This window comes from Chiloscyllium plagiosum, unplaced genomic scaffold (assembly GCF_037043375.1).
Source record: "Chiloscyllium plagiosum isolate Xiang-an unplaced genomic scaffold, Cpla_swu_hap1 HiC_scaffold_40, whole genome shotgun sequence".
Taxonomy (NCBI): domain Eukaryota; kingdom Metazoa; phylum Chordata; class Chondrichthyes; order Orectolobiformes; family Hemiscylliidae; genus Chiloscyllium; species Chiloscyllium plagiosum.
The window spans coordinates 18,211,089-18,283,177 of NW_028270178.1; the positions used below are offsets into that span (position 1 = coordinate 18,211,089).

Consider the following 72,089-nt stretch of genomic DNA (forward strand, 5'->3'; position numbering starts at 1 on the left):
GGTTCTTGGAGTCTCCCGTGCCTTTTTATTGGACCATTGCTGATCTAACTCTACTCATGTGCAGTATACAAATAACATAAAATAAGGAGAATATAAGGAGGCCTTAAGAATATAAGGATTCTTTTCAGTCCCGAGAGCCATTTCTGTCATTTATTGAGACTAGGGCTAATCTGTATAATCAAAGCATATTTCTGCCTTTAGCCATTTCCCTTGAAGCTCTTGCTTCACCAACTATATTTAACTCAAATTCAAAATTGATAATTGATCCAAATCGACTTTCGTTAACACATGGAAGTATTTCAGAGCATCTCTTCTGAGCGCTGCAGTGGTAATTCTCAGACTATGTCCCCTTGATGTAGCATACATTTATCTTCACAGAAGATAACTGTTAGTATCTTCAAGACATTAAACAGATCACCTCTTAAACTGAACTGACTGTATACCACGTTAATGCCATGGAATCTGATATGCAGAATGCGCCAGCTACATTTCAAGAGCCAGTTAATAAAATCATTTTAGGTTTACTCAATAGTGTAGTGTGCATCAATGGTCTGTTGACTTTTATTCAAAGACGGGATGAACATTTGAATCATGTATTGGAATTATTCAATCGACTTCAGTAGGCAAGTTTGAAGAAAAATGTGGCTCAGAGTAAATTCATAAAGACTCGAGGGAGCTTGGGGCCAAGTTATTGGACGTGGACAGATGCTTCCATGGAAGTGAGAAGAATGGTTATTGGAGGGTTTCCCCCACATCAATGAAAAGTGGAGTGCTACAGTTCCTCGGGTGGTGTGCTGTTGCTCACAGGTTCATTAAAGCTTTTGCAGTGTGGCTGCTTCAATTACTATTTATTGAAGTGAAGAAAATTTCAGTGAACAGAATGTCAGCTGGAAATTGACACCGTGCAAACTGTGTTTTCCACTTCCATAGAGTTAGACACATCTCGTTATGCAAATGATCTTAACTGTGTGTTGAAGGACGGTATGTGAGTATCAGTGCTGTATTCTTGCCAGAGGACAATGGGACAATTGAAAGACCTAAAGGTCATTTTTCCACAAGATTGAGTATCCATGAACAGAAATATTCCACATCTGAGAAGGAGATGCTGCATTTGGTACATGCGTTGTAACATTTCAACATCTATAGCATTCATAACTGAAGCTAAAAATCTCCTTGAACACCTTAGATATTACGCGTAACGTATCTAAGAAAAGTGTATATCTTGATCAATATCCCTTTAGTGTTTGGGAAAAAAAAGAATAAACATGCCAGAGTGTGTAGATGTGTATAATTCTTGAATGTGAGTTTGAAAATTATACACATGATAGGAAAGAGAATGTAGGCGTGCTTCGAGTCAACATAACGTATACGTATCGTAGTGCATTGACAGCATAAGGCCAAATGCTTTTAAAAAATGAAGCCATGTGCATATTGATGCTTCATTGCTTTTAGCGGTGGAGTTATGACAATACGATGGCTTTAAGAGATGTTTGCCTTTTTAAAAAAAATTAACATAGACTAAGTAAGTGGTCTGGGAAGTCTGCTCTAAACCAATAAACGATTTGAGAGGACATTTTCTTTTCAAGGAAGTGGAACAATACACCCAGCCAGAATGGTTGAGTTCAATGTAACATATATTTGAGATGTTACATTTTAACTTTCTATTGTTTGCTACGGTCTGGCAGCTAGGTGCCCAAGCTCTTGCTCGTGCTCTTGTTTCAACTAATCTTAGGTTCTCATGCTGCTGCTAGATCGCATGTTAAACAGTTTATTTTACTGGAATTTTACTTTGCCAAAGGTGCATTTTTGCTCTTTGTAGGGTCGGTGTAGACTTGTTGGTCCGAGGGGCTTGATTCCACTCTGTAAGTAATATAATCAGTACCATATATGGATAATGTTGCATTTTCATGAACAATTGGGAGACTTGAAGAAAACTTGGCTGCACGTGCAAACGAGGTTCTGTCTAAATAGTTCTTCACAACAATTACACAGCCATGAATCAGAGAACGGAAAAGAGGCTTGTTTGTCCATCAATGCTGCACCAGCAAAACTACAATTCTACGTGTCTTCATCCTATTTTACTGCACAACATCAGTAGCTTTGCATGTTATTACGCTTCAACTGCTCATGTCAGTACTTTCTGATATTTTTGAGGTTTCACTTCTCAACAATTCTCCTGAGCCATGAATTCCAGACCTACAACTTGCATCTGGGTAAAAAGGCTTTTCCATCGAGTCCCTCAAAGCTCTTGCCTTTCACCTTAATATTATGGCCACGGGGTAGTCTAAAGAATTATACTGAAAACGATTAATTTTCATTTCCCGCATTTTAATGGAATCCGAAGTGTCATTCTTCGAGGTATATGGAGAGTATATCCTTTTCCAATTGAATAATTTCAAGTTAGATAGTTCAATTGTCTGAACGAATGGTTATCAAGATAGTCAAGAAATCATTTTTGGCAGGAATTGGTTTACTCCTGACAGTGATGAAGGACGTGTCAAAATTTGTTATTTTCCATAATTATGAAATATCCAGTTGACCCTCAAAGACACAAACCTTGCAGGAATGCTTTTTGGTTGTTAAGCAATCCTGTGTAGTGACTGGAGAAATGGGGAAATAATGTCTACAACCAGAGGACACTCAAACGATTATCAAATGTGAGGGCAGCTGCAAATATATGTGAGACTGAGATTAATGTTTAATAAGATTTCAAAGTCTATTGAATTAAAGGTTTAGATCCAGAGATTTTAAACTAAAGCTGAGACTGAGGGAGTCCCATGGTTGTTGTTTTAATATTTAGTGTATGTGGGCACCAATGGTTTGGCCAACAGAAATGGGTAATCCAACCGTGGTTCGGAGAGGGCAGCAAAATTTCAAACACAATTGTGTGGAGCTGGAATCACGTGGAGGCAAAAATAGGGAAGTACGGGAATTTTCTCTCCCCAAAAGATGTTCGTCAATCAAATTCGATTATGACAACCGATAGTCTACACATTTCCGTCAATAGAATCCAGGAGCTTTCTTCCTCTTTGCATTGCTGGTCACCAAGTGGACTACATTAATTCAAAAAGGCAGCTCACCGTTTAATCGTCAATGGCACCTAAGTACGGGCAATTAAATGCAGCCCAACGAGAGATGCCCATCTAAAAAAACAAATCTCAGTCATATACCCTAGAACTCTGTGGGAAGCTAGGGAACTGGTTGCAGGGGCTCTTACTGAGATCTTTGCATCATTGATAGTCACAGGTGAGGTGCCAGAAGAATGGAGGTTGGCTAACGTGTTGCCACTGATTAAGAAACGTGGGAAGGACAAGTCAGGGAACAATAGACCAGTGAGCCTGACGTTCGTGGTGGGCAAGTTGTTGGAGGGAAACCCGAGTGACAGGATGTATATGTATTTGGAAAGGCAAGGAATGATGAGGAATGGTCAACATGGCTTTATGCGTGGGAAATCATGTCTCACAAATTTGACTGAGTTTTTTTGAAGAAGTAGCAAAGAGGATTGATGAGGGCAGGGCAGAAGACGTAATCTATATGGACTTCAGTAAGGCATTTGACACATTTCCTCATGGGAGACATATGAGCAAGGATTGATCTCATAGAATACAAGGAGAGCTAGCCATTTGGAAGCAGGACTGGCTCAAACGTAGAAGGCAGAGATTGGTGATGGAGTGCTGCTTTTCAGACTGAAGGCCTGTAACCCAGTGGAGCCCCATAAGGATCGGTGCTGGGTCGACTACTTTTCATCATTTACATAAATGATTTGGATGGGAGCATAAGAGGTATAGTTAGTAAGTTTGCTGTTGACACCAAAATTGGAGATGGGGTGTACAGCGAGGAATGTTACCTCATATTACATGGGAAAATGATCAGATGGGCCAATGGACTGAGAAGTTGCAAATGGAGTTTAATTTAGATAATTGTGAGGTGCTGCATTTTGGAAAAGCAAATCTTAGCAGGATTTAACAGGTAGTGTTGCTGAACAAAGAGACCTTGCAGGGCAGGTTCATAGTTCATTGCATGTGGAGTCGCAGGTAGATAGGATAGTGAAGAAGGCGTTTAGCATGCTTTCCTTTATTGCTTAGAGTTTTGAGTACAGGCGTTGGGACTTACTTCATGTGGCGGCTGTACAGGGCATGGGTTAGGCCACTGTTGGAAAGTGCGTGCAATTGTTCTTCCTTCCTCTTGGAAGAATGTTGTGAAAGCTGTAAGGGTTCAGAAAATAATTGCATGGAGATTGTCACTGTTGGAGGATTTCAGCTACAGGGAGAGGTTAAATAGGCTAGGGCTATTTTCCCTGGAGTGTCCGAGGATGACGGGTGACATTATAATGGTTTATAAAATCATGAGGGGCATGGATAGGATAAATAGTCAAAGTATTTTCCCTGGAGTCGGGGAGTCCAGATATAGAGGGCGCAGGTTTAGGGTGAGACAGAAAGGTATAAATACACCTAAGATGCAACTTTTTCACTCAGAGGATGATACGTGTATGGAATGAGCTGCCAGAGGAAGTGGTGGAGGATAGTACAATTGCAACATTTAAAAGGCACAAGGATGGTTATATGAATAGGAAGGATTTGGAGGGATGTGGGCCAGATTCTGGCAGATGGAAATAGATTGTTTTGGGATATCTGGTCGGCACGGACACGTTAGACTGAAGGGTCTGTTTCCTAGCTGTACATCTCTATGAATCTATGACTCTAAAGCTTCAATATCTGCGACAATAAGATGTAAACATGTGTGTCTAGATGTGTTGTCCTCGAATGCTGGATTACCAACCAAGTACAATGGCAGGACACCAGCACCTCCTGCCTCATTTCTGTTGTCATCTCGATAGAAAATAGCAACACTATTTTCAAACATTACTACTTTTCGAAACTTTCATGTCAAGGAAGATCTATCCGTGTCTCTTACCAGGCTAATAACTATAAACTGTGGTAGAACAAATGAATCAAACTTATCTGACTGGCCCATGTACTTTTGGATTCCCCGTGAAATGCTAAGAATAGGAAAGGAACGCAGTGGGGCAACTATGGAGCATGAGTGACGTTGCTTAGATTGAAATCTGTTTTAAATCGTGCAATTTTAAGCAGAGTTATTAATGAACTTAACTTTGTTTAAAAAGGAAAATTGGTGGAACACCAGGAAGTGCTGTTATAGGCAGGTATTTTTATAATAAAATAACCGATGAGGTGAGAACAGTGCACAACTCTATAATTTTATCGAGGTGGAAATGACGAATATTTGCGATGGCATTGTGAAATGTTTGGAGTCATTAATGAGGATATGCCAATGTTGGACTATGGTGGACAAAGTAAAAAATCATAACGATACTGTGTGAATGTCCAGAAGATGTATGTAATATCATAAGCTTTCGAAGCACTGCTACCTGGTCAGGTGATGGGGACGGTGGCGCACAGGGACAGAATATAAAAATGGAGTGAGATTTTATATCACTTTTGACTTAGTCCTATATGATACTAATATCGCTGACTCATGCTGTGGAGGTGGATACATTGCCGAATATGGCATGCATTTATCAGTTTTGCTGAGGGGAAAATACTCAGATTCAGAAGTGTTTGGCACTTATCTCTGTATTGCTACCCATAATGCCATTAGGGGTAGGCAGGAAAATGTCTAACGATAACTTTCTGATCCATATCTTGCAATTGTTTCGTTCTCTGCGCTTCTTTTGCTACTCTTTATCTCTCTATAAAGATAAAGAACGGCGCAAACCACGATGGAAGTTGAACCGAGGTCCACCAGAACATTACTTGGGTGTTTGGTTAATAATCTATCAATCGTGATATTGGGCCATTGCTTCCTTCTTAAAAAAAAAAACTGCTGATCTATTGTTATGTCTGCATGATTCATGCATTACCGTGGAGAAAGCAAATATAAATTAATGCGCCATACACTTTTGGGATCACCACAATAATTGAAGGTTGGACGTCTTCACTGTTCTTGTCGAGTCAATGTCCATGATTCCACTTAATCAGTTACATTGGAACTTCGGACAGTAATCTGAATTGAATTGTTCGTGTAATTCGGGGAATTGGATTTTGAGAGGCGTCCAGTCGCACAATAACAGAACAGCTTCTGTATCTTTACCACTTACTTCAGAAGCTGTAACAATACCCACGCACATAGCCAAGGAATGTACCATTCTGTGAGTTTTCAGATTTTGTGATTGTTATCTTTCGATTTCCATTAACTGAGAAGTTTGTGCTCTGTGCATTCACTTATTCACAAAACATCACCATGACGTTTTCTCTCAACTGGAGAACATCATCACTGTTCGTTCTCTGAATTTGGAAAATATGTGCTCTCTGAAGGCTAATGTAAAATTATTTGAAGAGTCATACAACAGCCCATTCGGTCCATACATTCGGTAGCTACTATGTTTCCAAACTAAACTCGCTCCACTTAGAATCATAGAATCTGAGAATCCCAACAATGTGGAAACAGGCGATTTGGTGGAGGAAGTGAACATTGACCATCCGAAGAATATATCACCTAGATGCTTTCCCTACTTTATTACTTTACATTTCTCCTCACTCGTGCATCTAGCCTACACATCCCTGAACATTATGGACAATTTAGCATGGCCAATTCACTTATCCTACATATATTTTTACTGTTTGAGGAAACTGGAGCACCCAGATGAAACCCATGCAGACAGGAGGAGAATGTGAAAAGTACACACAGCCAATCGCCCGAAGGAGCAACCAAACCCGGGTTTCTGGCTCTTGTCTGCACTTGACCCATATCCCTTCAAACATTTTAACTTCTTCAAAGAACAAATGCTTCAAGCATTTATTCTGGCAGTTCCTTCTGCATATGAACCATTCATGAACAACTCTGTGCATCAGTGAACCCGGGTTCCTGTGCACCCCCGGCCTCAGGATTTTGAGGATTGCGTCTTTTCCTGCAGATTTCCCTCTGTCACCTAATTACTCAGTGACAGTTGTGGCTGAAGCGAACTGGGCCAATTGCCTTGGAAGCTTATTACTCCCACTCGCTGTCACTCAGTGCTGCTTTTCTGGAAATTCTATTGACATGTTATAATTGAACATTATGAAAGGTAACTATCATCCATAACCGTTGAAATGCCTCTGCACCAGTCTATTTCGAGTAATTTGGAAAGCAATATATTATCAGCATTCTGTTTTGTTCTTCAACGCAAGTCTTTTATTATGAAATATTATTTAAAACTGTCATATGCATGCTAAACCTTTAATGACATTTCTGACTCTGCATCCAATATCAAATTTTAGCACAAAATGCATGGACTGCCTCATGTGCATGCGTCACGCCTTTATCTGTGTGGAGAACCCTACCCCATGGAGTATGGCAGGGAAATCTAATAAAGTGAATGCATGCCCCACCTGCCGATCAAACGTCTTTGGTTTATTGGTGTAGAATCTTTCACGCGCAGGTCTTGATGATTTGAATGTGACAAAACAATCAAATAAATGCGTTATTTTGTTTGATATAAGTAGGTCATTTAACATTTTTCATGATACATAGGACATAACTGAATAATTGTCATTATTCTTTTAAGAAGTGGCCTGATTTCATTCTTTTGTTCTTTCAAAGAATATGTGCATGACTGGCCAGGCAAACAATTATGAATCATTCCAAATCGCCAAGATAGTAATTAAGTGTCTAACACATAGCTCTGTGTCTGGAGTCACATGAAGCCAGACCAGCCAACGTGAGCATTTCCATTTCCTAAATGATGTTAGAGGACGATGTGTTTTTATTTTCTGATGTTCGATTATAGTATTCTGGTTTATATTTGTGAATACAAATTCCAGAATATTAATTGGCTGGATACGCACCAGGATACCCAGAACATCCGACGAATTCATATTGGGGCAATAATGCTCAATTATTGCTAGAATATGAATTCGTCCAATGTTTTGGGTATCCAGGTTGGAATCCAGCTATGGAATGCTATCAAACGCCTCTCGTCGTTAAACAAAAAGGAGAAAATAAATTTCAACAGAATTAGTTCGCTAGATATAAACTTTCTGAGGCAGTAGGAAGCATGGAGACAGTTTTTTTTTCACTTTTCCTTTCGATTAACCAATATCAGAAGATATGACCAAGGAAATGTCAACACTTCCTTCAACTCATGTCTGAATTTACTTTGTGTCGCTGCATAAATGCACACATTTGTGCATGAACTCAAATACATTAGCATGTAGCCAGCTTCAGTGGCAATGTAAGCTGGAGCTGCAAAATCACCTCGATAATGTGAGATGTTTGTTATCCTAGTAGATAAAAAGCTGACAGCTGCTGTCAGCCAAAGAAGAATAAAACTGCTTGATATTGTGAAGAGTAGAATTATGGATTTCCTTCGACTCTCCACCTCTTCGTCTCTTTGACACTCAATATTCCGACCTCTAATTGCCCTGCGAATTTTATTGGCGTATAAAATACGTCTAATGGTCAAACAATTGAATAAGAGCATCAAAGAAAATGGAATCCAAGGAACGAAAATACTGTGCAACCAGGAAAATGCAACACCTAGTGGTGAAGTGAAAAAAATCAGCTTGGTGCGACAACCCCACTGTAAATTATCAATGATTTTCTCAGGTTCATATGCAAACAAAAACGGTATGCTCTCTAGGCATACCAAAGCAGTGATACTCATTAAAACTGCAGCCGCTGTCTTCATTGTGCAATACTTTGTTTTCAGCCTCTCACAACATATAGCCACATATCTATCAAATGTGAACATTACAGTGAACCACACTGCCATTAACAAGCTGATTGAGTTCATGTATTTAAATAACATACAAACTCCAGTGTAGGAGAAGAAGGAATGCGTAAAGTGATAACCGAATACGTGATGTACAGTTACATTGAAGATCAAGATCATAAGAGCTGCTATTGCCATGGCCACCATGTAGGTGCAAGTACATTCAGACAGGCCGCAGTTTCTTCTGGAAAGAATTACCATTGTCATCAAGTTCGCTGCAAATGAAATGAACAATCGTTTTAAAGTGAGATCTCTTACAAAACCAAAATAATCTGAAAAAAAATGATGAAGTTAAATTGAAAGGTTTTGCCGCTGACACTTGTGTGCATTGATATTTTTAATATCATATATGTCAAAGTGTTGGAACTTGCATTATAGAATAACAAAGCACTGAATACTCAAAACAGAGGGACTGAACTTTGACTTGTTTCCAGAATCGTCTAGTTAAGTGATTTAAACGATTACATGGATTAAAATGTTCAAGAGCAGTTGTTTTCTGAGTACATTGTGAACTGGAGACTGATGATCTAATCATGACGTCACAATGCAATCCAATTAATATACACAATGGCTATTACACTTTATTCAATTGGTAACTAAATGGACTTTTAAAATACCCAGTGCCAGCTGTCATGAGTAACTGAGATCAGGTTCTGGTTTTAAATATCAAAGAAATGATTTGGCAAACTCTTAGAACAGTAATCATATGATAGCCACGCTAAAGAATAAGCTGCACTATCTAAGACCTATGACTTTACTCGATCCTCTTCAAGTCTCACCACATCTCTCAGCCAAAGGTAGAAAGGCACATTAAAGCAGTTAAGCAATAACTTATGAGGACAAATAGATATGATGGTCCACAGGATCACAGGCACATGGACCTCTATCCGGGTTTGTTTCTGATGACACTGGTGCTTGCAGCTCGGCTCGAAGAAATATAAATTTGAGTCCAAAACTGACGTTATATTCTCTGAGCTTTTAACATATCAATCTTAAGAAGGCAAGTCGGAAGTGTTAGAAGCTGGTAAAATGCCTACATTTAAAAGACATCTGGATTGGTATATGAACAGGAAGCGTTTACTGGGATAGGGAACAATGCGTGCAAATGCGGAACGCTTAGTTTTGGAGATCTGGTCGGCATGGACGAGTTGGGATCGAAGGATTATTTTCTGGTTTGTAATTCTCCATGATTGTCTAACCATTAACCTCTGGCCTGACGATTTCCACCACAGAGCCCAATAACAAGATGAAACTCTCATCTCTCCCTGCCAGACTGACCGTCTTTACACGTGACCCCAGTTTTCATTCAACTTCTGCTTTCAGCTTGAGCGAACGTTTCATCTGCAGTCGATACATCAAAAGAACACTTCCCATAAAAATATATCATGCAAGTAACGTTCATATTTGGCCTCAACAACTAATAGAACCTACTTTTTTTTTCTCTTCTCCTTTCAAATAAACAAATTGCTACTCAAATCGCAAAGGACACCTTTCAACTCTCATCTTGCAGTTCGTACCTTCAAACCAAAATAATAAAAACGAATAAAACGAGATAATGAAAAAATCAGCAAGGTTTCTAACAACAGTTTCTCACATAACAGTTGAAAGCTCTGAAATGTATTCATTCTGAAACGATAATAATTGTGAGATGACAAATGCTGAGCATTTACCTTCAGGATTTGTGCATTCGCACCCGTCATCAATTGTGCCTGAGAAGGATGGTGATCACCTTCTTAATAAACATCTACCAGAATATATGAAAGAGTGCTTGTTTACCATCCACAACATGTCTGCATAAGGTCATTGCAAGTTTGAGGAACAAGACCTCATTTTCTGACCAAATTCTGTCCAAGCTACAAAAGAACATTCCATTTTGCTGAGGCACCTTACCGCATTCACGTCTCAACACTGATTTCAACAGATTCAGAGCATATCCTTTGTTTCTAATTTCTTCAATAGACATTAAGTATTCCACATCGACACAAAGATATGTGCAATTTGTGAAGTGTTTGTTTGTGAACTTCAAAACTCTCATTCTCATGCCGATATTGCCATAATCTTGTCAGGACCATAGAATTCCGGTACTGTGGGACGTTATTCAGCCCATCATGTTGACACCGTTTCATTAGATGAGCCTCATTTTCCACTATAGCAGATAACCTTGTACCTTTCCTCACTCCCCACAAACTCCAACTCCAAAATGTATTTATTGCCATCGTTAAGGCCTCCAATGGAATTGCCTCCAAAATAATTTCAAGGAAAAGAAATGCTATGAGAACTCAGACACAAATGTTTTGTTCCTCATTTCATCCTTGCTTATTTCACAGGTCACTGTTAATCTCTGCACTCTTGTTCTTGTTTCGTTTAACAATGGGAACAATTTCTTCCCATCTACATTTTGAAGACCATTCCCGATTTTGAAAAGAACTATCTGCTCACTAAAAACATTTTGCTCACTCATATTTTCACCAAGAAGAACAGTCTTAGCTTATTCAATCGTTTGTCATCACTGAAATTCCTCATCCCAGGCATCATTTCTGTCAATTGTTTCTTCGGTTTTCCCTCACGCCTTCACATGTTTCCCATTATGTGGAAAACATAACTGTGTACAATGTTAAACAAATGTTTTGCACAAGTTCGAACTTGAGTCATTAGTGATGCACTTTGTGTTCTTTTCATGAAGGTAGGAATTCTGCATACTTTATTTTTCATTGCTGAGAAGTCTTATCACTTTCAATAGTATGTGCACATGTGCACCCAGATCGCTCTGCTCCTGCAATCTCTTTTGAGTTTAATGTATCTCAAGACCTGGATAAATTGGCGTCTCTCCTTTCGGACCATTAGTACCAAAAAGCAGGAAACATTCAAATGGGACTCCCATTGCAGAATTCGTTCGCGCCAGCCATCAATTTATGTCCTTTGTTTGTGTCTTCAAACTTTTGAAAAAATTTTACATGTACTCACATGGTAACGGAGGAGACAATTACCAGACTGGGGTCATTGCGGTGAACCAGCTCTCAGATTGGAAGGCAGTGGTAGGGAGGAGAGTCCCTTTGTGGAAACCTTCACGAGGAATGAAATCTCAGACTCCAGAACTGCTAGGGTGTGGGGAGCGGTGTGTGGTTAATTCCCGCCGTAGAGCAGTGTCATGGGGAATTGACTCTCCGAAAGGAGACTGAATCTGGGAGATGTTTCCCAAAATGCAGGGCTTTCACGGGGAGTCGAGTCACAGACTGCAGGACTGTCGCGGGGAACAGAGTGTTGGAGTTGGGACCCGTGCGGGGAAATGACTCTCGGACTGGAAGATTGTCATGGTGATCCGAATTCCGGAGTGGCAACTGGACTGAGATGCGACCTTTCGACTGGAGACAGAGTGTGAAGGTGACTACCTGACTGGACACTGGAGCTGGGAGACGTGTCCCTGTCAGGAAGTTGTCGTGGAAAGACACCAGGAAAGAAGAGCGCAGTGGGGATGTAATTCATTGACTGGAGACTGCAGCGGGGACATGAGTGCTAAATTGTAGGTCTCTCATGCAGAGGTGAGTCTCAGACTGGAATCGGTCATGACAAGGCGAGGTTCACAGTGGACTGGAGGAGAGCCCTCAAAGTTTGAAGACCAGCCTGGTCTGGAGACTTGTTCCAGTGCGGTCGGAAGCTTAAATATATCGAACATTGGGGTGTAATTCTGTTAATTGAGAACAATTTCTTTTTATGTTTGCTATTGCTTCGTGTCCTGGACATTTCTTTTGCTTTTTTTTTCAATTTTATTACATATCTTTACATGTCTATGCGCATGGAAACGAAGATATGCTGCAACTGGTGGCATTCCAAACGTTTCATTCAAGAGCACATGATAATAAAGAACATTCAAAACAGAGACACACTTGTGATGCTGTACAATCCTCTAGTCAGGCCATATTTGGAAGATTGTGAGCAGTTTGTTTCTGCAAGTCATAACAGCTGTTTTGGGCTTGGCCGGATCAACAGAAGGTATACAAAAATAATCCTGGGGATGAAGGTCTATCAACTTTCCTTGTCATTTTCAAACTGTAAATCATCTAGTTATAATCGGCTATGCACTTAACATTCTTATTTGATCTTAGGTAACTTATGATACTCACTTCATCTGCTTCACTGGGTCACAAACCTAGTCCTTTTTGTTCTAAAAGCTGTTCCTTGGCTCAAATATACTCTGTAAGCATGTCTTCCAGTTATACTTTTTTTTAAGGGAGCTTGCTTATTGAGAACTGTTGCACATATTCAGCATATTGAAGTCGTCTTTGGATAGACTGAGTTCTGACAGGGTTATGTTTTATTCTGTTCTTCGTGTTTCATTGTGTAATTTTGTGAATAATTTTTGTCAACCTCACTAACTTAATCGAGGTTTAGTTACGGTACACTTACCGAAACAAATTGCGAAGTTATGGTCTGGGCTCCCTGTTTAAGATTATTTTGAGTGGCCTGGCCTTTTCCATAACAGACTGGGGCCTCCTTATGGAATTTTAAACAGGGAGTGGTAGGGGCCAGTGTCTTTATTTCGGGCGTTGTTTTGATTGTGTAGACCAAGCTTCGGATAGTAATGGCTCTTTAAGTCGCCAAAAGTTTTCTGGATGTGTATCCCGTGCCTTTGGAAGTTTTGCAAAAAATGAATAGGACAAAGCTGCAGGAATTAGCAGAGAAGCTGAAATTTGAACGAGCTGCTTTTTTGAGCAAAGGAGAGTTAATTGCAGCAACTCAGCATTTAAGCTTGTTGGAGAAACCATCCAGAATCTATAGAGATGGCAAGACTTAAATTGAAAATTAAGCAACTTGTGTTAGAGGCGATACATAACGCAAGTGTTCTGAAGAGTTGAGTGTATCTTTAGTAGGGTTAACAATCAGCATTACTGCCGGACATAAAAACCAAGTGTTCTCAATAACACAACAATCTATGTAACAATAGGTCTAATACTCGAGTAGTTCATTGCCTGGAGACAAAAACAACTTCTAATTTGGCTAATCAACTTGACTTATACTTCTAAAAATGCCAATTTCCAATCAAGTTTCAAATTAGTATATTGAAAATATTTTAAAAAAAATCAATGACACAATCCGATGCTCTGGGGTATAAGGTCAAAAGGAGATTGAACCATGGAGAGGAGAAGTGCCAAGTCCTAGCATGTAACAGACCGCTTGAGAAATAAACTCTTTCAAGTACGTTTTTTTTCAATCAGCCTAAATTATACCCCCCAAAATACCAATTTCTAATCATATCTGAAATGACTATATTGAAAATCTTAAAAGGCACTGACGTGATCCAGTGCTCTGAGGTATAATGTTTGGAAAAAAATGAACAGTTGAGAGAGAACTGCCATGTCCGAGCATGTAGTATACTGCTTGAAAAATATATCTCTCTGTCAAGTATTTTTTTTCAATCAGTAACCTGTAAATCAGAAATTCTGAACAAGGAGAAAATAAGACACAGGAAAATCCGAAGACAAGAACTTACAGCTACCTGATTTTGAGATAAGAAGTGTTGTTTTATAAGTCTTAACTGGGAATTTTATCGGACTAGTGCGATAGAAGGGAAGGTAAGAAATAGGATAAAGAAATAAATTGCAAATGCTGGTTACTTAATTATTCTCTGTTATACTTTAAGAAGTAAAGTTGTTAATTTTTACTTTTCATAGTTCTTGGTTACACAAAGATTTACAGGTTACAGCACGGCATAAATATATTGATTTTGCTGGTTTAAATTAAGCAGGAGAATTTACCCCGTGTCGTAATAAAAGGGCCAGCCGAAATGAAACCGTTTCAGTTACAACTAAAGTCAGAAGAGAGGGAAACGAGAGACCAGCAGAAGAGAGGGGAAAAAGAGAGAGCAGAGAAAGAAAAAGAGCGAGCTTTTTTCTTCAAAAACTGACGATCAAAAATGAAAGTCAGCTTAAAAGACTGGCGACCAAGGCTGAGGGTGGTCTTAGTGAAGAATACAGTGAGGATGAGCAAGACCTGGCAGTCAGAAGCCTTGTGCGAAACTGTTTAAGTATGTTCAAGCATTGCTTCAATTTGAGGAGATGGATATGGAGGCTTTTTTCATCTCATTTGAAAGGTGGATGAACATATATAGTGACGAGTTCTACTGTGTGTTCTGTTGATCCAAACGAAACTTGTAGGTAGGGATTGTGAGGTATTCACATCACTTTCAGAGGAGGTAACTGGGGAGAATGAGAAGGTGAAAAATGCTTCTCCCAGAAGCATTTAGGCAACACGTCACGAATCTAATGAGGGACCCTGGTCAAACCTATATTCAGTTTGAAAGAATCAAACAGAGTAATTTCGATAGATAAGCGCTTTCAATGTCGAGCCAGTCTATGATGCTCTTAGTGATATTAAGTTGGAGGATTTCAAAAATTCACTGCCTGAATTAGTGCAAACTCACGCGGAAGAGCAGACGTTAAAACATCAAGGTTCGCAGCTGAAGTGGCTGATGATTATGAGCTGGTCCATTAAACTCGCTTTGAATTCCAGAATCAATTTCAGTTGATGAGGGATCAAAGTTGTGGAAAAGTGAAATCCTCACGTGGAAAGGGAAATGTAGATATCAGTGAACATCATAAGGGTAATTTAGCACAGGTTAACAAAGGAACTTTGATGCGGAAATGACGCTAAAAGAAAACTTTGTGGTTTCGTTGTAATAATGTGGGTTACATAAAATCACAGTTTTGATGGACTAGGAGGGAGCCAGATGTAGGTGAAACAGACAAGCCTGGAAATGATGTTCGACTAGTAACAAAAATCATAAGGGAAGTTAGACAATGGCCTCAAACTGTAGAAGATTTTCAGAGGTTAAACAGGGAGCAAGTGCCGAATCAGCTTAAAAATATACATGCAAAAATATTCACATAGGTCAGGAGCAGTTGGTAAGAAGGTTACAATATTAAGGGACACAAGATCCTGTCAGTTGGTAATGTAAAAGGATCAGGGATATGAACTATTGAGGGACTATTGCCAGAGAAAGTACTGGTAACAGAATTGATGGTGATACAGAAAGTGCACAATTGTATAAAGTGAGGCAAGAGAGTCCAGCGAAGAGAGCATAATTTGTGGTCGGAGTAAACAATAAACAATAGACAATAGGTGCAGGAGTAGGCCATTCTGCCCTTCGAGCCTGCACCACCATTCAATATGATCATGGCTGATCAGCCTAAATCAGTATCCTGTTCCTGCCTTATCTCCGTAACCCTTGATTCCACAATCCTTGAGAGCTCTATCAACTCTTTCTTAACTGAATCCAGAGACTGGACCTCCACTGCCCTCTGGGGCAGAGCATTCCACACAGCCATCACTCTCTGGGTGAAGACGTTTCTCCTCATCTCTGTCCTAAATGGTCTACCCCGTAGTTTTAAGCTTTGTCCTCTGGTTCGGCACTCACCCATCAGCAGAAACATTTTCCTGCCTCCAGAGTGTCCAATCCTTTAATAATCTTATATGTCTCAATCAGGTCCTCTCTCAGTCTTCTAAACTCAAGGGTATACAAGCCCAGTCGCTCCAGTCTTTCAGTGTAAGGTAATCCCGCCATTTCAGGAATTGACCTCGTGAACCTACGCTGCACTCCCTCAATAGCCAGAATGTCTTTCCTCAAATTTGGAGACCAGACCTTCACACAGTACTCCAGGTGTGGTCTCACCAGGGCCCTGTACAGCTGCAGAAGAACCTCTTTGCTTCTATACTCAATTCCTCTTGTTATAAAGGCCAGCATGCTATTAGCTGTTTTCACTTACTGCTGTACCTGCATGCTTACCTTCATTGACTGGTGTACAAGAACACCCAGATCTCTCTGTACTGCCCCTTTACCAAACTTGATTCCATTTAGGTAGTAATCTGACTTCCTGTCCTTGCCACCAAAGTGGATAACCATACATTTATCCACATTAAACAGCATCTGCCATGCATCTGACCACTCACCTAACTTGTCCAGGTCACCCTGTAATCTCCGAACATCCTCATCACATTTCACCCTGCCACCCAGCTTAGTATCATCAGCAAATTGCTAATGTTATTGCTAATACCATCTTCTATATCATTAACATATATTGTAAAAAGCTGCGGTCCCAGTACTGATCCCTGCGGTCCCTCACTGGTCACTGCCTGTCATTCCAAAATGGAGCTGTTTATCACTACACTTTGTTTCCTATCAGGCAACCAACTTTCAATCCAAGTTAGTACTTTGCCCCCAATACCATGCGCCCTAATTTTGCTCACTAACCCTCCTACGTGGGTCTTTATCAAAAGCTTTCTGAAAGTCCAGGTACACTACATCTACTGGATCTCCCTCGTCCATCTTCAGAGTTACATCCCAAAAAATTCCAGAAGATTAGTCAAGCATAATTTCCCCTTCATAAATCCACGCTGACTCTGACCTATCCTGTTACTACTATCCAGATGTGTCGTAATTTCATCCTTTATAATTGACTCCAGCATCTTTCCCACCACTGAGGTCAGACTAACTGGTCTATAATTTCTTGTTTTCTCTCTCCCCCTTTCTTAAAAAGTGGTACTACATTAGCCACTCACCAATCTACCAATCTGCAGGAACTGATCCCGAATCTATCGAACTCTGGAAAATAATCACCAACGCATCCACGATTTCTCGAGCCACCTCCTTCAGTATCCTGGGATGTAGACCATCAGGTCCCAGAGACTTATCAACCTTCAGACCTAACAGCTTCTCCAACACCAATTCCTGGCAAATATCAATTCCCTTAAGTTCAGGTCCTTCAGCCACTGTTACCTCTGGGAGATTGCTTGTGAACACAGATCTGAAGTACCAATTCAATTCTTCTGCCATTTCTTTGTTCCCCGTAATATGTTCCCCTGTTTCTGTCTGCAAAAACTCTCAGCTCTGGAATGCAATTTGTACTTGCAAATTATATAGCTGATTCACTGGTAGGTGTGCTGCCTACCCTAGTTGAGAAGCGAGTGGCGACGCAGGCAACTGAAGACATGAAAAAAGTTTTTTTATGTCCAGGAATTTTCACTGATTGTGTGATCACAACATCACAGAGACACAAGCTGAAGCAAGAGTGATCAAAGAGCAGAGATAAGGAAACTGATGTAGTGTTATCCGATACACTCTTTCATCAGACAAGTGGAACTGAAAAAAAGCTGATTGACTTAAAATAGAAAGATGAGAACTGAGAACAATATATCAAAAGGCATTTACATCGAAGGAAACTGAATGCATTCCTCTGTGTTATTACTTAAAAATTGATGTCTTAATGAGGAAATGGAGACCATCACACTTCCAAGCAGATCAGAGGTGGGCGGAGATTCATCAAATTGTTTTGCCAGTAGGATAAAGAGAGAATTCCAGAGCAACCCCATTATGCAATATCACAGCAAAAAGGTTTGTGGAAGAATTACGTTTTTTAACTAGATAAGGGGTTCCAGCAGAGATCCAGTCCGATCAGGAATCAAACTTCCCATTGAACATATTCAAAGAAGTTATGGTTAACTTGGGAGTAAAGCAATTCAAGTCAACTGCCTCGCGCACAGAATCGTAGGGAGCACTAGAGAGATGGAATCCCACACTAAAGACCATGTTGCGGTCTTATGGTCAGGATTATCTGGATGATTGTGATAAGGGAGTTGCATTTGTACATTTCACGAAAAGCGATGCACCGAATGAGTCGATCTAATTCAGTACACTTTAATTAACTTTTGGGCATGAAGTAAGAGGAGCATTAAAACTCATTAAGGAGAAATTAATTAGTCAGAATTCAGATACACCCATTTGGATTATGTGTCAAATTTTAGAAAACGATTAAATAGAGCTGAAGAGTTGACTATTTAAAAGTATTTAAAAGTATTGCACCATGCAATGGAACAGGAAGCAGATAAGAAATCTCAAATAAGGTATTGTTGTTACTTCCAGTAGTAGGTGTACTTTTAAAAGCCAGCTTTCGTGGATCTTATGAAATCGAGTGGAAATTGAATGAGGTGAACTATTTGATAAGGATTCCAGGCAGGAAGAAATCTCGCAGAATGTGACATGAGAATGTGCTCAAAATGTATTTTTATAGAGAAGGAAAGCAAGAGGAGAAGGTGGGAATGATTCAACCACAGATGGAAGAGTTCAGAGTCCAAGTTCAGGAGATTCTGAGTTGGATATGTTCAAATCAAATTGGCCAATGAGGAAGTTGTCAAAAAGTTCGATATATTATTGAGTTGCCTTCCACAATAAAATCGAAGTGACCTGATAGCGATACGACTATTACATAGGGAGATTTGTGGAAATAAACAGAAGTACTAACCTAATTGTGCATGACATAGAAATAGGAAATGCTGTTCCGATTAAGCAGCGTCCTTATAGGCTTAACCCTCTAAAGTTGGCACGCGTTCAGAAGGAGATAGAGCGCATGTTCCACGATGGCATAATCAAAGTGAGTTACAATGACTGGAGGTCACCCATGGCCATGGTACCAAAGCAAATTGGTACCCACTCGTTACGTGTGGACTATCGCAAAGTCAACGTCATTGCAAAGACTGATGTATAACCAATTCCACGGTTGGAGGACTGTGTCAAATCGTGGGATAATCAACTTACATTTTGATGTTGGACATGCTCAGAGGCTACTGGCAAGTACCTCTGTCAGAGAGAGCAAAGAAGAGCAAAGGTCAGAGACAGCAAACGCCAAATGGGCTATGTCAGTTCAAAGTCGTGCCATTTAATATGAAAAACGCTCCAGCCATATTTCAGAGTCAGATTAGTAAAGTCATTGCCTGCTTACCCAACTGTGTGCTGTGTATTAATGACTTGGTGATATTTAGTCACTCATGGAAGGAACATTTACAGCATTTATCCGATGTGCTCGATCAACTTCAGAAGGCAGGATTGGTGGCAGATCTAGCTAAAAATGAATTTTTCAATGCCCATGTCGCCTTCCTGGGCCATGTTATCAGACATGGACAAATGGCCACACTGGATGCAAAAATAAAATTAATTGAGGAATTTTCCACACCGTTGACAAAAAATAGGCAGCACTACTGTTCCTGAGATTGACTGGATTTTACAGATAATTTGTATCGAACTTCAGCAGTTTGGCTCCTCCATTCACCGAATTGTTATAAAAGGACAAGAAGCTTTAGTGGACTTCAACAGTGAGATTTGTGGAAACTCTTTCTTTCCTTCCAACTTCAACCTGTTACCATGTGGTCCATTTGTACTAGTTTTTAAAGTTCAACAGTGAGATTTGTGGAAACTGTTTCTTTCCTTCTAACTTCAACCTGTTAGCATGTGGTCCATTTATACCAGTTTTTAAAACTTATTGGCACTGTTGTGTGTATTCGGAGCAGCATTGTTAAGTCCAGTTTGGATAGACTGACTTCTGTTAAGGTTCCTTATTCGTGTTTGTTTGCGTAATTTTGTGATTTTTTTGTCAATTTTAAAACTGTAGTCAACCTCACTAGCTTACTCCGGCTAACTTTTACTGGACACTTACGAAAAAATTGCAAATGTATGGTCTGTGCTGCCTACTTTACAATGCTTTGAGTCGTCTTGCCTCGTCCATAACAACTGGGCAAAACTCATGCTCAGACCTAATGAATAATTGGTGAGGCAAGACCATTACATCTTTTTTTCCCTCTATGTTCACTATCAACGCTAATTTTCATATTAGCTTTCTGAATCATAGTCTCAAATCATCCTCGCAAATTCAAGATTTTTGAACATATCTCTTCGAGTCCCTTTGCTTTACATCCCAGAAAGACCATCTGATTTTGATTCCACGTCAATTCCAAGCTATTTAACTCAAAGCATATCTGTTAACCTATACCAGCAGAATATCTATTGATTTGGTGCGTGGTATTCTCAAATTCAACCTGGCAGTGAAGAAAGTTAAAAAAAAGAAAATGATTAATTTGAAACAAAGACAGCCATGCTTTAAGAATGCTTTGTCATGGAATGCCTACGAAGTGCAAGTTGGGCGGATGTATCACTGCAGCGGGAATAGGATACTCTGAGAGACTGATTAATAACTCAGATTTATCCTTGGCCACTTGCTATTTTTACGACATGGAGTAAGCCCTCCTGCTTAATTCAGACCAGCAACACAGAAAATATTTCTCCCATTCAGTAATCTGTGAAAATTCGAGAGTCCAAGAACTATTAAAAGTAAAAATTAAAAACTTTTTTCTTAAAGTGTGACAAAGAATAATAAACTAACAACTATTTACAACTCCTTCCTCGAGTATATCATTTACCTTCCCTTCTATAATACTAGTCTGATAAAGCTCCGCAATTAAGATTTTCCAAAAATTCACGTTTTCAAAACCAACTAGCTGTCAAGTCTTCTATTAGGATTCCTTTGTCTTCTTTTCTTCTTCTTTGCGATTATGATTCACAGGTCACGGATCGAAGAGGGTACCTTTAAGAGATTGGTGGATGCCATTGGCTTGGCAGTTCTTCTTCCAACTATTCAATTTCCCCCAGTCTTGCACTCACAAAGCATCGTTTGTGCCATTGGTTTTTAAGATTGTCAATACACTAAATTCATACATGATTTGGAGTATAGTAATTTTAGGGCTATAATTTAAACTGATTGGTCTACTTCAAAACTGTTTTGTCATTCCCAGACAACCCAGCTAATCCACCTTCTGACCAAGTGTTACATTGTTACCTTATTCAGAACATTGTTGCTGTCAGGTATTCTGCGGGCTTTTTAAATTTTCTTAAAGTTATAGTGCACCCACATCTTCATAACACTCTAGACATAGAGTCCAAGAGCAAACCGTTTCTGTTCAACTTCTGGAAGGAACTAGTTCTCTCTCAGCTGGAATATTGTACTCAGTTAGAGGAACCATATTCTCAGAAGGATATGTAGCTACTGAACAGATTAGAACACAGAACGTAAGAATTTGGAAGAAGAGGAGGCCATTCAGTGCCACAAGCCAGCTCTGCCATGCATAAAACGATGGCTGATCTCATTCTGGCCTGCACTCCAGTTTCCTGGACGATACTTAACACTTGAATTCACTTCTTATGAAAGATTTGCATTAAAGGTTACAAATTCTGTCTGAATCTGTAACCTTTCATTTCAGACTACCCCACACATGGAGACATCGTCTCAACATCTTCTTCATAAATTCCTGGGAGCAGCATGCATCCATCAGTAAGAGCACCTCTTATTCCATCAAACGCCATAGAATGTAAGCTAAAATCCTCACTCTTTCTTATTAAGGCACATGCAATTTCTCTGGAAATTAATCTCTTGATATTCCATTGAACAATGTCCAGTGTCCTCACTCTGTAAGTAAGGGGGAAAAAGCAGTAAGGAATAGTCCAGGTTTGTTATGTTTGTTCTCACTAACATCGTGCACAGTTGCAACAAATCATCCCAATTTTTATACTCTATTCCTTGAGCAAAACATGCCGATATTCAATTTGCCTTCTTTATTACCTGCTATACCTGCAATCTCCTTCACGAAAATTCAGCCATGATGTCACGTCCCTCGACATGAAAGCAAAATTACGACATAGATTCAAACACTCAAGAAAGAAGAAAGTGCTTGATAACTGCAGTGGCCAGAACAAATTGGCACAGTCGAAAAATACTGCACAGGATTGAAATGAGGAGGCATTTCTTTGCCCAGAGTGTGGTGAAGGTTTGAAATTCTTTGTAACTGAAAGTAGTTAATGGCAAAACGTTGAGTGTTTGAAAAAATGCAATTCAGATGGTTCTTAATACTTAGTGGATCAATGGTTGTGAAGAGAAAGTGGAAGCAGGATAGTAATTTGCACGACCAGCCTGAATATGTTGAATATTGCTGAAAGATTCATGGGTTGAATGGCTCCTCACGTTCGTCTTTTGCAACTTTCTATGGAATACATACCTCTTCAGTGACTGTATTGTCAGAATTTGTTGACTGTGTGAAATATTCGGATATTCTTGTCTTACCAAGAATGCCAATGGCTGCAAGGATCGGGTAGTATATTATCTTCATCTGTAGAATCACTGGCTGTGCCATTCTCAGACGAATATCTGCAATGTATCCAGATAGAAGACTTCACTTGCAATGCAACTGAGGACTGGGAATATTCTCTATTTATAGAAGAATCTGTCCCTGGTTGTGGCGGTTTGAACATTGTCAGAGTTTGTTATGATCATTGATGAGATTTTTGCCGCATGATTTAATCCATGAGGAAATGACATGTCTTCTTAACATATGCACCTTTTACGAAAATAAACATAATGAAAATCGTGAAAAAACTACTGTGATTGGTACAGTTCCAAGAAACAGAAATAAGGCATTGAACCATGTCATTTTGTTGGCTCCCATTTAGTTCTGGTGAACACGCTAAATTAATTTATACAGTAATTCGAAAGTTTTAGGCACAGCTTTGAATTTTCCCAGGCATTATCATTTATTAGAGTAATTTATCATTCATCCTGATGAACATCCTTTAAAACTAGTAGTGGAAGCATGTCATAGAATTTCTGATAGACATTAGTGACTGCGGGTCAGGTAGAGCTGTGTAGGCTGAGATTCAACGATTCTTAATCAGGAGGGGATTCATGGTTGTGGGAAAAGAGTAGGAAAGTGGACTTAGGATGTTTCATCAGCTACGATCCTCTTGGATCAAGGGGCCGAATAGCTTATTACAATTCCCATTTAAAATGAGTTTTTAAAATGGAACATTGTTGAAGTTTTTAAATGAAATCAAAATAAGCAAGAAGAAAAAGTGTAAACAGCACCACAAGAATCTAAGCAATGACTTTTCAAGATTAAATTCGAATATTGTTTCGCATGAACAAAACAGAAATCCTGCATGACGTGCTTACTTGAATATTTACCAGATAGAAGGTTTTGATGTGTCTAATACTGGGGACGTGAATGTAAAATGAGGGTAAAAATGTTCAAAGGAGATGTGATCAGCAGGTCATTTAAAACAGAGAGTGGTATGGTTCTGGAACCCGCTGCCTGGATTGATAAAGGAGGCAGATACGGCAAGGGCATTTAAGGTACTTTTAGATCAGCATATGATCTAACAATGGAGAGATATGGACTAAGGATAGGCAGAATGGATTAGTTTGGTATGGCGTCACAAGACCTTGAGACACAGGGCCAGATCCTGCACTGTCCAATTCTATCATCTATGTAGATATCGATTTAATGTCAAAGGCCTGAGCAAAGTTGCAACTTGGTCTCAATTGACTGGATGGTTAGTTTGCAATGCTGAATAAAGCGAAAAAGTCGTTTCCTTAGTGCTGCTGCCATGAAGATTCAACATTGCTTCTTTCCTGAGATGGTGGCACTCCAGTTAAGCCACCACCAGTTGTTTCTCTCTCATGAGAATTCAAGAACATAACAGCATTATATTTATGTAACCTTGCAACCAAAATCCTATTCTATTTATGCATGCAAGCTGTTCGGGTGATTATAGCTCTCGGTGCAAAACAAATAAATTTCCTGGTATTTGGTCATTTCTAGAAAACATGATGCAAAGCAAATGAAAATAAAAGATTGTCCAAATTTAAAGAAAATGCATAAAGCCATTCGATTAAAATTTTGAATGTGTGGAGCAATGAAAAAGTGTTATGGAGAACGTCTAATTTTCATTTGGACACTGTATTCTCATTTGGAAGTGCTTATTTTCGAAGGAAGAACACTTGTTTTGAAACAGGAATTCTGTTTTCTTTCCACATATTCTGCCAGGCCTGCTGACACTTTACAGCAATTCCTGTTGTTTGCGACAGTACTTGCTGTGTTCAAATTGCAATGAATACACTGAAAGTAGCAGTGAAATGAGACAGCTTCTGCAGTGTAACTGTGAGGTGACGGAAGTAGAAATTTAGCAAATTATGATTCTTATGCTATTGGATAAAGTGATCCTCAAGATTTATGTCAGCTACTAACAGCATGGGCAGAAATAAATGCTACTTCTAATCTGGTAAAATTGGGGAATGAGAGGACATTTGTCAAACGGTACCACTTGTGATATTATGTAGCTCTCAGTCCATTGCTCTGCATTGTATATATCCCAACAATGCCATCTTGAAATGGGAAATGACAAGCAACTGACAGCTGGAATCATCCTTTGCATGTTGTTAGGCTTGACGGTCTGACATTAACAGTGAAATATGTTTCTTTGGGTTATCACGAGTTTTAAATTGTTGCTTCCTTCATTAATTATCCTATTTTTGTAGATTCCTGTGACTAATCTCTAAGTCTAATAGCATTTTTTTTAAATTGTAGAATATTTGTAAGCAGTTTTAAATGAATGTAGAAATTTAGTGAAACGTTATCAAAGAAAGACATTTTTTGTTAAAAAAAAACAGACTGATATCGGGTCAAATCATGGCTGTGATTCCTGCAGGAACTGTGACATCAACATTTATTAACTACTATTGAAGTTGAAACAATCTAGGATGGGGGACACGGATATTATTTTCTTCTCTTCATTTATCTACATTATGCAAACACGCCAGAGAATCTTAGTTTCACATAAAATACGAGTGAAATTCTATGCTTACCTGCTAATAGGAATTCTCAATCATCTCCTTTTCATATTTAATAACTTTACAACGAACGCACAGGATTTCAGAAGATTCAAAAGCTCTCTTCTGAATTTCTTCTGGACCACTACATAAATGCATGTGTTTGAATAGGATATCAAATGCGTTAGCGTGGCTTCAGTTTGGTATGCCCTAGACTTTGGACTTGCAATATCTCCTTGGTCGTAAGAGGGATCTGTCAGTCTGGTAATTACAAGGTATATCACAGCTGACATCCATGACAGAAAGAAACTTCCCAACACGACACACAGTAAAGCAAGTTTTTTGTTTGATGCATTAAAGTAAGATCACGTTGATTGCCAATTCTGTGACTTCGAAGTACTCTGCTTCCTTTTTTTGCCATTATATGTCTGATTATGAATGAATTAATCAAGGAAATTTGAATGAAAGGATACCAAACTAAGTAGATGTCGTAAAACTAGATGTACACTACTCCTGCAATTTAGGGAAGGAATATTATCATTTCACCCCGTTAATAAGTTGGCCACATTCATATGGAAGGAAAATGGCGATATTCTTAATAAGCATGATGGCATAGATCACGGTTATAATTTCCATGATACAGTCCCTTGATTGAAATTTCGGTCAGCGATAACCACAAAGCCATCAAAAGTGAAGGCGACTGTGAACCAAATTGATAAATTGAACATAACAATAGCCAGGTAGACAGTCAACTTGCAAATATGCTAATGAGACCAAAACGACACTGGAAAGTGATACACAAGAATACGATTAACTATGAAAATACTGATTATAACCTGCAGCTCTGCTGTTGCCATAGCAAGCATGTATTTACAGATGCACTTCGAGAGTCCACATTTTCCACGCACGGGAATTAAAATCATCATCATGGTCGTTGTAAAAAAGACACGGAAGAGGAATATTGACTCAAACATTTTTTTTCCTTTCCAGAATAGAAACATAGAAATGAAACATTAATTGTAATTCAAGTGACTATACAGGATTAAAAACAAAAATGTGGAAGCTCCTGACTGCCTAACATAGTAATTAGTAAGCGCAATCTGCCTCAAATGACAAACATATTGATGAGCATAACTTCGTTTTGTTGTCACGAAAGCGTTTGTGGAAATCATAGAGGCAAAGAGGATTACAGCAGTGTAAAGGAACCTTTCGCATATCAATTCTTCACCAGTCAAGAACAACTAAGTAAGTATTCTAATCCCAATTTTCAGCACGTGCACCACAAACCTGGTATGTACTGGCATTTTAAAGCTAATCTGAATTTTTTTAAGAGTATGAGGGGTTCAGACCCTTACACTCTCAGAAGTATTGACTTCCAGATTTCCATCACTATTTTAATGAAAATACTTTTTCATTTCATTTCCTCCAACACTTCAGCCCTTAACTTACATCGAGGTCACATGGTAATTAATACTTCTAATAATGGAAACAATTTCTCCTGGCCTACTTGGTTATGCCTCTCATAAGTGTACACTTTTGATGCATGTCCCCATCTAATCTCTTCTGCTGTAACGATCTGACTAATCTCTTTTCATGAGCGACTCTGACGAGCCCAGGCATCATTCTTGCAAATCACTTTGAATCCTCTCCATTGCAATTATATTCCCCTAATTATGCACACTCTGGAACGACATACCACTGAAAATTTCCAATGTTAGTTTGCCCATTTCATTCTCGGATTTAGCTTAGCGACAGGAAAGTTCTGTCAAAAATATCCTTCCACAATGAAGACTGAATTTCTCTTTTTGCTATTATAATGACCATTCAATAAAAAATGACCCAAAATTGGGCTGCACGGAGGCACAGTGGTTAGCACTGCCCCTCAACAGCGCCAGGGACCCGGGTTCAATTCATGCCTCGGGCAACTGTCTGTGTGGAATTTGCACATTCTCCCCGTGTCTGCGTGGGTTTCCTCCCACAGTCCAAAGATGTGCAGGTTAGGTGAAATAGCCAAGCTAAATTGTCCGTAGTGTTAGGTGAAGGGGTAAAGGTAGGGGAATGGGTTTGGTTGGGTTGCTCTTCTGAGGGATGGTGTGGACTTGTTTCCACACTGTAAGTAATCTAATCTAATTTAGCTTCGACATAATTATTCTGGATTCGTGATTTACATTACATACAGATGGAGAAGTCATAAATCACCAAGCAATTGGATAAATTTAAAAATCTGTGATGTAGTCCTGTCGGAATGATTCGTCCTCCACAACGTTGCCAAGCCTTGTGCCATTGTGTGCAGACAACAAGAAAACAATTGTTCACAGATATGAAGAAATTTAGTTACCATGTGAAGTTGGAACTAATAGTGTCACTATTTGTGGAACAAAGGAAACTGGGGAGATATTAAGCTGATATGTTAGAAAATAAAACATAGAACAATACAGTGCAGAACAGGCCCTAAGGCCCTTGATGTTGCGCCGACCTGTGAACTATACTCAGCTCGTCCCCCTACACTATCCTATCATCATCCATGTGCTTATCTAAGGATTGTTTAAATCTTCTTAATGTGGCTCAGTTAACTACATTAGCAGATAGGGCATTCCATGCCCTTACCACTCTCTGAGTAAAGAGCCTGCCTCTGTCATCTGTCTTAAATCTATCACCCCTCAATTTGTAGTTATGCCCCCTCGTACAAGCTGATGTCATCGTCCCGGGGTGAAAAGGACTTTCATTGTCTACCCTAGCTAATCCTCTGATCATCTTGTGTATCCTTATCAAATCCACTCTTAGCCTTCTTCTTTCCAATGAGTACAGACCCAAGTCTCCCAGCCTTTCCTCATAAGACCTTCCCTCCAGACCAGGCAACATCCTGGTCAATCTCCTCTGCACCTTTTCCAATGCTTCTACATCCTTCCTGAACTATGGCGACCAGAACTGTACACAATATTCCAAGTGTGGCCACATTAGTGTTTTGTGTAGTTCCAGCATGATATTGCGGCTCCGGAACTCAATCCCTCGACGAATGAAACCTAACGCACGGTATGCCTTCTTAACAACACTATTAACCTGGCTGGCAACTTTCAGGGATCTATGTACGTGGACTCCAAGATCCCTCTGCACATCCACACTACCAATAAACTTTACATTGACCCAGTACTCAGCCTTCCTTTTATTCTTTCCGAAGTGCCTCATCTCACATTTAGCTGCATTGAACTCCATTTGCCATCTCTCAGCTGTATTCTGCAGTTTATTCAAGTCTCCCTGCAACCTCTAACATTCTTCCCAACTGTCCACTACTTCACCGACTTTTGTGTCATCTGCAAATATACTAATCCACCCACATATGCCTGCAACTAAGTAATATATAAAAATGACAAAACAGATCCTTATGGCACACCATCCGTAACCAGACTCCAGGTGAATATTTTCCATCAACCACGCCTCGCTGCCTTCTTTCAGCAGCCTTCCATGTGGAAACTTTTCAAAGGCTTTACTGAAGTCTATGTATACCATGTCTACTGCCCTACCATCATCTACATGCTGGGTCACCTTCTCAAAAAACTGAATGAGGTTTGTGAGACACGACCTGCCCAGGACAAAATCATGTTGATTATCTGAAATCACACAAGACCACAAGACCACGGGCGAAAGTTTAACCTTCAGGTAATATCCACATGCAGCGAAATGTGTCAAATTTGCTACTGGACATATCTGGGTGGTATGGCCAGGGCTAACTCTAACATTACGTAGAAGCTCAGACCTGTCTTATTTTTAAACCATCCAAAAGAAACATTGTTAAATCTGGATAGATGTTTCTTGAGTAAGAGATATAAATATTTAGGAAATAAGGCAGAGCAGGTGATTGAGGTGTCAGTGGGGGAAACACTTTGGGGGCAGCGACCATGATTCTATTCGATTTAAAATAATGATGGAAAAGGTTGGACAGATCTAAAAGTTGAAGTTCTAAATTGAAGAAAGGTTAATTTTGACGGTGTTAGGCAAGCACTTTCGAAAGCTGATTGGGGCAGATGTTCGTAAGTAACTGAACGGCTGGAAAATGGGAAGCCTTCAGAAATGAGATAACGAGAATCCAGATAAAGCATATTCCTGTCAGGGTGAAAGGGAAGGCTGGTAGGTATAGGGAATGCTGGATGACTAAAGAAATTGAGGGATTGGTTAGGAAAACGAAGAAACCTTATGAAAAGTATAGACAGAATAGATTGAGTGAATCCTTCGAAGAGTATAAAGGAAGTAGGGATATACGTAAGAGGGAAATCAGGAGGGCAAAAATGGGACATGAGATAGCTTTGGCAAATACAGTGAAGGAGAATCCAAAGAGTTTTTACAAATAAGGACAAAAGGGTAACTAGGGAGAGAATTGGGCCCCTCAAAGATCAGCAAGGCGCCCTTTGTGTGGAGCTGTAGAAAATGGGGGAGATACTAAATGAGTATTTTGCATCAGTATTTACTGTGGAAAAGGATATGGAAGATATAGACTGTAGGGAAATGGATGGTGACATCTTGCAAACGTCCATATTACAGAGGGAGAAGTGTTGTCATGATACGCAAAAAATTGGAAAAATCCCCAGGACCTGATCAGGTGAACCCAAGAATTCTGTGGAAAGCTAGAAAAGTAATTCCTGGGCCTCTTGCTGAGATATTTGTATCATCGATAGTCACAGTTGAGATGCCGGTACACTGGATGTTGGTGGTGCCACTGTTTACGAAGTGTGGTAACGACAAGCCAGGGAACTGTAGACCTACTGTCTGACGTAGGTGATGGGCAAGTTGTTGGAGGGAATCCTGTAGGACAGGATGTACATGTATTTGGAAAGGCAAGGACTAATTAGGGACAGTTAGCACAGCTTTGTGCGTAGGAAATCACGTCTTGCAAACGTGATTGCGTTTTTGGAACAAGTTACAAAGAGGATTGATGAGAGCAGAGAGGTAGATGTGACCTACATGGACTTCAGTAAGGTGTTCGACCGGTTCTCCATGGGAGACTGATTAGCAAGGTTAGATCTCATGGAATACAGAGAGAACTAGACATTTGGATAAAGAGCTGACTCAAAGGTAGAAGACAGAGGGTGGTGGTGGTGGAAGGTTGTTTTACAGGCTGGAGGCCTGTGACCAGTGGAAAGCCACATGGGTCGGGAAATGTAAACGGTTAACGTTGTATTTTTATCTACAACTGGGAGACAGGAAGAAAACATGATTGTGATTACAGAAGTAATCAATGATTTTGTTGTTTAAAGATAGCATGATGCGTTTTCCTAACAATTATACAGCCTGGAATCAAATAACACTGAAATGTCTCGACAGGTCATTCTTCAATAATGTGTGTTAATTCAGCATGAATTGACTATAACATAATCGACGAATTGTGGGCATGGTTTGGATAACGCAAACTTTCTACTGTCGATCTTCCATAGCGTGCTGTTGCAGAGTAACTCAACTGTCACATTATACAGAACAACCCGCACTAGCAAAAATATACTGCTTCCTTCATTTCTCCCTATTTTTTGCACTTGGGCACTAGACTTGAGTTTGATTACAGACGACCTCCTTCGTCTCGTACTTCTAAAGTTTGTGAGGTTTCTCATCTCAACCACCCTCCGAGGCAATGCATTCCAGAACCCTCACTTCCCTCCTTATTGAAATTTTTCTTTCCATCCCCTCAAAAATACTTTCACTTTCAAATTTATGCACTGAGTTAGCAATGCGGCATCCCAGCATAATACATCTGAAACTGATTATACTACATAAGGGAACAGTGGGTTTGAACCGACACTGTCATACCCTTCATAACTTTCACCACTCAGGACTTGCGTGATCTGGCCACGAGGTGGTTGAATGAATTATCCTAAGAACGATCAACTTTTCATTCCACGGAGTTGAATAGAATCCAAAGTGTCAGTCTTTGGGATAAATGGAGACTCTATCCTCATGCTATCGCATAAAATGCAATTGGAGATTCCAATTTTCTGGACAAGTGGTAGTCGGGATAGTCTCGACATTACGTTTGCCTCGAGTTGATTTATTGCTGGGAATGATGAAGAAGGGGTCAAAGTTAAGCTTTTTTCTAATATCATGAAAAGTCCAGTTGACTCCAAATAGACAGAAACATTGCAATAATATTTTTCATTTGTTATACAATCATGCATAGTGAGCAGATAAGTGGCGAAATAAGGTCTATAACCAGCGATCACTCTCAGCACAATTCACATGTGAGGTCTGCTGCAAATCAATACGAGAATGAGAATAACTCAAAATAAAATTTCAGAATTAATTGAAAAGAGGAAGCAGGCCTAGCGAGATTAAACTAATTCTGAGGCTGAGGGAGCTCCTTGTTTTTTATTTATAAATTCACAAGATGTGGGCATCTTTGACTGGGCCAGCATTACTTGCTCATTCCACTCCTTATTTCCCAGAGGGCACTAAAGTGTCAAGCACATTGCTATTGATCTGGAATCATACGGGGACCTGACGTGGAAGGTATGACAGTTTTCTTTCCCAAAAAATATTAGTCGATTAAATTATGTTATGACAATATTTGGTGGTCGCAATTCTCTGTGTCATTATCAAGGAATTCCCTTGATAGCTCAGCATTGTAACTCAGCAAGTGTACTTTAGTAGTTCAAGAAGACAGCTAACCATCACCTTCTCAAGAGAAGCTAAGGGCGGGTAATAAAACGTAGGCATAGACAACGATGTCCATGTTGAAAAAAAAAGTCCTGACCAGCTTTTTATTTCTGATTTCATCAGAATAAAATTCACCACTTACGATAGTATAATAAATACCTGTGTCCCCAGATGTATTATCCTGGCATTACTAAATCAGTAAATCACCAATAAACCAGAACCTCCAAACTCTTCTAGATTCTCTTCTCGATGGATCAAGTATTATGATATTATTCTCAAACGTTACAGCTTTAAGAACCGACAGATTGAAGAAGTTACATCCTTGCCTATTTTCAGCTAAACATAATAAGCTGTGGAAGAACAAATCAGTCAAACTACTCTGAAATGACCTATTATTTTTAGACTCCCTGTGAATGGAAAAGAAATCCAAAAGTGCAGTGGGGAAACTATGGAATACAATGTGATGAGGGAAGAGGGAAGAGTGATGAGGGAAGATTTCTGTTTTCAAAAGGAATCACGCAATTTTCAGCAGACAAATTACTGAACCCAATTTTTTTGAGAAAGGAAAATTGGAGAAACATCACGACAGTATTGTCTCATTGTGCCATAAATAATGAGAAACTGAAATGAACTCCTCAGGATGCTGTCATGGCATATGCCAGATAGTGTACACTTCCTTGTCTAGCATTTCACGAGAGCGGAAAACAATGCCATGTTCTTCGCAACCTGTAACACATTATCAATAATCATGAGCACACCTGCCAAGATATTTCCTCCATTTCTCACCTAGAAAAAACCTCTCAACCTTAAACAGAACACTGTTTACACCAAAATGCCGAGTTTTCAGGAAAACATGGACCACAATATAATGCAACCCTGGCCTGGCAAATACTGGAAGACGTTTCAGATTGTCAATATAGATAATAACATTAGACATGGGACACCACCCACCATGTGTGCAGCAGGTGCGCATGTGACTCAGTAAATGGTGGCTATAGATTACGGTGCAGGCAAGAAGCCCAGTGGTATGGTACTTTGGTGAACCACGCAGATGCTATAATAATGGATGAAAGGAACAATCACGCAACAATCAGCAGACTGGAATGTTCCATCAGAGTTGGGGGACAGTTAATTGATAAAGGATGGTCAGACTCGGATCTTCGGGTGACCAACCTCCAAGGTAATCTTCGGGATCTGCAACAATGCACAATCGGAGAAAGTGAGGACTGCTGATGCTGGAGATCAGAATCGAGAGTATGGTGCTGGAAAACGCAGCAGATCAGTCAGCATTCGAGGAGCAGGAGAATCGAGGCTTCAGTCTTAACCACACATCAGGGATGCTGGGGCTGATGCCCAAAACGTCAATTTACCGGACCTGCTGTGACTTTCCAGCATCTCACTCTCGACTGTGAGCAATGTAGCGTCGCCGTGCAGAGGCTAACAACAAGTTCGGTATGTCGTGGATGACGTCAAGCGGATTTTAAGTTTGTGTCACACTACAGCTGACCCACTACCCTATACACTCTCACACACATACATACACACAAGCACGCATACACACACACTCTTACACATGATTGCACACACACACTCACTTAGACCATCTCTCATGCACACGCTGTCTCTCAAACACACACATGCACACACACACACACTCACGTGCACACCCTCTCGCAGTCACGTTCTCCGTCACACTCGTGCATGCACTCTACCAAGGACACAAACACTCGCACACATTCTCTCTCACCCCATCACACGCACATATATTCTAATTTTGTTCAAAACCCATATAATCTGTAGGCAGTCAGTCCATGTGACATTTAATAAATTCCTTCTTTGGAAATACAACTAATCTAACTTAAACTGACAATACTGACAGACTTTAACCTCACACCTTTAATGCTTTGTCTAAGATGAAATGTCTCATTTATTTGAAAAATGTAATAAAACCTTAAGTTATCTCGGAAATGTGCAAGAGCTTCTGGGAATTCATATACCAATGAATTGCAATATGCAGCCCATTCTAAGTGATTAAGACTTGACAGAAATCTAGTTTTGTTTAATCGATCCCATCAGCTGTATAAGACTTTGATCTTGTACTCTAAATTCTGTGTCCTCTGATCCTAAAACCATTAGCTACCTAAAGAAGGAGCAGTGCTCCGAAAGCCTGAACTTCCCAGATAAACCTGTTGGACTCTCACCTGGTGTTGAATGATTTGCTAACTTTGTGCACTCAAGTTCAATACCAACAGTTCCACAGCATCAATTTTCGTTTCAGCCTCTGCCCCTCCAAGAAACAGAACACTAGTTTTTCTAGTCTGCTCTCATATCTCATATCCTCTATCCAGGCAGCATCTGATAAAACTCTTCTAAACTCTCCCCACAGCTTCGATATTCTTCTTGCAATGTGGTGACCAGAGTGAACGCACTACTCTCAGAATGGAGAAACCAAAGTTATACAAAGCTGCAACATGACACCCTGGCCCCTCTACTCAATTCCCCAAACAATAAAGACAGGAATGCAATATGCCATTGTCGTTACCTTATCTACTTGCATGGCGACTGTGAAGGAGCTGTGGGCTCGAACTACAAGATTACTTTGGACATCAATGTTGTTCAGCGTCCTGCCATTAACTGCATGCATTACCTTAACATTTCATCTCCTAAAGTGCAACGCCTCACACTTACCAGATTAAAATCCATATAATATTTCTCTGCCCATACTTGCAACAGATCCATATCCTTTCAAATACCAAGGGGAGTGCAGTTAAAGTCAGAGAAGAGTGAATTCAGGTGAGATGAAAGAATCACGTTTTTTGCATAGAGAGTCGCAAGATCTTGGGATGTGCAGCCAAGGATGGTGATGAGGCCAATAACATAGATGGGTGTGAAGGAGTTTTGGATAAGAACATGATCATGCAAAGCATATAGGAATATGGACCAAGGATACGCAGATGAGATTAGCTTAATTTGGCATCATTTCTATGCTGCACTACTCTATGTTCTATGTCGGCTGTCAACTTATTATCAATGGCGTTAGCAAATTTGCAACTTTATCTCAATTGGCTGAATCACTAGCTCGCATTGTTGAGTAATGCAAAGCGAATAAGTTCAATTGGTGTTCTGGCTATATTTACCATGACAATTTATCCTTGCCTCTGTCCTATGATGGTGACACTCAGGTTAAATCACCATCAGGTGCCTCTCTGTCATGAGAGTACAAAACTAGAGCAACATTATATTTGTATAACTTTGCAGCCAAGATAATGTTCTGTATGTAGATGTGTTTATTCATAATCTTCTGGACCACGCAAAGGTTTCATTAACATCTTTATTTTAGCTTAGCTGGAAGGAGATCCGGAGTCAACACCAATGGACTCTTTTGGAACCACTATGTATAGCATAAAATCTTGGCACCCTCTATCTCCTGTTCTCTTTTCTCAGCTTCTGTTTTCTCATTCACACTCAGCTTTTAACATCTCCCAGATTATGGGAATTTCATTCGCTGTGCATACTTTTATCCCTCTTTCACGTGCATTATTCCTTCAACTGACCGATATCATTCCATTTGCAATTGGCTTTTCCTTCCAATCTTTAATTAATGATTTTCACTTTTTTCCCACAGTTTTTCTCTCAAGCTAGATTTATTGCCTATTCCCAAGAGGACATATTGGAGGGCCACCCCTTAGACCAAGCTTCCCCCAAATCTTTTGTTAACTGCAGCACTTAATTTTCATAAATCACTCTCCTGGTCAGGTCTTCTCTCACGCATAAGCTGAAAGGGAATTCCTTTACCAGCTACATCGAGTGATTCTGCCATTATACTTAATTTTTTCGCAGAAACAAATTTCAACTTTTCGTATCAATACTACAGAGTGAGAAATTTACCGAGGCTGCCTTGTTTTTTAAATTATCGCACAATTTCAACCAGCCCTATCTGAAGGGTACTGGCGTCTACCTGCCTGATCTAGATCACCTTTCCTGGCGCTTTATCTTCAGAACAATGCAGAATAGACCATGTCACCCAGCAGCAATGGACAGCAATCTCATAATCATAAAAAATCTTACGTTATAGTGCTTGTCCACGTGGTTCATTTGATCCCATCAAATTACCAGACTCACTGGGCGAGGATTAGATAATCTGGCCGAACACAAAGTGTGGGCTGAAATATAAGTATTCGGCCTCTCTACCACTCCATTATGTTAGATTCAAACCCTCTGTCGCATATTCCGCACATAGAAATGTTCCCTTTGTTAGGGTCTTAGTCACATCACAGAATTGTTGGCTTAATTAATACCTGACCACACAATAGTTTCGTGAACCTCTTTATTTTCGCTTAGCTGGCTAGAAGTCCGGAGTCAAAACGAGAGTAACGGTCAAGCTCTCACCTGAGGTACTGTCGACGGACCTCTGTCTGTGACTAAAACAGACCGCAAATCTCTCAACCCATGCGTTTTCCATGAGTCATAAACAGTTAAGCAGTGCAGTTAGCAACGTTCTGTTGAATAGAGGAAACAGCACAAGCTCCAGCTGCACAATTCAGTTTGTGCAGCCAGAAACAGATTTTAAAATTGATGTTACATCGTTGTTTAAGCAAAAACGTTTAATTATTGCTTCCCCAATAATGAATCACCTGCGCTCTGTTTGTTTGATTCTACCTCTGGGCGCAAACCGAAGATGTTATCAAATTTACAGGTATGTGTTCATGACTAGAGAACATGGTGAAAAGTGAAAAACGACTGTCCAAAATGAAATGAAGCACACAAATGCAATTCTATTTAAAGTTACAATGAAAGGAACAATGAAATTGTGCGTTGAAAATGCGTAATTTTCAAACTGGCAGAATGTTCTCTGTTCAGGGTGCTTATTTCTGAAGAAATTAAACTGGATTTGAAACACAAAATGTGTTTTCTTTCCACGATCCTGCCGGATATGCTGATTTCCTTCAACATTTCTACTTTGTACTTGCTGTGTTCAATTTTTAGTGAAAAACGCTGAACGTTTTCATGAAACGAAACTGCTTCTGTAGTTTGGCTGTGATGTGAAGGTAATTAGAAATTACATGAACTTTAAATCATAACCTGGACGATAAAATATTCCTTAAGAATCATCCAAGCATACGATAACTCTGGCAGAATTGAAAACTGCCAAGTTATTTTGTAAACTTTATGGGCTGAGAGGAATTCGCCCAAACGCTAACCACACTGGTGTCAAATATCTCTCAGTCTATTGCTCTATACTTTCAATATCACAGAATAGAATCACAGAATCCCTACAGTGTGGAAACAGACCATTTTGGCCCACCAAGCCCACACCGATCTTCTGAAGAGTCTCTACTCAGATCCATTCTCTGAACCTATTACTTTACAGTTCCCCTGACGAACGCATCTGATCTACATACCCCAGAACACGATCTACAATTTATAAAGGAAAATTCACTTAACCTGCACATGTTTGGATTGTGGGAGGAATCGGAAACATCGTAGGAAACCCATGCAGACAAGGGGAGAATGGGCAAACTCCACACAGACAGTCGCCCAGGCTGGAATCGTACTTGGTTTCTTGGCGTTCTGAGGCAGCAGTGATAACCACTGGGCCACAATCCAATCAGGGATGGCAAGTGACGTATAATTGACTGCAGAAAAATAAATCACATGCATATTATTTGGTTTAAGCAATTGTCGGTTGCAATCAAATTAGTTTCGTTCAGGTTTCACGAGTTTTAAAATATTGCTTTATTCCATAATTTATCACATTGTTGCTGATTCGTGTGAACAACAATCCTCCTTTCTCTAATACTTGCTCGTCAACAAATAACACATTTTAATTTCAATTTTGTTGAACACTTACAAACAGTTTTGATTCATGAATATGCTTGAGGAAACATCATCAGAGAAACAAATTCTGTCTGTACATTTAAGAAAAAGGTTTGTCGCATGGTTAAATCACAACTGCAATTTCCACCTGGACTGTGACATCAGAGCTGATTTCATAACGATTTGACGTAAAAACAATCAAGAATGAGGGACAGTAGTTTTATTTTCTCCCCATTCATCAAATTATCCAGACATAATAAATTATCCTGGCATCATACAAGGGACGAGAAAAGAATCTACTTCTATCAGCTAACAGGTATTCTTAATCATCATCCTTTCATACCTAATAACTTTAAAATGTACGTTCAGGATGATTTGACAATATCTACCAGGTCTTCTCTGCATTTCATCTGGGTCCCTGCACAAGTGCACGTTTTTGAACAGGGTCTCAAATACTTCAGCATGCCTCCAGCTTCGGCTGCAATATATATTGGATTTGTAATGTATCTTTGGTATTCATTGATGCTTGTGATTCTGGTCATTGCAGAGGTTATCTCATTTGTCATCACAGTAGAATGAAACGTCCCGATACACCAAAGAGCAAAAACGTTAGATTTCATTACGATCTTTATCTCTGAATCATAAAGATTGTCAATTGCGTCGATCTGGATTGCTCTGTGTGTTTTCCTGTTCACGAGTAAATGTCTGTTTATCAATCTATTAATGAAGGCAATCAATATAAAAGGAAAACAGACACTCTAAAACCAGATGTACACCACTTCTGCAATTGAAGAAAGTAATGCCACACTTAGTTGGAAGTTCAATTTCACCTTGTTTAATAACTGTACAATTTCAGATGTAATGACAAATGGGGATATCCTTAATGAGCATGAAGTTACAGCTCACGATTATAACTGTGCGTGCAACTCGTATGGTACAAAACATTGTCTTAAACTTTGGACAGCAGATGATGACAATACAATCAAAAGTGAAGGGGACTGTGAATCAGACCAATGGATTGAGCACAAGAAAAACCATGTTGCAATCAAATTTGTAATTTTGCTTATGAGACAGGAAAATAATGGAAAGTGATACGTAAAAATGTTATTAACTATTGTGTTATTGATTATAATCAGTAGGTCTGCTGTTGCCATGGCAAGTATAAAGATAGAGGAGCACTTCAACAGGCCACAGTTTCTCTGCACAGGAATGACAATTGTCTTCAAGTTCGCCCTAAGCACTACACAGGATTGGAACATTGACTCAATATTCGTTTTACTTGAATAAGAATACAGAAATGAGAATTCAATTGTAAACCATGGGGCTCAACAAGCGGAAAAACCAAAATGTGGAATTTCCTGACTGCCTATAATGGCTTAGTCATTGGTAACTGAAATCTCGTCCAAATGTCAGACACATTAATGAGTTGAGTTTCAGTTTGGTGACATGACAGTGTCAGTGTAATTGATAAGTTTAAAGAGGATTACATTAGGAAAGAGGTACCTGAAGTTCATCAATTGATGGACAAATTTAAAAATCTGTGCTGCAGTCCTATTGGAATATTTCGTTCTTCACAACTTTACAAAGCTGTATTGGTCCCGTTGGTGTGCAGAGAACATGAAATAATTAGATACCAGATATGAAAAAAATTAGTCACCATGTTAATTGGAAGCAAATTGCATCATTATTTGTTGGGGTAAGTGATTTAGGAGACAAGAAGTCACTGTTTTGAGACCGTGAGACCATGGGTGAAAGTTCCATTATCAGGTTAGGTTCACGTTTAGCAAATTGTGTTAAATTTGATGCTGTACATATCCCGGTGGGAGGACGAAGGCTAACCCTGACTTTGACTCTGATCCCAATCCTGTTTTATTTTAAGACATAAAAATGAAAGTCTATTAAATTAATTTAAAGAGATGGTTGTTGAGTAAGAGATCAAAGTAATCTTTATAAAATGAAGAAGTAGGAGAAGGAGTTGATCGGTCAGGGCCTTCACCCTGTTCTGCTATCCATTACGATCATAACTGCTGTCATCTTGGCCTCAATCCCGTCTTCCTGCAAATTCTCCATAGCCCTTTGCCCCATTACTAATAGGATCGTGTCCATTTCCAGATTATGTTTATTCAATTTGGTCTCGATTTCCACCACACTCTGGGGGCATTGATTTTCATACATTCACAACCCTTTGAGATAAGTAACTTTTTAACATCTCTGCTGAACCTCATCTTAAAAGGATGACTACTCGACCCCGTGTAGCCTCTATGTGGAAACATCCTCTCTATAACTACTAAGTCAATCCCCTTCAGCAATCCTCTTTGCATAACTCAGAATGACGGTGACTGCAGAAAGATTATTACTTCGGTGAGACAAGGACATTGTGGATAAATGCTTGACACCTGTGTAGTTGGACAATCTGCCAATGCATCGCGGAAATCTGTGAAACATTATCGCTTACCCAGAAGAGTGTTGGCACCCCGAGGGAATTCATGCAAATTCACAACAAACAATTAAACAGAACTCAACAGGGAAGCCAACGATTGCAAGAATTGGATGATATATCTCCTGTGTCAGTGGAATGATCATTTGTTCCATCCTTCTGAGGTTATGTGTGACGTGACCGACTCAGCCAAGTGCACAAGGCCGAAGACCTACATGTATTTGATGGATTTGGGTGGTAGTGGGGGTAGGTTGGAGTTGAAGTGTACCACCACGGGTCGGTGGGTTATCGTGGTCTCTGTGAACACCCCCCCGGACGTTTCACTTTTACCACCAGCATGGCTGAAAAATTCAAAAAGCCTCCCACAACAACAAGGACATGCAGATAATGGGCTTCCTCCACCGCCAAACCATTACCATCCAAACCATGGAGGAGAAACGCCTTATATTCCGCTTTTGGACCCTGAAAACACACGGGATAAATGTGGATTTCAACATCTTCCTCATTTCCCTTCCTCCCACATTATTCTAGTCCCAAGCCTCCAACTCGGCATCGCCCGCCTGACCTGTCCATCTCTGCCCCCTCGGATGTATCACCTTCACTCTCACCTTTATCCTCCTATTGCTTTCTCAGCTACCTTCCCCCTCAAGCCGACACCCTCTCCTTTATATGTCTCATTCCCTGGCCCACAAGCCCCACTCCTGATAAAGGGCTTATGCCCAAAACATCGATTCTCCTGCTCTTCGGATTCTGCCTGACCTGTTCAGCTTTCCCAGCAACACAGTCTAGACTTTGTGATCCAGCATTTGCTATCCTCACTTTCTCCGTATGTAACCATATGTAGGCTGTTCGGTTCCTTGAGCCCTCGGCTCCTGGACCATTGCTAATATAACTCTACTCATGTCTGCTATTCTAGCAACAGAGGAACTTAAGAACAAGAGTAGTCCTTTCAGCCCCACGAGCCTGTTGCATCTTTTATTGATATCAGTACACGTCAGTGGACTCACTCCATATTTCTGCCTTTAACCCATTTCGCTTCCTATCTTTGCTCCACAATCAACAGTGAACTCAGAGTGAAAATTAACATTTGAAACAACATCCGCTTTAATTTATGTACAGAAGCGTTTCTTAACATCTCTCCTGAATGCTGTGACAATAATTCTCAGACTTTGCCCCTCGTCCTCGAAGCTGTGATCAGTGGAAGTACGGTTTCTATACCAAAACTATCTTCATATGTTGGTGTGTTCACGACTTTAATAAGATCACCTCTTAACTTTCTAAACCATTGAGGTAACAGTCTTAATTTGTTAACCCCGTGTTATAATCCATGGACTTCAGTCATCATTCTACATTGTTCTGACGCCCAGATGAAGAGAGTCTAGTTTAGGCATTAAGTTAAAAATCACACAACACCAGGTTATAGTCCAACAGTTTTAATTGCATCACCTGATGAAGGAACGTCGCTCCGAACGCTCGTGTGCTTCCAATTAAACCTGTTGGACTATAACCTGGTGTTGTGTGATTTTTAACTTTGTACACCCCAGTCCAACACCAGTATCTCCCAATCATAGTTTAGGTATGATATCCAGAGGTGGTCTGTACTTTAAGTTACGTATAACCAGGATTTTCCATTACTGTTAGATGACTCCAGTCTTCTTAAACACCAGCTGTCTCGCGATGAAGGGCGGAATTTCATGAGCCAGATTTTTTCTGTACCTGTTAGTCCCTTTTTAAAAATATAATATATAGCTGAACTCCAACTCTCATAATTATTTGCCAAATTAATGAAAAAAAAGTTTAGAGTAAGTTTACTTTAGAAGCCGTTCAGTTTGATAATTGTACATTTGACAAGACAAGAGGAGAGACTGGCAGAAGTAACATTGTGACTTTCATGGAGGAAGACAGAGGCGTTTGGTGATGCGAGACAATGAACTGAATGGACTTTGTACTGATTTCTTTTCACGCACGAGTACTATATATATAGTTGTGTATTAATAATATTAGGCTTTTTTGTTTTAAAATCATAGGTATCTAGGCATATTGGTTGTTTACCTTTTTCAGCAAGGAGGCGTGATGATATCATGACTTACAAAGATATATTTTGTCCTTTTTCATGAAGAAAGCTTCAGACAGAGGCGTGAAGGGCCTTTCCAATACCAGTAAAATAAATCGTTTTGCGAGGGCTTATTTTACCTCGGTTGGAATAAGAGAAGCTGCGTGAGTAGCTGGGATCAAGCTCTCATAGAAACCGGAATAATAAGTTTGGCTTTCTGCTGTTTTGGGGATCCTGAAGCTACTACTCTTTTGTCTGTTTCAGCTAAAATCTGGGTTTCTCATCCTGTTGCTAGAATTACGTGCAAGAGAATCTTTTTTAATAAATTTGCCTTTGCCACATATGTGTCAAAGAAAGTTTTGATAATGGAACAATTACTATGCCGTTATTATTTAGTTATGTATATTTTTCTTATATATATTGTATGTACGCACTTCCATACAAGCATATATATTATATTTTGACTAAATATTCCGATGGAAGTAGAGTTATGACAATTTTATTCTGTTTTTTCATTTAGTTTGCATGTCAACTGTAGTGTAAAAAGAAACCATATTTTTCCCCAGCAGTTTTAACAGTCAACGTTCGTTTGAAAAGAAATGCAGCACACTTGCGTTTAAAGCAAAAAACAGCTTTTGGAATGCATGATTGTCTTAATATATTTTGGTTCTGTTCATAACAGATGGAACATTTTTGTATGAAGAGAAATATCATGAACTGCCAGCCATGACTAGACCAATGTGAAAATGTGGAAGAACATAGATGTCACATTCGTGGTCAAGACATTAAAGAATGGTGAACACTTCTTTTTTCTCACTCTACATTAAACATTTATAGGAAGGCATCGTAAGAATATGTCAGTATCATTGAAATGAGCTAGCATTTCATTCTGTAAACAGACATTTTTAATCATCTTCCTTTCGTATTTAACAACATAACAACGCCAACACAGGATACTTTGAGAATTTCCATTATCCGTTCTCTGAATTTGTTCTGGGTCACCGTGCAAATGCGCGTGTTTGAACAGGAACTCAAAAACCTCAGCACAGCGCCACCTTCATCTGCATAGAGGCTAGATTTCCAAAATCTCTTCGGGAATACCAGAGGTTTATGAATCTGGTTGTCAGATTGGTCGTTGCAGTTCGATTCTTCACCTCGGGATCACATTTATTGTCAATTATGTGACTGCAATGTCCTCTCGGGGTTTTACCTTTTATTATTATATGTTTTATTTTCAATGCATTAAATAAAGCAATTAAAATGAAAGGAAAACAAACTAAACAGATGCTTTAAAAACATGTACAATATTCCTGAAATTGAGGGAAAGTGTTTCACACTTGCCTGGCAATTCTATTTCATTTGTTAGTAATGCGTTCATGTTTGCATGGAATGATAATGGAGATATCCTTAATAAGCAGGAAGGTGCAGCTCATACCAGCAACCACGTCTGCAAATCGCACCGTGCTATAACTTGTTTTATTCTTTGGACAGCCGATGAAGACAAAACAAAGAAAAGTTAATGTGATAGTGAGCCAGTCTGAAAAAATCGAGCACAAGACACGCCATCTAGAAGTTAAACTTTAAAATGTGCGTATGGGACGGAAACGTCGACAGAATATGATACGTAAAAATTCTACAAACTATGCCATTATTAATTCTGACCTGCTGCTACCACAGCAAGCATATAGGTAGAGATGGAGTTCGAGAGGCCAAACTTTCCGAGCAAAACATTCAGTCTTCATCATGTTCGTTGGGAACAAGACACAGGAGAGAAATATTGACTGAAATTTTTTTTTCTCTCTCGAATAACAACACTGGAATGAAATTTGAATTGTTAACCAAGTGCATTTGTCAGGCTTAATTTGATCTGTCGTGGCAGAGCAATCAGAACATGCATTACAGTGATGAACAGGCTCTTCGGCACTTGATGTTGCGCCAACCTGAATAAAAAATCTGAAACTCATCTCTCCTCCACTGTTCCATGTTCATACATATGTTCATCCAGTAAGAATTTAAATACCCTGAAGGTTGGCGTGTCTACTACTGGTGCAGGCAGTACCTTTGCGACCATATTACTTACTGAGTAAATTGACTACCACCCCTCAATTTAAAGCTACGTCCCCTTGACCAAGCCATCTCTGCCTCAGGGAAAGCACTCGCACTGACCCTCTTATCTCAAACTCTGATTATCTTATGTGTCTCAACTATGGCACCTCTCAACCTTCCTCTCAGTAACAAAAACAGCCTCAAGTCCCTCAGCCCCTCCTATATCATGCAATTTCCTCATAAATGTCATCTGAACAAGTTCCAAAGCTTCTGCATCCTTCGTATCATGTGGTGAGCAGAACTGCATGCAACACTCCAAGTGGAGCTGCACCAGAGTTTTCTACAGTCACAGCGTGACCTCGTGCATCCAAAACTCAAACTATCTATTAAGATTAGCTAACATACTGTATACCTTATTAACAACCCTATCAACCTTGGTGTCAACTTTCAGGCGTCTATGTGTACAGACACCGACATTTCTCTGCTCATTTACACGACGAAGAACCTTACCATTAGCTCAATACTCTTTATTCCTGTTGCTCCAGATAAAATGAATTACCTCACGCTTTTATGCATCACACTCCATTTGCCATCTCTCATCCCAGCTCTGCAGTTTATCCATGCCCCTCTGTAACCTGAAGCATCCTTCAGCACTATCCAGAACACCATCAACCTTAGTGTCATCCGCACACTTACTAACCCATCCTTCTACGCCATCGTCTCGTTCATTTATAGAAAAAAAATGCCAAACAATAATGGCCACAAAACAGATCCTTCCGGTACTCCTGTAGTAACTGAACTCCAGGATGAACATTTCCCATCAAACACCGCTCTGTCTTTTTGCAGCTAACCAATATCTGATCTAAATTGGTAAATGACCATCAATCTCATGCGTCCGTATAGTGTGCACTATCCTACCGTGGGGAAACTTATCTAACACCTCAGTGAAATCCATACACACTACATCAACCATTATATCCTCATCCACCTACTTGGTCAACATCACAAATAACAATGGGCGTCACGGTGGCTCAGTGGTTAGCACTGCTGCCTCACATTGCCAGGGACCCGGGATTGTTTTCTGCCTTGGGAACTGTCTGTGTAGAGTTTGCACATTCTCCCTGTGTCTGCGTGGGTTTCCTCCCACAATTCAAAAATGTGCAGGTCAGGTGAATTGGCCATGTCAAGTTGCCCGCACTGCTCAGTACATTAGATAGGGGCAAATTTAGGGTAGAGGAACGGGTTTGATTGGGTTACCCTTCAGTGGGTTTCTTTTGGACTTGTTGGGTGGAAGTGCTTGTTTTCGCGACCCTACTCATCGAATCTAACACAATATGTTTTGTGCGGCAAGACCAACGATTCACAAAACCGTGTTATCTGTTATGAATATATGTTTTGTTTTCAATGCATTAAATAAGGTAATTAAAATGAAAGGAACCCTAACTAAACAGATGCTGTAAAACTACACGTACAATATTTCTGAAATTGAGGAAACAAATTATTACACTTGTCTGGCAGTTCCATTTCATCTGTTATTAATGTGTTCATGTTTGGATGGAATGATAATAGTGATATCCTTAATAAGCATGAACGTGCAGCTTATACTTGTAACCATGCCTGCAAATCGCTCCGTACTATAACTTGTTTTAATCTTTGGACAGCAGATGAAGACAAACCAACCAAAAGCGAATGTGACAGTGAGCCAGTCTGAAAAATGGAGCAAAAGACAAGCCATCAAGAAATGAAACTTAAAAATGTGTGTATGGGACACAAACGTAAACAGAATGTGATACATAGGAATTCTATAAACTATGACATTAGTAATTATGACCAGCAGGTCTGCTTCTGCCACAGCAAGCATATAGGTAGAAATGCAGTTCGAGAGGTCAAACTATCCGAGCAAAAGATTCACAATCTTCATCATGTTCATTGTAAGCAAGACACATGAGAAGAATATTGACTCAATATTTTTTCTCTCTCGAATAACAACACTGAAATGAAATTTCAATTGTAAACCAAGTTCATTTGCCTGGGGAGAAAAAAGGAATTTCCTGACTGTCTGTCATAGCATAACAATTAGTACATGCGTAGGACACAAAACATTACAGTGATGAACAGGCCCTTCGGCACTCGATGTTGCGCCAACCTGTGGAAACAATCTGAAGCCTATTTATCCTCCACTATTTTATATTTTCATATATATGTTCATCCAATTATTATGCAAATACCCTGAAAGTTGGCGGGTCTACTACTGGTGCAGGTAGTACCTTCCGAGCCCATATTACTCTGAGTAAATAAACTACCTCTGACATTTGAGCGATACCTAGCACCACTCAATTTAAAGCTATGTCTCCTTGTCGTAGACATCACTGCCTGAGAGAAAGGACTTGCACTGGCCACCTTATCTAAAACTCTGATTATCTTATATGTCGCAATTATGGCACCTCTCAACCTTCTTCTCTGTAACAAAAGCAGCGTGAAGTCCCTCCACCTTTCCTCATAAAAGGTTCCCTCTGTACCATGCAATTTCCTCGTAAATGTCATCTGAACCGTTTGCAAAGCTTCCACAGCCTTCATATCATGCGGTGAGCAGAACTGCACGCAACACTCCAAGTGGAGCTGCACCAGAGTTTTGTACAGCTACAGTGTGACCTCGTTGATCCAAAACTCAAACTCTCGAATAATAATAGCTAACAAACTGTATGCCTTCTTAACAATCCCATCAAACTTGTTGTCAACTTTCGGGCATCTATGTGCACAGACACCGACATTTCTCTGCTCATCCACTCGAGTAAGAGCCTTACCATTAGTCCAATACTCTTTATTCCTGTTGCTCCAGATAAAGTGAATTACCTCACGCTATTCCACATCACACTCCATTTGCCACCTCTCAGCCCAGCTCTGCAGTTTATCCATCCCCCTCTGTAACCTGCAACATCCTTCAGCGCTCTCCAGAAATCCATCACCCTTGGGGTCATCCGCAAATTTACTAACCCATCCTTCTACTCCATCACCGAGTTCATTTGTAAAACACATGCCAATCAGCAGTCGACCGAAAACAGATCCTTGTGGTACACCTGAAGTGACTGAACTCCAGGATGAACATTTCCAATCAAACACCGCTCTGTCTTCTTGCATCTAACCAATATCTGATCGAAATTGGTAAATTACCATCAATCTCATGCCTCCATATTTTGTGCACTGTCCTACCGTGGGGAAACTTATCAAACGCCTTAGCGAAATTCATATACAATACATCAACCACTATCTCCTTATCCATCTGCTTGGTCACTATCTGTTTGGCACAGTGGTTAGCACTGCTGGCACACATTGCCAGGGACACAGGATTGATTCCTGCCTCGGGCGACTGTCTGCGTACAGTTTGCACATTCTCCCTGTGTCTACGTGGGCTTCCTCCCAAGATGCAAAAATATGCAAGCCATGTGAATTGACCATGATAAGTTGCTTGCACTGCTAGGTATATTAGGCAGAGGAAATGTTAGGCAGGGGACATTTACATTTTCCATAATGACTAACACCTCTTCCTTCTGAACCTCAATCCCGTCCAATCTACTCACCAGTTTCTCAATATTCTCATCGACAAGAATTTTTTTTTTAACTTGTGTGAAGACTGACGAAAAATATTCATTTAGCGCTTCCCCATCTTCTCGGACTCCATGTAGAACTTTATACTACTATCTTTGATTGGCCGTAATCACTCTCTTGTCATTATTTTAGTCCTGATACACATATACATAGCTTTAGGGTTTTCTTTGATTCTATCTACCAACGATTTCTCCTGTCAACTTCTGGCCTTTTTAGTTCTCTCTTTAGTCTTTCGTGGGTAACTTGTAACTTTCAAGCGCCCTAATTGAGCCTTCATGTCTCAGCCTAACATATGCCTTCTTGTCCTCTTGACATGAGATTCAACTTATTTTGTTAACCAAGGCTTTCTCGCTCGACCACTTCACCCCTGCCTGACAGGTGCATATTTATCATGACATGAAGTATCGCTTCCTTGAATAACCTCTGCATTTTAATTGTGTCCATCCTTTGCAGTTGCCGTCCCCATCACCTGCATTCCAAATCTTGCCTTGCCACAGCAATATTTCTTGTCTTATGAAATGTACCTCTGCCTTTCCATCGCTAAACTAAACATATCCGCATTGTGGCCATTGTCACCAAAATGCGCACCTGGCTAGGTTCATTACTCGTTACCACACCAATGCGGCCTTGTCTCTTGTTGGCTTGCCTACGCACTACCTCAGACAACCATCACATTGTAAAAAAAAACCTCACTCACATAAAGTGCTCGAACTATAGTATTTCCAGACAATCTTTGGAAACTGAAAGATCCCATAACAACGACCCTGTTCATTTGTAATCACAATCTTCCCCAAATGACACACATTTTGATAAACTAATTTTCATGTTGCGGTCATGAATGTGTGGGAAAATCATAGATTCAAAGAGAAATACAGCAGAGAAAATGGACCAGTTGTACATCAAGACTTCAGTAGTCTAAAACAGCCACCGAAGTATTCTACTACCATTTTCCAGCACATGTGTCAGAAGCCTTGCATGCATTGGCTTTGTAAAAACACATTTAAGTATTTTTTAAATGAAAAAGTGGCTTCGCCTCTGACAGTCTTAGTTACTGAGTTCGAAATTTCCATCACCCTCAGAATTAAAATATGTTGGTCTAATTTTCAAACTTTGTTTGCCATTAACTTACGTCTTGGACCCATGGTCACTGATACTTCTGATAATGGGAAGAATGTCTTCCGGTCTACCTACCAATGTCAATGAAACTTCTATGCCTTTCAAACTTGTCTGCTCCCAACCTCGTCCACTCCAATGCTTGCGCTACCAATCAAACCACCTACCTCTCTGCATAAGTCATTGTGTCGAGCTCAGGCAACATTCTGTTAAATCTCTTCGGGATCAATCATGTTTCAAAATCTTGATTGAGTTTTTTTTGAAGAAGTAACAAAGAGTATTGATGAGGACAGAACAGTAGATGTGATCTATGTGGACTTCAGTAAGGCGTTCGACAAGATTCCACATGGGAGACTGATTAGCAAGACTAGATCTCATGGAATACAGGGAGAACTAGCCATTTGGATACAAAACTGGCTCTAAGGTAGAAGACAGAGGGTGATGGTAGAGGTTTGTTTTCCAGACTGGAGACGTGTGACCAGTGGAGTGCCACAAGGAACAGTGCTGGTTCCTCAACTTGTTGTCATTTACATAAGCGATTCGTATGCGAGCGTAAGAGGTACAGTTAGTAAGTTTGCAGATAACACCAAAATTGGAGGTGTTGTGGGCAGCGAAGAATGTTACCTCAGATTAACAGGATCTTGACCAGATGGGCCAATGGACTGAGAAGTGGCAGATGGCGTGGTGCTGAACAAAGAGACCCTGAAGTGCAGGTTCATAACTCCTTGAAAGTGGAGTCACAGGTAAATAGGATAGTGAAGAAGGCGGATGGTATGCTTTCCTTTATTGGGCAGAGTATTGAGTACATGAGTCGGGAGGTCATGTTGCGGCTGTACAGGACATTGAGTAGGCCCTGTTGGAATATTGCGTGCAATTCTGGTCTCGTTTCGATTGGAAAGAGGTTGTGAAACTTAAAAGGCATCAGAAAAGATTTACAAGGATGTTGCCAGGGTTGGAGGATTTGAGGTAGAGGGAGAGGCTGAAAAGGCTCGAGCTGCTTTCCCTGGAGGGTCGGAGACTGAGGGGTGACCTTATAGACCTTTACAAAAGTATGAGGGGCATAGGACATAGAACAATACAGCACAGAACAGGCCCTTCGGCCCACGATGTTGTGCCGAACATTTGTCCTAGCTTACACACCCATCAATGTACCTATCCAATTGCCGCTTAAAGGTCGCCAATGATTCTGACTCTGCCACTCCCACAGGCAGCGCATTCCATGCCCCCACCGCTCTCTGGGCAAAGAACCTACCCCTGACATCCTCCCTATACCTTCCACCCTTCACCTTAAATTTATGTCCCCTTGTAACACTCTGCTGTACCCGCGAAAAAAATTCTGACTCTCTACTCTATCTATTCCTCTGATCATCTTATAAACCTCTATCAACTCACCGGTCATCCTTCGCCATTCCAATGAGAAAAGCCTAGCACTCTCAACCTATCCTCGTATGACCTATTCTCCATTCCAGGCAACATCGTGGTAAATCTTCTCTGCACCCTCTCCAAAGTTTCCACATCTTTCCTAAAGTGAGGCGACCAGAACTGCACACAGTACTCCAAATGTGGCCTAACCAAGGTCCTGTACAGCTGCAACATTACTTCACGACTCTTGAATTCAATCCCTCTGCTAATGAACACTAATACACCATAGGCCTTCTTACAAACTCGTACAAGCTCTATCGACCTGAGTAGCAACTCTCAAAGATGGGCATGGATCGGATAAATAGGCAAAATATTTTCCCTGGGATCGGGTAGTCCTCATCTAGAGGGCATAGGTTTAGGGTGAGAGGGGCGTCCTAAGGGACAACGTTTTCACGCAGAGGGTCGTCCGTGTATGGATTGAGCTGCCAGAGGAAGTGGTGGAGGCTGGTACAATTGCAACATTTAAGAGTCATTTAGATAGGTATATGAATAGGAAGGTTTTGGAGGCATATGTGCCGGGTGCTGGCAGGTGGGACTAATTGGGTTGGGATATCTGGTTGGCATGGACGATTTGGACCGAAGGATCTGTTTCCGTGCTGTACATCTCTACGACTCTGATTCTAATTCTGGGGATTCTACAACTGCGCACTGTACAAAGTTTCCAAACGTAGTTTGTCTATTTCAGTCGCACTTTTACTTTAGTGACATTAAATATCCACCAACAGTTTTTGTTTCACAATACTGATGTGGTCTGTTTGCCCATTTGAAAGAACATTGAATTTAAAAAGTGCCAGCATTATCTCCCTGATTTAGCTTTGACTTCATTATTCTGTACCTGTGATTTAGATTACACCAAAAAGGAGATATGATGTGGGAGTGCCGGTTTGAACAGGAACTCAAAAACCTCAGCATGTCTCCGGCTTCATCTGCAAGAGAGGCTGGATTTCCAAAGACTCCTCGATAATAATTCAGATTTACGAATATAATTTATTCAAATTGATGTGAATGAAATCATGAAATTCATCGAAGTATAATTGAAATTATAAACAATAAATCATGATTACTCATATGTCGGCTGTTTAGCATCTCGAACCTGCTGTTTCTTTTTATTGGAACATTGCTGATCTGACTCTACCCATATCCACTAAGCAAGTAATACAGAACTTAGGAACAGGTGGAAGTCTGTTCACTCATTTAAAATCTGAAAGGAAACACAGGGCACGCTTATCAAACAGAGGATGGTGTATGAATGGAATGACCTGACAGTGGATGTGATGGAGGCTGGTAAATTACAACATTTGTAATGCAACTGGGTAGCATATGAAAAGGAAGTGCTTCAATGGATATGGGAACAAGTTTTGGCAAATGATTGGCCTATCTGAGTGGCATGAGTGACTTGGACTAAGGTGTCTATTTCCTTGCTGTAGATCTCTATGAATCTGTTCCTCTACTGACATCGGGTTTGACCTGTGGACTTATTCCATACTTCTGCCTTTGGTCCATCTCCATTCATGCATTTGCTTTACAAACAATATTGAACTCAGGTGTAAAATTACCGTTCGCTCAAATATCCACTTTCATTTATAGTTGGAAACGCGCCCTAACAACTTTCCTGAACGGTATGACATCAATTCTCATACTATGTCCTTCTATCTAGAATCTGCAACCAGTGGAAATACTGTACCTTTATCAAACCTATCTTCACTAATTGTATCCGTCAAGACTTGAATCGGATTACCTCTTAACTCCCCTGAGAAACCAGACTTACGTTGTAAATGTCGACTTATTATCCCTAAACCTCAGTGATCAGAATTGCAAACATACGTAGTATTCAGGCCAAGGCAAACATGTTCTTGTTAAGGGCAGTACTCAGTGGTTAGCACTGCTGCATCACAGCGCCAGGAACCTGAGTTCGTTTTCTGCTTTGGGTGACTGCCTGTGTGGAGTTTGCACATTCTCCCCGCGTCTGTTCTGCAGTTTTCTACCACAATTCAAAGATGTGCAGGTCAGATGAATTGGTTATGCTAAATGGACCATAGTGTCAGGTGCATTAATAAGGGGTAAATATAAGGTAGGAGAATAGTTTTGGGTGGGTTAGTCTTCGCTGGGTTTGTGTGGCCTGTTGGGACAAATGGCTTGTTCCATACTGTAGAGAAGATAATTTAAAACTTGATGCCCTGGTGAGGGATAACTGTAGAATGACTTAACCCCTCGTAAACCCTATCCCTCTCGCAATAAAGGCCAAAGTTACATTAGTCGGATTATTTTCTGCACCTATTTGTGACACTAAAACATAAACACTTAGACTCGATGTCTTATAATTGCTCGCCACATTAATGAAAAAAATCTGTCTCTTTCGATGTAGCTTATCATTGAAGCCATTAAAACTGAAAAGCGTAGACATGTTAGGACAAGAGGACAGAATGACTGAAATATCATCGTGACTTTGAAAGAGGAAGATGGAGGCCCTTGACGGCAAAAGGCAGCCAAGCGAAATATACTGGAGTAGTGAATATAGTGAATAGTGATGAGAGTCAATGCATTGTCAGTGTGTGGTAGTGTACTCATAACATAAGGCTAAGGGTTCTTAGAAACCGAGACATCTTTGCATGTTGATGGTTCACTTTTGTTTTTAAGCAGGGAGGTCAAACGATCCCATCACTTTCAAAGTTGATTTTTGTCCTTTTTCATGAAGGAAGCTTCAGACAGACATGCGAAGTATCTACTCAAAACTAATTAAAGAAATAGCTCGTGAGGGTTTGATGCATTTTAGTTGGAGCTATACAAGCAACGTGAATGGTAGGGTCAATCTCCCACAGAATCAAGATTAATACTGGTGTTGGATTCTTCAAGCTGGATGGGGAAGCTGGATGTTCTTTCTCTGTATGTCACAGCTAACTACTGGAGTTCTTTTCCTGCTGCTAAAATTACACGTGAGACAATCCTTTTCAATGAATTTGCCTTTGCTAAGGGTGTGTTGATGGGATGCATGTATATATGGGAATAGTTGATTAGTCGACACACATACAATCCTAAATGTTTTCTGTTTTTATTCAGAACATCCTTATAGAATCACAATTAAGCCAATTCTATTCCATTAGTTTTATTTTGTCTGTATTTCAATTGTAGTCCAACATGGAAGTGTTTTTTTCTATAGTGAGAAATTTAATGAAATTACATCTGAAAAACACTTGCTTTTAAAATAAAAAAAGTTAGGGAAGAACTATTGTCTTAATGTAGTTTGAGTGGGGTTGTTCCAGTTCATAATATATGAAATGTTTTTCTAAAATGAAGAAATATCATGATCCATCAGGAATGACGAGACAAATGTGAAAATATGGAAAAGAACAGATATCACGTTATTGATGAAGGCAAGAAAGACTGATGAACACTATTTTTTTTCTCTCCATTATGATCTTTATGCAGACATGATAAGAAAACTTCGGTATCATTGAATTCACGAGTGAGCTTGACATTTTTTGGGCCAATAAACATTCAAATTCACCTTCCTTTCATTTTTAAGCATTTTACAGTGAATGAACAGGATACTTTGAGTATATACATCAGCTCTTTTCTGAATTTCCTCTGGGTTACTGCGTAAATACATGTGTTTGAACAGGAACTCAAATACCTCAGCATGGCTCCAGTTTCGACTGCAATATATCCTGGATTTCCAGGGTCTCCTCGGTAATAATTGGGATTTGTTATTCTGGTCATTACAAGGTTTATCACAGTTGTCATCCACAACAGAATGAAACTTCCCGAGATAGCAAAGAGTAAAACAATACATTTCTTTCGATTCTTCATCTCTGGATCACATTGTTTATAAATTGTGTGACTCTGAAGCCCTCTGCGTGCTTTACTTTTGATAAGTATACACCTGATGGTCAGTGAATTAAACAGGGCAATAAAAATGAAAGGCATCCAAACCAAACAGATGCTGTAAAACCAGATGAATACGACTCCTGCAATTGAAGAAAAGAATGCCACACTTGCCTGACAGTTCCACTCCACACTATTAATAATGTGTTCAGGTTCATATGCAAACAAAACCGGAATATCCTTGATGCACATGAAGACACAGCTAATTGTTGTAACGGTGCGTGCAATTCGCTCAGTGCAATATGTTGCCTTTAACTTTGGACAGCAGATGACGACAAAGCGATCAAAAGTGAATGTGACTGTGAAGCAGACTGATGAATCAATTATAACACAAGCTATATAATAAATAAATTTACAAATATGTGTATGAGAGAGAAAAGACAATGGAAAGTGATATGTAAGAATGCTATAAATTATTACATTAATGATTATGACCAGTAAGTCTGCTGTTGCCATGGCAAGTATATAGACAGAGATACATTTCGAGAGGCCACAGTTTCCTCGTACAAGAATGATGATCGTCATTATGTTCACTGTAAGTAAGGACAGAAACATTGACTCAGTATTTTAAAAGTAATCAGAGAAATGAAATATCAGTTGTAGATCAAGTTACTAGAGCAACATCTGGGGTCCTGAAGACAGATTCTGGATTAGTAATTATCAAGCACCACTCACCTCAAAGGATCTGTGTATTAATGAGTTTAATTTGAAGTTCTGCCCTGAGAAATGACAATGGAAGTCAAAGAGTCAGTGAGGAGTTCAGCAGATTAAAAAGAAATGACAGTTTGATGCATTGAGACTTGACCAGTTGAAAAGAAACGACCTATTCTAACACGATTTTCTCGCACTATGTCCATTACCTTGGTATGATAAAAAAACTGTATCATTCTTAAGTGCGACAAGGAATTTATAACTAACTGAAATGTAAATATAAATCGATACATCTTGCTCATAGCCCCCTTCATGAAAGTGAACCTTTCAACTGCTATACTTGCTCAGTCCCCTCTATAGTGCAATCATATGAGCACACCACCGCGTCCTACACCCGCCCACCTCCTATCATATGCATTCTAGAACTGGGCAGAGTACAAATCTTCCAAACAATAGCTTCTCCATTCCAATTCCAAGTACGTTTTAGAGGCATGAAAATTCTTTATTCCTTAATATTAATGTTCCGTTGCAGAAGCTTATCATGAACAATTAATTGACAAAACGACAACCTTGCTGAATAGAGCACAACTATTCCTGTTGTCAGAATGTCGTGAACTGGGGCCTATACCTTAAGCATCACTTTTAAATGGATAATAAAGATCTTCAGAACATTTACATGCAGATAATACTTATTGACATGAACGCAAAAGTTTTGACATCTGAAACCTGAATGTACATGGAAGCTAATCGATATTCCAAAACAGGAAGAGTTTTCAAGAAACATCAATCAACCCCAGCTTATGCCATCCCAACATATTGTCTTGCCAACTTCTTCGGGATATTAATCGAAATCTTCCCCTCTCCACTGTCAATAGGACCTATATCCATGAAGCTAGGTTTCAAAATGAAGTAGAAATAAAGAAAAGGATTGAGATACAAAACCAGAACTTTCTGGAAAACCTCAGTCGAGCTTAGGTAGAAACAAATCTGAATTTATGTAGAAGATTATGAATGAAACACAAGCAAAAGAGAACAGAGTAACAAATAACTGAAGCTGTCCGAAAGCCCAACAGATCATCACAACTTAATGATGCTGTTCCAAATGTTTGCAACAATTCCCATAAACACCCCTTGGTACAAAAGTTAAAATCAAATACAGTGCCTTACAAGAGAGGCATGTCAGAGAGAGAGAGAGATCGTGGGAGATGGCAATATGAAACACCCTCTCCCATGTAGATGTGACTCGGATCAGCAGCCAAAAAAAGGCTGACTGCTCTCAGTGAATAGCTGGACTTTGAAAAATCAAATCAAACCAGGGAACAGCTGAGCAGGGAGAGCTGACCGCTCCCTTTTCATTGTACAAGGTATTTTGTTTGAAAACTTTGAAAGCCTTTTTCATGAGACAATATCAGTTCGCTCTAATCAATTGGTGCGAAAACTCATCCAAGTCATACATTTCGGAATCCTTTTTATGACCTCTCTGAAAAAAGACATCAACCACAACAAAATATTGTAAAAGGAGCAACATCATCACAGTGATCGCAAAATTGTACTATTCTTTTGGAGACTGTTTCATTTCCAACAAATGTTATAAACAACATTCCACCATCGTGGAGGAAATAGGTGATCATCCAAGTCTCTGAAAAGCAGAAGACAGCCAACATGGAAAAAAATATTAAACTCAATCTCTGAAGAAAAAAATGGGGATATATTTTGAAATGTTCAATGAAAATTGTTTGAAAAACAAGATGGATTGCATGTCTAATCATTTCAAGCCCAAAAAACCCGAAAGGTTTTTGGAATCCATGACTGAATATAATATTAAATAATGTTCAATAACGTATTTTGGAAGATATTTGAGACGGAAAAGGAACAGGCCATGACAGCACAAAGAACAGTTTTTGACGATGTGGATAAATGTGATCGAAGCAGAAAATAATTGGAATTCTAGTTAATACAATCAACCTCTGAAGAGAAACTTCTTTTTCATTAGGGTCATTAAAACATAATTTGTTTCGCATTGTTATCTGCATTTAATCATCATCTGAATAGTGAGCATATGAGTGGAGCCCAGTTTGAATATAATACAAATGTCCAAATAGGTTTCCATTTTTCATTCTGGGAATTAGGTTCTCAACCCATAAAGGGTTTTATATATAGAGCAAATAAAAAGAGATGTGAAGGAGTTACCCAGGATTCGAGACCAAGGAAAATGGAACTATTGAGCGAAGTATCATCAGAGCAAAAGGCCTCAGTAGGCTGTGGATAAGGGGCAGAAGCAATCGAAAGTAGGAGATACAGTTTGCAAGATGATTTTCATCAAAATGATAAAGGAATTTGGCCAAAATGAAATAAAATTCTTGCTTTAAACGATACACAGCAAGGGACCAATATATGGCCTGTACAAAAGAGGAAATTTCCTTGTCGATTTGGCATATGCCAATGGCAAAAATGCAGATAACATATACCTGCATTCCACTTATAATGTGGAGAAAGAGGTTATGCTGAAACAGAGACTGGATTCTGTAAAGTGATTGCATTCCCTTTTTCAAATAATTCAAGCACAACAATCTGAAAGCAGGATGTTGGGGTAGTTCAAAGAGAAAATATGATAATAGGAAAAAAAAACCATACTTCCAATTTCTTGTACCTCTATTTTTACTTTGTTTCACAGAATGTCATCCTCCTTACTTAGGGTAGCTACGGATGACCATCAATAATTGAGCAAGAGTAGGTAGTAGAGAGCCACAATTTGAATTCAGAAGTTCGTGTTGATAAAACTGTTGCCACGACCGTTTTTTGAACGACATTCAAGGTCACCAGTGCTAACTAGGAACACACTATACATCCACTTGCACACTTACTTTATTTTTCTCATGCACAAACTCTAATTCAGGATGTCCAATGCCACATGCATGAACGTTACTGCGGGAGTATGCTTGCCGGATTCATCCTGAACATGGTGAACAACATTGATACGTTGCATAATTGCACCAGGGAACAAGTATTCAAGAGCGAGTGCCATTCATTTTAAGGAACAGGGTAATAATATCGTCGAGTGACAGAAGTCAAAGTTATAAGGCTTCAACGTTATCGTGCTTTTGTGTGCACGAATGAAGAGGATTGGGCATATTATACAGGGTAAAATAAATCTCTAAAGAATTTAGATGGTTTCCAAATTCATATGCATTTTGTCATGCGAAATGGTATTTACATTGAGAGTAGAATAATTAAGCGCACCACAAGAGATTATTGAATGAAAATTAGGAAGCTTTGAATCCTCTTTTTATTGGCACAATATTTTGCTTTAGAAAACCCGGAAGGTTTGAATCTTTGACACCCAAACGATTGGACAGGAGTGAACACGGATACACACTGCAAACACTAAGTTTGTAAAGCATCCCAAATTACTCTTGGTTCATAAATTTGTCATTGGAATTGGCTGAAACATTATTTTAGGATATTAAGCATAGCAACAAGAAATTCTTAGGGATTCTTGTCTCAGTAGCACTGGAATCACTGTACAAAAACAACAGCGACATGAGGAAGCCAGAGACGAGAAAGACAGTAGAAAGTAACTCACCTCCTGGTTTTCTCAGAACCTGTCAACCATCTACAAGCCAGGATTACGATGGAGTGCTCCTCACTTGGTTGAATGAGTGCAGCTGCAACTACTCTGAAGATGCTTGACATTATCCAGGAAAAGGCAATTCGTTGCTTAACACCAGACTCACAAGCAATCACTGTCTCCACCACCACAGCTCATTAGATGTAGTTTTTTTTTAGTATCTAAAAGATGCACTGAAACGGTTCACCAAGATCGTTTGACAGCAGGTTCCATGTTCACGCGACTTCCACCCCGAAGGAACAGAGCAGCAGATACATAACATAAGAAGAGATAAGGTAAGAGCACGAGTGGGCCATATGGCGCTTGAAGCCTGTTCTGACAGTCAATAAAATAATGGATGTTCTTTTCGTGGGCTCAGCACCACTCAACTGCCCTCCACCAGAACGCATAATTCCTTTATTGTTCAAAAGAAGTATGTATCCGAGCTTTGAAAACCATTTACTGAAGTAGCATCAACTACTTCACTGGGCAGCGAATTCCGTAGATTCACAACCCTCTGGGTGAAGAAGTTCTTCCCAATTCTGCTAAATCTGCTCCCCTTAAATGTCGAGCTATGTCTTCTTGTCCTAGTTTCACCTAATGGTGGAAGCATTCTCTCTACGTCTATTTTATGTATTCCATTTATAATTTCATGTTTCCGTCGGATACACTCTAATTCTTCTAAATTGCAATGAAGGCAATGCCGGTCTACTCAATCTCTCCTCATAATCCAACTCTCAACTCTCCAATCAGCCTTATGATACTCCTCCGCACTGTTTCTACTGCCAGTACATCCTTTTCAACGTAAATAGAGGAACAGCGCTCCAGGTGTGGCCTCACCAGAACCCTGTACAGCTGCAATGTAATCGCCCTGCTGTTTAGCTCAATCCTTTTAGACACAATTCCATTTGTCATCATGGGATCACAATTACGAGCAAGTTCTCCTCCAAGCCATGTAAAATCCTGACTTACAACTAAATCACCATTCGTTCACTGTCGGTCGTACAAAATCTTGGATCTTCATTCGTAAAGGCATAATATGATCGACCGACAACATGTTGACTACAGTGGCTCAAAAATAATAGCTCGACATTGCCTTCTCATGGAAAACTACGGACGGGCAACTCAATGAATGACTACCATATCACAGGAATAAATAAATAAATATGTAAAGCGGTGACAGCATGAATTCATGAAAAAAGAAAATGCATGGGAGTCAAGTGAATGGATTCTACAGCTGAAAACACTGATGAGAGGAAAGGAGACGAATCTGTCTCTAAATTGGCAGAAAATGTTTCAGCATTTAATCCATGAAAGATTGGTGAACATCATTAGTTTCATGCACTCGAACAAACATAATTGGCCTGGATAAAAGGAGTGAATTGACAAAGGAATCGATAATGGAGCTGAGGTTCCTGGCCATCTTTGAGCAGAATGATGGGAGCCAAAGATTCTTCCAGCACACGTTCAGAATTTACGGGAGCAACTATCTCAAAGTTGTGGCAAAGATTGGACAGATCTGTAGCTGGGTAGAAATTCACAAACACCAATGAGGTGAATGAGCAGTGAGATGTATGTGGGATTTATGCATCTCGTGAGAGATAATCTCTTTTCTCTGAATAAGTAGTTGCCAAAAAGACGGATGCAAAGAGTGTACCCTTACAGATTGGTGCAGAATTCGTGTGAATCATTATCAACATACCGTGGGATCATGCTCAGCAAAGCAAGTGAAATCTGTTTATCTCTTCTGTAACTTTATTTAGCGTTCTGCTATCTACGGTACATTGGGGTAATGAGTTCTACAGATTCACAGCCCTTTGACATATGTGGATCCAGTCTTCCATATTTGCTTGAAATCTGTTCCTCCCTCCTAAACCTCTGAACTCTCGTTCTAGTTTCCCCAAACGAGGACACATGCCATAAACATATTCATTGTCAATCACGTTTCGGTGAATTCAAAGATCAAACAAATGGTAATGAAATTACCACCTCCATGAAACATGGACAATGTGAATACATGGTTTAAAAGTGCGTAGTGGAAACATCTGCCCGTGCATCATTGAGACCTGATAAACATTACAGCTTACCCAAAACAGATTTGGAACTCTGAAGCAATTCACACAAATTGACAATATAAATTTGAAACTGGGCTTACCAGGGAAGCCAACCGTTGCAAGAATTGGATAATATATCTCCTTTATCAACAGGATCATTGGCCGTTCCATTTTTCTGAGGAAGGATAACTTCTGTTTGACGAAAGAGACTCAGACAGGTGCTCGTCAGTGCCAGAAGAGCATCTGCTATTTATCTGCACTTGTTCCCTCAAAGGAATTTACGAGGTCTATAAAGAATAAAGTATGGGTGCAGGCCTCTCACAAGGGAAGACCCACAAACAGTTTTTTTTGGATCAAAGTTATGAAGACATGTCATTAAAGTATTTGCTGATTCAAATTGCAAAGACATCTTGATTAGCTAGTCAATGGGCTGTGATGAAGCAGGTCGAGTTTAATTTAGGTAAATGCGAGATATTGCATTTCAGAAAACAAACAAGAGCAGAACTTACGCAATTAATGTTAGTGCCCGAGGTAGTGTTGTAGATCAGAGAGACATACATGGTTCTGATATATTTTTTTTCAAATTTGTATCACAGGTTAGTAGGGTGGTTAACGAGGCGTTTAGCACGTTTGCCATAATAGATCAGACTTTTGATCTTAGATCACATTCGAATCTGGTATAATGCGCATGTCTTCAAAACGAATAGTCCATGATATGATTGATTAATTTAGAGCGTTCTTTGTGAAACGTGAACTTCCAGTCGAAGTGTTTTAAACGGTTTGGCTCTCAAACGATTTTCTTATAATACGAGAATGCACATGAATAGACTATCGTGCTACACCACAACAGACTGCATCATAGTTGTGCCACCGTTTTGAGGGTTGTACAGAACGTTGAATATTACTCTTCCATAGTACCATGCGAGTTCTGTTAACCGTGTTATCAGAAGAACATCATTAAATTGGAGAGGGGTCACGAAGAATTTAGGACAATGTTGCTGATATTGGAGGTTTTGAGTTATCAAAATAGGCTGGATAGATATATGAAGTTAAGTGGACACCTCGAAGAGGTTTATAAAATCACAAAGGGCACATGTAAGCGAGGGTCTATTCCCGAGAGTGGTGGACATCAAATCTAGTCGTTTAATTTTTCAAAGTGTGAGGAGAAAGTTTTAAAAAGAACATGAGCGGCAGCTTTTCCAACCGTGTATGATTGGTCTGTGAATGAACTGTCAGGAAACGTGGTGGATGCAGGCATACTTACAACATTTAAAATACCATTGGATAAGTACATGAATAGCTACAGTTTGGAGGGTTGTGGGTCGAACACAGGCAAGTGGGTCTAGTTGTGTTTGGGAACATGGTTGGTGTGGACAAGTCATACTGAAGCATCCGTTTGAACAACTTGTAAGTTTTTGACTCTGTCTAATTTGTCAATGACCTTATTTATTCGTGATGGATGTCACAACTACGAATGCATTGGAGTGGGCAGCAGATGGCGTAGACACATCGATTGAAATCTCTTCCTTGAGTGGAAATTCTGAAATGCCTTTGCTTGGCATCATTCATAAGTTCAGTTGACTGAGACTGTCCTCTCGAATGAATTTCCCACTCCAATATATGTTTCTCTTGCTTGAGATGTGATGACACTGAATTTAAACTAGCACCAGTTGTCACTCTGTATATCGAGCCATCAGTCCTGTAGCCCATTGTGATGACAATGAATTTGCATTTACGTAATGACACACTGTTGTCCCTGTCCACGTCTTGATTGAGAGCATTATCCAATCATTTCGTTCCTCACTGAAGGATTTGCCGTGTGGTCTGTCTCAGTGAACAATATTGCATGGAAACAATGAAAGTGGAAAATATGAACTCTAAAGCCATTACTTGCGGTGTCATTTTCGCATCCGCGAGCTCACACTGACACTTGCTGAGATCACCACTGATCTGATAGAAGCACAGATCAATTTTCCTGTTTTTCTATTGCCCAAGACGACTCACACACTAAATTCCCTGGCATATCCTTGGAATCCCTACTCAACCAGAAATCCATAATTGTCAGGCTTTATTGCATTTGGTTCCCCAATCAGCCCTACAGACAGGAGAGGAGATTTTCCCAGCCCTCAGAACTCTCTGAGAAACAATCTTCATGTCTGTCTACATTGACAGATGGATTTCTAAAATTGAATTGCACTGGAAGTGTTATGAGTGGATTTCTGTATTCACAATGAACCGAGCAGTACAAAATTCCTCAGAAGGACTGCATAAACAACAAAGAGCTACCTGGCATTTCTCCGGAACTCTATGGCTCTCATTCTCAATAGTCAAACAATAGCCAAACAATGGAAATATCTTTTTCTTTATCAAACCTGACTTCATGTCTTAAAATCGACAAAAAATTAATGATTCAACTCTCAACTTTCTAAATTCTTGTGAAAGCAGGTTTAATTTGTAAAATTCTACTCATAACCCTGGACGTCAGTTACCATTCTTGTAACCTTACGTTATACTAACTGTAAGTCGAAGATGTTCTTGTTAAGATATGATGAACCTTTAGGTCAAGGAAAATACACCGTTGCCTCTCCACAGGCAAATTACTAAAGCTGTGAAATAACAAATTAATCAAAGTATTCTGCCTTACATAGTTATTTTTAGGTTGCCTATGAAAGATGAATGAAATCAAAGGAGTGCAGTGAGGCAACTTGGGTGATCAAGGAAGAGGACGTGATTTGGACTGAAATCTCTTGTGAATCATGCAATTTTCAGCAGATTTATTAAAATCTGTTTGGAACAACGGCACGATAGTAATGTTATAGGCAGGCATTTAGATAATGTAACAGTCGATGTCTCAGGAGCTCAATTGTAGAAGGTTACTGGGGTGGAAGTGAAGTATAGTTTGGGATGGCACTGTTAAATGGTCAGAGTCCGAAATAATGTGGACATGCCAGTGTTTGGCCCGGTGTGGAAAAGACAAAAGTCGTATGATAAGTGCGTATAGTACTACTGATGTATTATAAATCACAAGTTTTCAGAGCGATGCTCCTTCATCAGTTTATGTGGATGGATGCACAACGGCACAGAATATCTCGAAGGAGTTGTGGTTTCATATGACATTTGACGTAGTCCTAAATGATACGAATCTCGCCGACTTGTGACGTGAAGATTGATGGATTTGTTGAAAGAGGCAATGGATTTGTCATTTTTGCTGAGGGTTAGTACACGGATTCATAAGTTTAGTACATATCCCCCTGTGGCTACCTTAAATGACGTTAAGGGTAAAAACGAGTATGTGTAATGATAACTCCCTCAGCCATTCCTTCCAATTGTATCATTCTATGTGCTTGCTTTGCTTCTTCTTACCTCTGAAGAAAGATAAAGAATGGCTCGAGCCATGGTCGCATTTGAACCGAGGTAGAGTACATTATTGTTTGTGTGTTTGGATTAATAGAGGTCTGCAGATGCTGGAGATCAGAGATGGAAATGTGTTGCTGGAGAAGCGCAGCAGGTCAGGCAGCATCTAGGGAACAGGAGAATCGACGTTTCGGGCATTAGCCCTTCTTCAGGAATGTGCCCGAAACGTCGATTCTCCTGTTCCCTAGATGCTGCCTGACCTGCTGCGCTTCTCCAGCAACACATTTCCATCTCTGATCTCCAGCATCTGCAGACCTCATTTTCTCTTCAAAGATTTCAACCTACTGCGAATCCTCTTACAAGGATGCCTTCCTTGAAGAAGCTCTCTTCCTCCCTCTACAAAGGTTTCAGTGAGTCCCTTTCTCACTGCACCCCCCAGGTCATCTCCTCTGCTCAGAAGCTCTTCAGCCACTTCCTGAAGAAGGGCTAATGCCCGAAACGTCGATTCTCCTGTTCCCTAGATGCTGCCTGACCTGCTGCGCTTCTCCAGCAACACATTTCCATGTTTGGATTAATAATCTAGTAACAACAACGGTGGACCACCGCTTCAATTTTGAGCTTCAGAAAATATTGTTGATGGACTGTAGTGGCTGCATGGTTCATGCATTACAATGAAGAATGCAAATGGAAGCTGATGCTCCATAACCATTTGATATCACCAGAATAATCGAATGACGGACATCTTCAATTTTGTTACTAAGCAGACGTCATTGTTTCTAAAGCTCCTCGCAAGAAGAGTCTGTCACATTGGAAAATCAACAGATAATCTTAAATTAATTGTCAATATAATTCTTGAGAGTGGATATTGAGATCCCTCCAGTTACAGAATAACAGAACACCAATTACCTGCGAGCTCCATTGGCGAAAAGAATATGTTGAATTGTCAAGCAATTTATTAAGGATATCAAGAAAAGAGAATCTAAGAAACTAAAATCCTGTGTAATCAGGAGAATGCTACAGCTCATTGCAAATTGAAAAAACTCAACTTGGTGTGACAAACTGGCTGGAAATGATCCAATACTTGTTCAGTTTTGTATCAAAATTGAAACGGTTTTCTCACAGAAAAGCAGAGAAGTGGTGCTCATTTTAACTGCAGCCACTGTCCTTTCTTCTGGGTGCACTTTGTCTTCAGACTCTCGCAATACGCTTCAATCAAATATGAACATTGCAGGGAACCAGACTGCCGTTGAAAGGCTGACTGAGTTCAATAGCGTTTTAAAATACTTTTAAAACAAAACTCGAGTAAAGGAAAGAAGGAATGTGTAACGTGATGACCGAAAACGTGTTAGACAGTTACACTGAACATCATGATCAGAATAAATGTTATTTCCAAGGCCTACATGTAGGTAGAATTACGTTCATAAAGGCCGCAGTGATGTGGACCAGGGCAGACCTACTCAAAACATTTCAAGAAGGTAACCAAGACCCCGACTTCTCCAACTGCATTAAGCAAATGTACAGTAGTTATTCTAGTTGTGATGTAGCTGGACAAATCCCCTCAGTTTTAAAAGAAACAGGAATGATTTACAAGGTAGAAAATGAAACCCAAACAAAAGAGAACAGAATGCAGGATAATTGAACCTTTCCGAAAATCCGACAGAGCATATCAAATGAAAATGCTGTTCCAAATGCTTGCAACATTCGCCATAAACACGTCCTTATTGAAAAATAAGTAAAATCAGACAGAGGTTTTACAGGAGAGAGGGATGGAAACGAGGTTTAGCACGGAACCACGAGATTTAGCATGGATTCTCCAGCTGTTTGTTTGGATTCCCCAGATAAAAACTGACGGGCAACTCTGAGCAGTCAGCCTGCTAACACCAAATCAAACTAGAGAAAATTTGAACAGGGAGAGCTAGCTACTGTCCTTTCATTGCACGTTTTTATTTATTGAAAAGCTTCTTCAAGTAGATAAACCCGGACATAGTGGAACTCGTGACAAGAAAACCCTCTGAAAAAAGGAAATTAACGACGGCATAACTTTCTTAAAGGAGCAACGTCGTTACATCAGTTTCTCCTGGGGAGAATTTCCATCGTCACCGGTTTGCTGCAAGTGGAATCAATATCACATTTAAATTGTGATTTCTTAGAAACCAAAACTTCTCAAATTTTATTTTGAAATACTCAAAATCTTGATTACTCAATTTAGGCTACTGACCTCTTTCATTGAGAATGGTCGTTGAAATTCATCAATGGCTTTTGTCTTGGCATTTCTTGAGGTCACTCCACCATAACTGATATTAATCCACAAGAACTTCAACTCTGCTATTGTAAATTCTGCTTTTTTTAAGTTTATTACCAGTTTTGCTTCTCCTAGTCTTTCACAGGGTTCTGCTACCTGTACACGATGATCTTGTCATGACTCGCTAGGGATCACTGCATCATCTTTTCCCTCAGTTCCCTTTTTCACGACCAGTTCTGTGAATTTATGTGTCTCGCTTGACCACAGTAGAATTATCTGTGGCCTTTCACTTCATTGTAAATATCTTTGCTTTCTTTTTTCACTTATGGTAAACCATTATCAGTGTGATGCACTTTTTGTTTTGTAACGTACGATGTCTCCATCTTCCAGTTTTGATTGCTCACAGGATGAAATTCATGTCGCTTGCTAAACTTTATCTTATGCACGAATGCGTATATTATCTGCCATATCACATGAATGCTTATCATCTCTGGAAGTGATTTTTTAAACTCCTCCGGGAGAATAATCTTATTTAGAACATCAAAGGTCTTATGTATTTTTAAGCATCTCATCTGTCTATCTAAATTACTATATTTAATTCTTTCTAACCCAAAATAAGACTGACATGGGTTCTTGTTTACATTTCTGAACCGCTGTCTCTATGCTTCTGGTACCAAATCAGAGCACTCAAAATAGCCTGTTTGACATCTACAGATTCTCTTGTCCCCTTATCTAACTGCGTGGCAAATACCTCACAAGCGCTGCCTACCAGTTTACTCTGAACTAGCATTACCCACAAGTTCTCTGACAACTCCATTTTCCTTGCCATTTTTTCAAATAAAATTAAGAAGCCTTTTCATTGTTCTTATCAAAACGTGGCAATATTTTAATGTATTGGTAAGCATTGCTATCTTCCATCTTTTCCTTGATCCTGTTAACTTGAATTTCCTGACTAATTCAAAAATTCCAATAATTAAATTATCCCTCTCTTTCCCTTTCTCTTTTTCTCTCAGACACTTTCTCTCTCTCTCTCTTCCTTCTCTCTCTTTGCTCAAACAATAATCTTCTCTCTCTTTCGTTTTCATTTCTCTCCCTTTCTTTTTCCTCTTTCTCACTCTCTCATGCGCTTTTCTCATGGGTCTTCTTTCTCTTTTGTTTTATCGAACTCCATTTGCCTCAATTACAATGTAAAGGTTTCTAACTCTACTACATTAGTCTATTTCTCTGATCCGCCAAAGTGCTTGACCAACTCCATTAAGTTTTCAGCTTTCGCTTTGTCCCTGGCTAAATCCAATTCTAAGCTGTTTGCTAATTGTAGAAGTATAATTTTCGGATACATTTGTAAACTTTCTTGGAAAATGTGGGAAGCATCTTCACTCCCCAGAAGCACATTTAAACGTCTTTAGCAATGCTTAGAGCCAATGCGCTCACTTTTAATTTAGCTAACCGAAAGTATCTGAAATTATATAAATTGTCTCACCTCCGTTTTATTTAAATATCTATGATACTAATTGGCAAGTGTTTAATTCCTCTGAGACCTTTGTAAAACAAATCTGTTCAAACCTGTTTAACCTCGGACTGGATCTGTCTAAACTTGTCCGAATCTACAAAAATCTTGGACATGAACTTTTAAACTGTTGCGCAAGGTGGGGAACTATCCTGTTAATTAAACCAAACACTCAGAAATGCTCATCTCGCCTGGTAATGTGTTCAAATATGTTTGACAAAAAAATCCCAAATTACACTATTTAACTAAAATAGCATCAAGTTGTTCTTTAAATATAAAAATGAACATTAAACAACAACTGTTCACTTACCTAAACCCCATTTTTCTTAACTGCCTATTATCTACTTCCAACTCTATAACAATATACCGTTCCAATAAGACGGTTATTAAAATCACATCAACTTAACTTCAAAAATAGACCGCAACTGTTGTCTTCGGAAGCAGTCTTCTTATGGCTGAAGACCTCCCTGTGTCGTCTTCTTTCCTTTTACTGTGAATATGTTTCACATGAAAAGGTTTATTGATTTCTTGGATTTGTGTTGCTGGTAGTTCCTCTGTCTTCAACTTTCATAATGTTACATTTTTATGACCCCAGCATCTGATTGTCTCATTGGTCTGATGTTGGCAAAACAATAAATTTAAAATCGATTGAGTTTTTGTATCCTGGAGCATGATTAAAACTTATTGTTTATATTCTAATTGGTATCAAAACAGCGACTAAATCAGGTATCCAATACATAATCAGGTGTTAGTAATTTTCAATCTCCCCTGCAAATTGAGATTGCCATTAATCACATCACACCTATTTCTGTGAGCTGTCAGTTCAGAACAGCATTCAGTCTCTTTTAAAGGTTCATTATATGGCCTCATCTTCGTAACAGAATGAACAACAATTTTAAATTGTGATATGTTAGAAATCAATAATATGCAAATTCCGTTGTTAAATACACAAAGTCTTAGCCAATGAGACTAATTAACTTTGGTATTTTTATGTATTTGTTTTAAAGTGTCGTAAATTGCATTATGAAATAACAACACACTTTGTCCACTGAACAGAATGTCTGAAAGTTGGCTTTTTTCTGGCATCCTCGAGTCAAGTGCTTTCAATGATTACATGAATGGCAGTGTTCAAAAGCAGTTGCCTTCGGAGTGCGTTAATATAATTTGACATGGAGCTTAATCTTCAAATCATGTATTCACAACACAATACAATTAATATATCCAGTATCCATTAAACATGATTCCACTGGTTCATTACTGGACATTTTAAATAACCAGTGCCACGTTTTATCAATAACTGAAAGCAGATCTGGGCTTTATAACTTAAACAAAAAAAATGAGCAAATTCTTCTCAGTGCATTAACTTCAGGAAGGGTCAAGTTAAGCATACAAAGGCTGTTCTAACTAATCACTACGATTTAACTCAATCCTCTTTAACTTTCACCCTATCTCTCAGACAAAGATAGAGAGATAATTAGGTGCAGTTAACCAATCAATCATGAGGAATAAAAATTAATGATATGTAATTGCAAAGTTTACTTCAACAGTTTATATATTCCATAACATCGCAGGCATATGGACATGTTGCTTGCTTGGTTTTTGATTACACAGATGCGTACTTTCAGCTTCCAATAAGCTCCAGGAAATACGAAATGGATTCTCAAAACTGATGATGTATTCTCTGAAATTCCAACATAGAGATGATGCAAGAACAGATAAAAGTAGTGGTAGCTGGTGCATTTAGGAGAAAGTGAGGACTGCAGATGCTGGAGATCACAGCTGAAAATGTGTTGCTGGAAAAGCGCAGCAGGTCAGGCAGCATCCAAGCAGCAGCAGAATCGACATTTCGAGCATGAGTCCTTCTTGAGGAATGAGGAAAGTGTGCCAAGCAGGCTAAGATAAAAGGTAGGGAGGAGGGACTGGGGGAGGGCGTTGGAAATGCGACAGGTGGAAGGAGGTTAAGGTGAGGGTGATAAGGTGAGGGTGATAGGCTGGAGTGGAGGTAGGCCGGAGAGGTCAGGAAGAAGATTGCAGGTTAGGAAGGTGGTGCTGAGTTCGAGTGTTGGGACTGAGACAAGGTGGGGGGAGGGGAAATGAGCAAACTGAGAAATCTGAGTTCATCCCTTGTGGTTGGAGGGTTCCTAGGCGGAAGATGAGGCGCTCTTCCTCCAGCCGTCGTGTTGCTATGGTCTGGCGATGGAGGAGTCCAAGGATGCATGTCCTTGGTGGAATGGGAGGGGGAGTTGAAGTATTGAGCTACGGGGTGGTTGGGTTAGTTGGTCCAGGTGTCCCAGAAATGTTCTCCGAAACGTTCCGCAAGTAGGGGGCCCTGTCTCCCCAATATAGAGGAGGCCATATCGGGTGCAGCGGATGCAGTAAATGATGTGTGTGGAGGTGCAGGTGAATTTGCGGCGGATATGGAAGGATCCCTTGGGGTCTTGGAGTGAAGTAAGGGGGAGGTGTGGCGCAAGTTTTGCAATTCTTGCAGTTGCAGGGGAAGGTGACAGGAGTGGAGCTTGGGTGAGAATGTGGACCTGACGAGGGAGTCATTCAGGGAGTGGTCTTTTCGGAACGCTGATGGGGAGGAGAGGGAGATATATCCCTGGTGGTGGGGTCCATTTGGAGGAAATATATTCCTGGTGGTGGGGTCCATTTGGAGGTGGCGGAAATGACGATGGATGCTACGATGTATATGGAGGTTGGTGGGGTGGTCGGTGAGGACCAGTGGGGTTCTGTTCTGGTGGCGATTGGAGAGGCGGGGCTTAAGGGCGGAGGAGCGGGAAGTGGAGGAGATGCGGTGGAGAGCATCGTCGACCACGTCTGGGGGGAATTGCAGTCTTTGAAGAAGGAGGCCATCTGGGTTGTACGGTATTGGAACTGGTCCTCTTGGGAGCAGATGCGGTGGAGACGAAGGAATTGGGAATATGGAATGGCGTTTTTACAGAGGGCAGGTTGGGAGGAGGTGTCGTCTAGGTAGCTGTGGGAGTTTGTCGGTTTATCGTAAATGTCCATGTTGATTCGGTCGCCCGAGATAGAAATGGAGAGGTCTAGGAAGGGGAGGGAGGAATCTGAGGTCTAGGAAGGGGAGGGAGGAATCTGAGACGGTCCAGGTAAATTTGAGGTCGGGGTGGAAGGTGTTAGTAAAGTGGATGAACTGTTCAACCTCTTCGTGCGAGCATGAGGCAGCACCGATACAGTCATCGATGTAGCAGAGGAAAAGGTGAGGGGGTTGTGCCAGTGTAGCTGCGGAAGATGGACTGTTCCACATATCCTACGAAGCGGCAGGCATAGCTGGGGCCCATGCGGGTGCCCATGGCTACTTCTTTGGTTTGGAGGAAGTGGGAGGATTGGAAAGAGAAGTTGTTCAGAGTGAGGACTAGTTCAGTCAGTCGAAGGAGGGTCTCAGTAGAAGGGTACTAGTTGGTACGACGGGAAAGGAAGAAGCGGAGGGCTTTGAGTCCTTCCTGATGGGGGATGGAGGTGTATAGGGACTGGAAGACCATGGTGAAGATAAGACGTTGAGGACCAGGGAAGCAAAAATCATGGAGGAGGTGGAGGGCGTGGGTGGTCTCCTGAACGTAGGTGGGGTGTTCTTGGACTAAGGGGACAGGACCGTGTAGAAGTATGCAGAAATGAGTTCGGTGGGGCAGGATCAGGCTGAGGCAATGCGTTGGCCGGGGCAGTCAGGTTTATGGATTTTGGGCAGGAGGTAGAAACAGGCGGTGCGGGGTTGTGGGACTATGAGGTTGGAGGCGGTGGATGGGAGATCTGCTGAGGTGATGAGGTTATGGATGGTCTGGGAGATGATGGTTTGATGGTGGGAGGTGGGGTCATGGTCAAGGGGACAATAGGAGGAGGTGTCCGAGAGCCAGCGTTTAGCCTCAGCGGTGTAATGATCGGTGCGCCAAACTACTACCATGCCTCCCTTGTCTGCCGGTTTGATAGTGAAGTTGGGGTTGGAATGAAGGGAGGGGAGGGCTGGACGTTCTGAGGGTGAGAGGTTGGAGTGGGTGAGAGGGGTGCATTAACAACATTTAAAATTCATCAGGATTGGTATGTGAACAGGAACTCTTTCAATGGATATGGAACACGTGTTGACAAATGGAACTAAAATAATTTCGGTTATCTGTTCGAGGTGGACCACAGGGTCGGTTTCTGTGTCATACATCTCAAAGACTAAATGGCTGTATATCTCAGTCCTGAAGCTTTCCATCATAAACAGAGTCAATAACCAGATCAACACGCCTTTTCCCTTCCAGACTGACTGACTTTCCACGAGGCCCAAGTTTTCATCAATATTTGCAATCTGCTTGAGCATAAGTCCGATCTGAAGTAGAAGCATCTGTAGAGCACTTTCCATCAAGAAACAACTTGAAGTTAACGTTCAGATCTCGCCTCAACGACCATTTAGACCTTG

General features: G+C 40.1%; 1 protein-coding gene and 1 long non-coding RNA gene across 3 annotated transcripts; one reads left to right on the plus strand and one right to left on the minus strand.

The window, feature by feature from the left end:
- Nucleotides 1-7,726: 7,726 nt before the first annotated feature.
- LOC122544081 (putative G protein-coupled receptor 139) lies at nucleotides 7,727-26,170 on the minus strand. Its single transcript, XM_087981694.1, has 2 exons — nucleotides 26,082-26,170; nucleotides 7,727-8,985 (listed from the first exon to the last, which is right to left on the minus strand). The coding sequence occupies exon 2, from the start codon at nucleotides 8,975-8,977 to the stop codon at nucleotides 8,072-8,074; it is 906 nt and encodes a 301-aa protein (XP_087837820.1). The 5' UTR covers nucleotides 8,978-8,985; nucleotides 26,082-26,170; the 3' UTR covers nucleotides 7,727-8,071.
- Nucleotides 26,171-41,839: 15,669 nt separating this feature from the next.
- LOC122544138 (uncharacterized) lies at nucleotides 41,840-44,140 on the plus strand. 2 transcript variants are annotated; one of them, XR_015753958.1, is made up of 3 exons: nucleotides 41,840-41,937; nucleotides 42,871-42,983; nucleotides 43,680-44,140. It is a non-coding gene; the product is annotated as an uncharacterized LOC122544138 (long non-coding RNA). The 2 variants fall into 2 exon arrangements; XR_006310273.2 differs by lacking the exon at nucleotides 41,840-41,937 and adding an exon at nucleotides 41,972-42,352.
- Nucleotides 44,141-72,089: the final 27,949 nt, after the last annotated feature.

Coding starts and splice junctions, on each gene's coding strand:
- LOC122544081 (XM_087981694.1), bottom strand. CDS start 8,977: ATGACAATGGTAATTCTTTCCAGAAGAAACTGCGGCCTGTCTGAATGT.